Below are 72,089 nucleotides of genomic sequence, written 5' to 3'. Positions count from 1 at the left end.
AAAAGAAAATCTCTACCTTTTCTTTCAATTTTGAAGACCCATTTTCATTTCTCCTTTTCCCTACAAAATAACACAAAAAACAAAAAGACAAAAAATAAAAATGATTACTTAAACAATAAAAATACAAATAAAGAAATGAAAAAATTATTTTATTATTTTTTTTGTGAAGAATTTGGAAAATTTTGGTGTCTACGTACCCTATTTTGTCCTTTCTTATACAAAATTCTAAGAATGTTGATAAAAGGTAGAAAACAATGTCAAAAAGCCAGAAGCTGTGAGCTTGATGACACAAAATATTATAGATGCAACTATAAATAGCAAATATTTTTCATTCCAAATGACTTATCATTAAAAGCTCATTTGAATTATTCTCAAGCTACCAAAAAATATTATTTTCTTCATTAATAAAATAAAGCACCGGGATCCCTCTCTCCTATATAGGATTTGTCTTTTTTTTAGGGCACATGCTATACATGGGAGAGAGGCGCCACTCCTAAATTTTATTAATAGATTAAATAATAAATAAGGAGGGAAACATATACGTAACATCCAAAATGTGTATGAGAGAGTTAAAAAACCAAAAAACACAAAAATATAAAGACTATGTCTTTACAAATTTTCTAAATGAAGGGAGACCCAACCTATCAATCCTTAAGGCACCTTGAACACGAGTTGCAAGATCCTTTGCAAGATTATATACCATATTAGCAACTTGATTAGCTTGTCATAGACAATGAGAAATATGGACAAAATTGTGCATTAAGCCCCATAACTCCTCCAATTCAGCCAACATTACAAATAATGTTGTTTAGTATAGGGTTTGTTATTAAAAAAAATTTTCTTCATTGTAAAGTGCTCTAGGTAAGTCAAAGGAAGTTTAAAAGTTGTTCAGAATTTTTTAAAATTTCTAACATATTTTGTCTCAGTCGATGGCTTGAAAACTCAAAAAAAAGAGAGAGAAAGGGGGAGGAGCAAGCTAAAAATTACATTTAAAAACTTATGGGTAAATAACACTAAACCTCCCTCTAGTTTTTACTAAAATTAGATACCTTTCCTCTCAATTTAAGAATAACAATAACCTCCCCTCTTGTTTATTAGATAACATCAAAAGCCTCCTATACTCTTAATCAATAAATAGAAATTAACCAATTTTAACATACATTTACTTTAATGTCTCCAAAATGCCCTTATGATTATATAGTTTGATATTTCAAAGAAAAAAGAAAAAAAGGTGGAGCTAATTTTTCTTTTCTTAAAAATTTATGGTTATAAAAAATTGATGACACTTAATTGCATATATAGCCATAAAAGCTGGCTCACATCAATTCTTTTATCATTCAATCAAGAGCATATATTTTTAAAAGTAAATATGAAATAATTTTTCCTAACTCAACTTTGCAACTTATTTGATGTCTTCATTCTGTTGTTTCATATTCACACATATATATAAGTTAGGGTTTCATAGGATTAAAGGATTTGATAAATATACATTTGAGATACCCCATTTTATTTTAATATATTTATTGCAAGAACAGATATGCATACATGCCTCTTTAATTCGATGGGTGAAAATAAAACATTAAAAAGAAATTATAAAAATGTCAAGTCTTCAATTTTCATGAATAAAACTCTCCTTTTTATTTTTTACTTTTACTTCCTTTTGGGAGAGAATAAAAACTCTTTTTTTTTAACAATTTTCTTATGGTTAAAATGAAGAACATGAATAGGAAAGATAAAGGTGAAATTGTGTAAAGGGTAAAATTATATTGTCCAGTCATCATTAATGCTAGATGGAGGGAAATTAATCATAAAGGAGGTGTGAGGACTCATGTTTTTATTCTTAATTTAGTCTATTTTAAAATTATTTGCATTGGTATTATTTAATTTTATTATTTTAGCGTGAATTTTACTTAAATTATACTTTTATCGCTTACGCATCAAAATTTTTCAAAAAAGTCGCGCTGGTATGACTAATCGGAGATTTGGAGAATTAATTTTAGACTAGTAAGAATGGGTAATTGTAGTGTTAGAGGAACTACCTTGGAGGATTAGTATTTAAGTATAGTAAACCATAAGGAATTGGTAGTACATCTCAATATGACCCCACTAGTCAAAGTTGACTCTCTCATCTAACAAAAAACAGCCCTTCTTCTTATCTTTTCACCACAAATCAAAACTTCAACTCCCTCACTCTCTCTCTACTTGGCCGAAATTTGGAGCTCAAAAGGAGGAAGGAAAAGCATCAACATTTGGCCTTAATGTTGCTCAAAGATCCACACCCAACCCTCAAGACCTTTGGATATTGCTCTAACTAGAGGAAAGTTGCAATCTTGTGGTGGGTTTGGTGGATTGTTGGTGAAAAACCTTGGCTCTACTTAGGGTTCAAGAAACCTTCAAGAGGTAACAAATTTTACTCCCTTTGATCTTTAATTTTCCAAAGATTAGTAATGGGTAGTGGTTGTTGCATGGATTTGGAAACCCTACCCAAAAATCTAAACTAGAGGACTTGAGGAAAACCCTTGTTTCTTACTTTATATCCTAGGTAGTGGCCTTGAAGTGAACTTTTAGGTAAATGACTTGAGGATTCTTACTTGTTTGATTGTATTCTTGCAGATTATAGCTTGGTTGTTGACTTGAAAGTTGGAAAGAAACTTGAAGGTGAACGGGAAGGGGCAGCCAAAATTTTTCTGAGTTATTTCCTTGATTTACTTTCGAAATTTGATGCTTAAATTATGTTAAAATTGCTGGTATGAATTTCATACTTAATTGTATGGGTGGTTTGAATAAAAGTCTTGTGGTTTTAAAAGAGAAAAAGGATTTTTCCAAGTGAAAAATGAGTTTCCAAATTTTCGGATTTCACTGACCAGTCTCAGTAAGATACTTATATCTTGGTGTAAAAAAATCCAATTGAGGTGCTGTCAGTGGAATTTGAAACTAGACTCATAGACCTTTGTTCTATAAAAATTTTATATTTTTCCTCCATGTGTACCTCTGTCCGTGACTCCTCAAAGTAGGCTGTCCTGCTTGAATGTCCTGTTCTTCAGGAAAATGAATTTTTGAATTGGATCGAATATTTGGCCTACTTGTGATTTGAATCTCTGAAAAGTGTCTTCTGGAATGTTGTAGTACTAAAAATCTATTTTCCAATGATATAAAATTTCCCTGCTAATTTGTTTTGAGTGAGCCGTAGCGAATCAACAAAGTGGACTGACCTGTTTACCTAGTTGTCCGAGAGAAACTGTGTAGTTGCATCTTGTGTCTCAATTTCGTCCCTCTTGTGAAAGGAGTTTGGAAACGATATCTTCTGATGATTTGAAGCATTTTGAATCTAGTTTCTAATGCCATAAACCATTCTCAATTTGGACTTGTGTAGAGTTAGATATGGTCTGATTTCAAAACTATGTCAAAGCTGGTAACTGGAAAATTGTTGAACAGGTCGTGAAATCCAGCCATCTTCAAACTATTGTATCTTGCTGTTCAAAGATCTAAATTTAGTTCCACTGGGTGTGTTTGAAACTTTACTTGAAACTCTTGCTGTGTTATAAATTTCAGAGGTTAATTCAATACCTATGAATTTTGCCAAATTTTCAAACTTTGCTGAAAAACAAGAACTGGTTCTGCCATGTCTTCGTGAAACAGTAAATTTGAGTTGAAATTCGAATGATTTCTGGTTGGAATCTGGGAAAAGTGTCTTCGGGAAAGTTTTAGTACTTGAATCTAGTTTCCAACGGTATAAAGTTTCTCATTTTTGGACTTGCCAAACCCGAGATATGATTTTCCAAGTATTGTTGCGTAAAGCCGACAGTCCGTTTTCTCATTTGGGAAAAATTGTTGCGTAAACCCGAGATATGATTTTAAGAACGCCCAACTTCCTTTTGAAATTGATAGTCCGTTTTAAACTTGATTTCATGGATGATACAAGTTTCCCGTTTGACTTTAAATCCTCATTTTTGAATCTCGATTTTCGATGAATTAAAACTCTTTTTAAGGCGTTGTTAAGTTTTAAACCAGTGCATTTTCTTTCTTGATTGTTAAGCGGTCTAGAGTATCTGTGAGTGATAGTTGGTCGCTATTTCTTCAGGTGCTCAAGAGGGTTTCGAAAGGAATCCCGGTGCGGATAACTAAAGGGCTTTATTTACTCACTTGCTTTTGAATTGGTGAGTGTCAAGTGCATGAATTGTTGCTAAATACTTGAATTGTTTCTTGTTAATTAAGTGATTTGAAATTGTCAAGACGAGTGTGTACTTTATCGCACTCGTTCTCTTTTATATGACTAGACAATTGACTTGTGTGAACGTGACTTGACAATTGAATCATGTGAACTTGGCAAATTGTACTTGTACACCTGGGGACGCCCAAAACTCATTGGCTAATCTTGCGACTCGAGCCGGCATGGGCTTGATCGAGAAGCCAGGTGAACCATGAGAAAATTATAAGCTTGACCTTTTGAGTTCTTACTTGGCATACTCGAGTAGTATTGCCCTTCTAGTGAGTGTTTGGTTACAGATCCGAGAGGGTGAAATGATGGATGGAGGAAGTAAGTAGGGTTTCTACGGACTTGCTACCTACCCGGTTGACGGAGTGTCATCACATGGAGGTATTGGATCAAGTCTTGACAAAGCAATGGGAATTTAGCTCTTGAGAGCTCCCGTATCCTTATTGATTGTGCTTTACTGTTATTTGTGAATTTCATGGACTTTCTAACTATATTTCTTGTACAAGTGTTATTGTTAATTGAACTTATGTGTTTGCATGCTTTTCTTGGCTTCGCTGAGCGCTAACTCACCCCCGTAGTTTGTTTTCCTTAACAGGACCTCGGAATGAAAAGATTTTTGGAGAAGCTGACTTGATTACCTTTTGATTAGAATTTGGATGTAAATGGTTTAGTCAACTTTGGATGGTTGTATTTTGAAAAATTTTATGTACCTTTTGGAAACTTTGTGATGTAAGATTTAAATGATTATATAAGGATGCAACTTTTCTTTATATCGATTTTATTATTGGTTGATTATCTTTAAGTTTAGATTTGGCTAGTATTGAACCCTGGCGAGAGCTAAGCAGGCGGCCTGCCGAAACCTTAGTATTCATCCTAAGGAGAAGTGAGGTCGTCACAAGTGGTATCAGAGTTTAGGTTTCAGATCTTTGTAATGTATCCTAGACTTAAAAGTTTAGGTTGCCGGAAAGTGGGATTTGATTGTGTATTAAGTGCAATATGACCTTGGTGCTTGATGTTTTAACGAGTAATATTGAAGTATTTGTGTTTAATTAGAGTGATGTTGAATGCTAGTGTTTTTTTTTTTTGGAGTTAAATCCTTATACGTCTATGATTTAATGTCTTGTGGACTCTATTTTAAGGGTGATTCCATGTCTTTAAATTGTTCTTGAATTGAGGACTTAAAGCAGCCTTGATTTCAAAAGTTTCTTGATGTTGTAGCACTATTTTACTCACAAAACATTATAAGACTTTAATCTTCAAGTTATGTTGGAGGTGAGTCAAGATTATGAATGTTAAATGGCCATCTGATGAGTTTAAGGCTTGGAAACCTTGCTTCCTCCACTATTTTGCTTGCCAAAATTTTGGCAGAAAAGTTGAACCATTTGAACAATTTGGGACTCTACTTTAAGTTTGAAAATTAGATATCTTTTGCATTCCTTTTGATTTGACTTATTACCCTACCCTGTATAGGAACTTTCACTTTGAATGTAATGAGAAAAACTTGTATTCATTGGAAGTTTTAGACTAAGAATTTAGAAAGTAGTTTAGGCTTTTGGATAGAATTTGAAATTTATAATTATTCGAATGATATGGCTTGGTATCGTGGATTCTTCTAGTTCTGTCTCTAACTAGGTTTATGGTTCTCCTTCTTTTAATCCTGCCTAGGATAGTAGGGGTGGTGCACGCCGTGAGGCCTTCTATATTTTGCCTGCATGTACTCCTATATTTTGTGGTACTCAATTGCCTATGTCCTACATTTGACATATTTGGCTTGTTTTGTGATCTCCCGACTCGTACTATGACTTTTGGTATATGTAAAGAATCATACTTTAATTCTAAATATTTTTGCAACTTGTATACGCATTAAGTTCTTTTATGCCTAATTATTCCTTTTCTTACGCCTATAGACTTATATTAAGTATGGATCGACGAGGATGAGGAAAAGGTCATGAGTGTGGGTTTAGGCAACCCCGTACTCCTGAAAAAGATGAGGGATCACGGAAGGAAAGATTGATGGATGGTCTTATGTAATTCAATGGGATCCTAGTGCTGGATATGAGTTGGAAATGAACGAGAAGATTAGACCTACCAGTGTTATAATGGTTTGAGCTAGTTGGGTACCTAGTGAGGTTTTTCCCTGTGAAATTTTAATAATTGTTCTATACGTATCTTGTGATTGGTCATGTGGACATGTTTTAACCTTTTATGAACGTTTGAACTCCCAAAATATTGCGTTAGTTATTCGTGAGGTGACTTGAACTCATTACCTATTTATTTTAATTGAATAAAAATGCTTTCAATTTGCTTGACCATTATTATATATATCCACTTACCTGTTGTCCCTTTTTCACAAATATCTATATATATGTATATACATTTTGAACCTGCATGAGAATTGAAAATCAAGCAGACCTTAGGTTCGGATCTTTTCTTAGGACTAAGAATGAATATTTATTGTGAATTGGAGAGCGAAAATTATTGGCCGATTTGATTAGCTTAGCTATTAAGGGGTATGATGTGATCCTAGGTATGGATTGGTTAGCTCGCTACCATGCTCAGTTGAAGTGTAAGACAAAAATAGTAGAACTATGTATTTCAGGAGAGGCAACCCTAAAATTGGATGTAAGGAGTAGACTAGCCTCATTTGCCCTTATTTCAAGAATTCGAGCTAGAAAAATGTTGAGTAAGAGAACTCAAGGATATTTGGCTTTTCTTATCAATACTCCTAGTGATAAGGCGAGGTTGGAGGATGTGCTAGTGGTAAGGGATTTTTCAAATGTTTTTCCTAAGGAACTAGAGTCTTTACCACTGGAAAGAGAGATAGCATTTAAAATTGATGTGACTCCATGAGTAGCACCTATCTCTAAGACACTTTATAGAATGACTCCGGCTGAATTGAAAGAACTGAAGTTGCAATTACAAGGTTTACTAGAACGAGAATTTATAAGAGAAAGTGATTCTCCATGGGAAGCTCCAGTATTGTTTGTTAAAAAGAAGGATGAGAGGTTAAGATTGTGTATAGACTACCGAGACTTGAATGATGACACAATTAAAAACAAGTACCATTTACCCCACATTGATGAATTGTTTGACTAATTGCAAGGAGCGGTAGTATTTTCAAAGTTGGATTTCAGGCAGGGTTATTATCAATTGAGGATTTTAAAAAAAGATATACCTAAGACTGCCTTTAATTCGAGGTACGAGCACTTTGATTTGCAGTGATTCCATTTGGGTTAACTAATGTTCCTGCAGCTTTCATGGACTTAATGCATCAAATCTTTAAACCCTATTTAGATCAATTTGTGGTGGTGTTTATTGACGATATACTGGTATACTCTAAAACTTTGGAAGATCATGAGAAACATTTGAAGATTGTCTTGCAAACCTTGAGAGAACATCAACTGTATGCTAAGTTCAGTAAATGTGAATTCTGGTTGAAGGAAGTAACTTTTTTAGGTCATATAATTTTCAAAGAAGGAATTAAGATGGATCCGATCAAAGTTGAAGCAGTTTCTAAGTAGAAACAACCGGAAAATTCAACTGAAATTCCAAATTTCTTAGGGTTAGCGGGGTATTATCGGAGATTTATCAAAAATTTTTCTAAGATTGCGGGACCCTTGACTGAGTTGACTAAGAAAAGTGAAAAATTTATACGGAGCTCTAAGTGTGAAAAAAGTTTTCAGGAGTTAAAGAAACGTTGACAAAGGCACACCTGTCTTAGTTTTACCAAATGGAAAAAATAGTTTGTGGTCTACACAGATGCTTCAAAAGAAGGCTTGGGGTGTGTATTGATGCAGAATGATAAGGTGATTGCATATACCTCTAAAAAGTTAAAACCTCACGAGAGAAATTACCCAACTCATGATTTGGAGTTAGCAACATTAGTGTTTGCATTGAAGAAATGGAGGCATTATCTAAATGGGGTGACGTTGGAGGTTTTTACAGGTCACAAGAGCATTAAGTACTTGTTTTCTCAAAAAGAGTTGAACTTGAGACAGCATAGATGAGTGGAGTTTTTAGAGAATTATGATTGTACGATCAATTATCATCCTGGGAAAGCTAATGTGGTAACCGATACTTTGAGTTGTAAAGTGCAAGTTGCTGGATTGATGATTAAAGAATTGTACTTGTTAGAGGAGATTAGTATTTGGAACCCTCATCTTGAACCAGGAAAGGAAATCCTTAGAAACATTGTCGTGAAATCCGCTTTACTACATCGTATCAAGAAGGCACAAGAGAAGGACTCGGAGGTACAAAAGTGGTTGGAGAAAATTAAAAAGGGGGAAAAGTCAGATTTTAATTTAGGAGTATATGGTGTACTAAGGTTTTGAAATCGCATAGTAGTGCCAAATGATGAAGGGCTAAAAAGAAAAATTTTAGAAAAAACTCATTGTTCTAGGTATACGATACATCCTGGAGGAAATAAAATGTACCAAGACTTGAAGAGCTTGTATTGGTAGGAGAATATGAAGAAGAAAATTACTCGATTTGTCCAGACATATTTGATTTGCCAGCAGGTTAAAGTCGAGCATCAGAAACCATCTGACCTATTGCAACCTTTGGAGATACCCGAGTGAAAATGGGAGAATATCACCATAGATTTTGTATCTGGATTATCAAGGATACAAAGAGGTCACAATGCCATTTGGGTAATAGTAGATAGATTGATCAAGTCTGTTCATTTTCTGCCGATTAGTATAAAGTACTCATTGGAGAAATTAGCTAAACCATATTTGGATGAAATTATAAGGTCACATGGGATACCAGTAAGTATTGTGTCCGATCGAGACCCTCGGTTTGTTTCTCGGTTCTGGCAGAAGATATAAGAAATGTTAGGAACTAAATTGAGTTTTAGCACTACCTACCACCCCATAGACTGATGGACAGTCAGAGAGGACAATTCAGACTCGTTGAGATCATGTATTTTGGATTTCGGAGAAAGTTGGAGTAAGTACTTAATATTGGTGAAATTTGCTTATAGTAATAGTTTCCATTTATCCATTCAAATGGCTCCTTATGAGGCTCTTTATGGTCGGAAGTGTAGATCTCCGATTTGTTGAGATAAAATAGGTGAAAGAAAGATCTTAAACCCAACTGCAGTAACATGGATTGAACAGGTGTACGAAAAAGTGAAATTGATACGTCAAAGGATTCAATCAGTTCAGAGCCGCCAAAAGAGTTATGCAGATAATCGAAAGAAAGATTTGGAGTTTGCGGTTGGAAATCAAGTTTTTCTTAATATCACTCCTCTAAAAGCAAGTTTGATGTTAGGAAGAGGAAAGAAATTGCAACCAAAATTTGTAGGACCTTATAAGATTCTCCAACGTGTAGGAAACGTGACCTATAAGTTAGAACTACCACCGAATTTGTCTCGAATCCATAATATTTTTCATGTATCTATGCTCAAGAAGTATCATTCAGATCCCTCCCATGTACTGCAACCAGAAAATATTGAGATTGACGAGGCACTAACGTATGAGAAGAAACCAGTGAAGCTTCTAGATCGTAAGGTGAAGGAACTAAGGAATAAGCAAATTTTTTTGGTAAAAGTTCTATGGAGGAATCATGGAATAGAGGAAGCAACTTAGGAAGTAGAAGAATAGATTCGAAAGAAATATCCAGACCTATTTCTGAATCAAAATATGAATTTTGTGGACGAAATTTTTTTAAGGGGGAGAGGATGTGAGGACTCATGTTTTTACTCTTAATTTAGACTATTTTAAAATTATTTGCATTGGTATTATTTAATTTTATTATTTTAGCGTGAATTTTATTTAAATTATACTTTTATCGCTTATGCATCAAAATTTTTCAAAAAAGTCACACTGTTACGACTAATCGGAGATTTGGAGAATTAATTTTAGATTAGTAAGAATGGGTAATTGTAGTGCTAGATGAACTACCTTGGAGGATTAGTATTTAAATGTAGCAAACCATAAGGAATTGTTAGTACATGTCAATATAACCCTACTAGTCAAAGTTGACACTCTCACCTAACAAAAAGCTACCCTTCTTCTTACCTTTTCACCACAAATCAAAACTTCAACTCTCTCACACACTTTCTCTACTTGGCCGAAATTTGGAGCTCAAAAGGAGGAAGGAAAAACTTCAACCTTTGGCCTTAATCTTGCTCAAAGATCTACATTCAACCCTCAAGACCTTTGGATATTACTCTAACTAGAGGAAAGTTGCAATCTTATGATGGGTTTGGTGGATTATTGGTGAAAAACCTTGGCTCTACTTAGGGTTCAAGAAACCTTCAAGAGGTAACAAATTTTACTCCCTTTGATCTTTAATTTTTCAAAGATTAGTAATGGATAGTGGTTGTTGCATGGATTTGGAAACCCTACCCAAAAATCTAAACTAGAGGACTTGAGGAAAACCCTTGTTTCTTGCTTTATATCCTCAGTAATGGCCTTGAGGTGAACTTTTAGGTAGAGGACTTGAGGATTCTTGCTTGTTTGATTGTATTCTTGTGGATTATAGCTTGGTTGTTGGCTTGAAAGTTGGAAAGAAATTTGAAGATGAAGGGGAAGGGGCTGCTGAAATTTTTTTTGAGTTATTTCCTTGATTTAATGTCGAAATTTGATGCTTAAATTATGTTAAAATTGCTGGTATGAATGTCATAAGTGTATGGGTGGTTTGAATAAAAGTCTTGTGGTTTTAAAAGAGAGAAAAGAGTTTTTCCAAGTGAAAAATGAGTTTCCAGATTTTCGGATTTCACTGACCAGTCTCAGAAAAATGGTTATATCTTGATGTAGAAAAATTTAATTGAGGTGCCATTAGTGGCATTTGAAACTAGACTCATACGCTTTTGTTCTGTAAAAATTTCATATTTTTCGTCCATGTGTACTGCTGTCCATGACTCCTCAAAATAGGCTATCCTGCTTGAATGTCATGTTCTTCAGGAAAATGAATTTTTGACTTGGATCGAATATTTGGCCTACTTGTGATTTGAATTTGTGACAGCCCTACCTCTCCCTAGAACGTACCCAAGGGTTTGGTAGACTGCCTACCCAACTCTCGCCAGAATTACTAAACTAAATTACACGTAAACCCTATAGATGTGAGAAAGAACTTTGAGAACATGAATGGTTGGAAATGGAACTAGCTAACTCAAACAATACAATAGAACTTCAATTGAACGTTCCAACAAAAACAGAAAGGAATTGGTGCCACGTCAGAATTGTTTTTCTTCCTCGTTCAAATTTTGCACTCACCAGGTTTCCCAACGGATACAAGAAGAGTTTACCAAAGCCAAATAAAAGTACCATCTCAAACAAGTACACTTAATTTATATGGTTAAACACTTAGATATATATACATTGAAAGGTTCAAAGATTTACTAGCAATACAATTCAAAATATTCACAAGTGATCAAAGTACAATTAGGGTTTTGCCATTTTAGAGGAGCTTAATTAAAACTATAATTATAAGTAGCTCTACTCTTTTCCTCAAAATCATGGTTTCCAAAATATTGCTCTTGTAAGGAAAACAAAAGTAGCAGGGGTGAGCTTACACTCTGCGTGTGACAGCCCCACCTCTCCTTAGGGCGAATCCTAGGGTATCAGCGGACTGGCCCAACTCTCGCCGGGGCTCGGTCGATCAAAGAACTATCAACTCAAATGAAATTGATGAATTACAACTGTGACAGCCCCACCTCTCCTTAGGGCGAACCCTAGGGTATCAGCGGACTGCCTGCCCAACTCTCATCGGGGCTCGGTCGATCAAAGAACTATCAACTCAAATGAAATTGATGAATTACCTCCCAAGCAAGGGAGGTAACCCTAATTGAAACATAATCACTATGCGAACTATCCAAAGCTTAGTATATATAGCTAAATGTCAACTTACCACTCCACACTTAATTTACATAGCATAAGTCGAACTTATGAATTCAAACTTGCAAGTCTTCTCAAACAAAAGTTACAAATCTCCAAATACAAGTTCAAAGCAAAATAAAGCTAAGAAAGCTCTTGATCAAATCCATTCCCGATCTGTTAAGGAAAACAAAGGGAATGGAGTGAGTTAACGCCCAGTGAGATTCCAAGTAGTAAGCTAGTAATTTAATCACAGTTCAATTCAAGGATACGGGCGGCTTTCAAGAGCCAATAACCACTGAAGCTTGATCATAACTGGATCCATTGACTCTCCGTCAATGTTTGTATTCATAGAATATAAGTCCGTAGAACACCGCTTTCACCAATCTCTATCCAGCAATCAACCCCTTACCCGGCCCACACGCCACAAACAGTAGTTTGGTAATACTTGATTATACCGGTTTCCAGTGTTCAGTAAACAGTCCCTAAGGCTTATCGGCTTTCTCGACCAAGCCCATGCTGGCTCGATAGAATCGACTCACCTATGAGGTTGGGTACCCAAACAGTAGTAGTAGTTGATGGGATATCACCCAAGCAACTCAAACACAGTCATATATAGAGATATCACATCTCATAATAACAGTTTATAGAGCCTCAGTGGAAACAAGAGAGGTCGAGTGCGATAAAGTACACGCTCGCCTCCATTTTTATCAAAACAGTGTTTGGCTCAAATAGTCGCAAATAAGTATTTCAAGTATTCAGATATTTCACATAACAGGTAGTAGGTAATGGAACACTCACCTATCAAGCAATGTAATAGTCAAATGTCAAGTATCTCAGTTACGACCACCTTCGTTTCCCAATCTTAGGGTAATGAGTGAAACCGTTAACAAATTAGGTTCATTGCCCACTCAATTATAGGGTCATTAAGAGACCAAGTGAGTGGTTAAACCCATTCAATTCATCAGGCAAATGAGGTCCAAAATGCAGTAAAAGTTCATGAGAAAACAAGTTTAATAAGTGCATGAAAGTTGGGCAAAAGATAAGTCTCATTCAAACTTAGAATGTTCTTCGCGGGTAAAACAGTTGCACCCGTGCAGTCTCGGTAAAATGGATATAACTCACTGAAGGAAGGTCGGAATCAGGTGCCGTCAGTGGCGTTGGAAACTAGAATCAAAGGGCTTTCCAACGATACCAAATACACATGCTGGTTCTTCTCCTATCAGTACCAGTAGCTTGGACAAGTTGGCTGTTTTTCCAACTCTGGATCAGCCCTAACCTCAAGCAAAACGACATTAGTTCTTGGTGCTATCTTCATTTGTTTTTGTCCAAATTCACCCAAATCAGTCCTCAATTGTTAATATACAGGGGTCACATTACCTAGGACCATTGGATTTCAAAATATAATACATCAACATGAATAAGAATGACCATAGCAGCCAAGCCATCAAGAAGACCAAACCAGTCCACTATGACCCAAACCACCTATTTACTTGCTCAAATTCAATCCAACTCACACATGAGCTTAACCTATGTCTAGCCATGTTTATTAGGCTTGATTAGGGTACAATAAAATCACAAAAAATCAAGGACAAACCCTTCCTTCAAGAACCGGTCAGCCATGGCAAAGAAAATAGTCCACACTTTCTCATATTCACTCAACCTTCATCCTCTCATGGTTTCCCTTAAAACAACATATCAAGTGGTAGATTTAACTCAAAAGAGGTTTAAAACATATTAATACCTCATAAACAAACATGAACAAAGGTTAAGCATTTCATCAGACACATGGTAGGCATACTAACAAGTTTAACTCCTACTTGTTTAATTCAAGAGATTAACCCCAAATCTCAACCAAAACAACTTGTATTTTACCATAAAAACTTAAAGTAGATGATATCACATCATAACACCCAAATTTTACAAGTTGCTTAAGTCACCAAACAATCCACCAAGATGGAAGCTTCAAGCTTGGAACAACCACTAGGATTGAAGGGAAGTTTCTCAACTAACTCAAGATCTTTCTCTTTTGATTTTTGCTCTTGATTTACTAGGGTTAGAAAGCAAGGAAAATGGAGTTTCTCTCTTCCTCTCTAAGCTTCAAGAAATTCGGCCACTATAAGAAAAAAAATGGCCAAGCTTAGTTTAAATTATCTTTTAATCTTTGGTTAAACAAAATACTTGACTAGGGTTTTGCCACTTGGTCCCATTCTTATCCAATCCTCCCTTAATCTTTGACTAATGATATTTTAACCTTTCCAAATGTACCAATACTTATTTAACACCTCTAATCCTTCATGTAAAGCCCCTACCACTAATAAAAGAACACTTGGTATAATACAAGGAGTAAATTATTTAAAACCAACTCAAGAAAATGTTTTATTTCAAGTAAAAAGGAAATGAAATGGAATACATGAAAATGTTGTAACACATAGGAAATATAATGCAAGGGTATATAATAAGTGATTTAAATCCTAAGGTAAGGCAAGTAATTTTAGAAAATTGTGTTTAAAAGTGAGGGTCAATATAAGGGAATTGTTGTAACACATGTAAAATGCAATGCTAGGGCATATAATGAGTGGTTTAAATCTTAGGACAAAGCATGTAGTTTAGGAAAATTATATTTTAAAGTAAGGGTTCTCACACTGTGAGGTACCAGAAGTACAAGTAGTCAAGAATCATGGATCATCCTTTTAATCAATCATATACACACCAAATAAAGAAATGAACAAACACCTCAAATAGAAAGGATATAAATGGCTCTCAAGAGCCAAATTTCCATTGCAGTACTTGATCTAAACTCGTTGACCCTCCGTCAACATTTAATGAAACAAATATGTCCGTAGACCCCTCTTACGCCAAATTCCGTTCACCAAGCATACCCCTTGCCGAGCCCGAACGCCAAACAGGAACATGAATGATAATACTCGAGTATACCAGGAATCCAGAGTTTCTAATACCCAAAGATTCCCAAGAAATAGGCCCTCATGGCTTGTCAATTTTCTTCGACCAAGCCCTTTGCTGGCTCGATTCAATTAACTACCAATGAGGCTGAGCTCAGATTTCATAGAAAAGTCGTTAGATACAAGCCTCCAAACGACATTAGAACAGGCACAGGTAACAGGTTCAAGCTTATAACTGGCACAAGTAACAGGTTCAAGCATATACAGTGACTCGACAAATAAGCAAGAGAGATGAGTGTGATAAAGTACACGCTCGTCTTGTCCAGAATTAAGCAGGTGTTACAGTCATTCAAGTCGCATATTGCAGGTACAGGTAAAACAGTTAAGCAACAAGTCATGCGGGTGATACACTCACCAATTCAAGCAAGGATAATTTCAAAAGTTTCCTCCCAAAAGATGGCTTGGATCACCGTCGCGTCCTAATAACAACCAAGGTAAAACAATTATGGTTTTCCCATCCACAAAACCAGGAAACGGAATGCACAAATGAGGCCCGACTACAAGTCGTATGTCTAGTCAAGTTAACTACTAGTGCAAAGAGATAACAATGTGGTTTTGGAGTAAAAAGGTAGCGGTTGGTCTTAAAAACATGAACATCCCCAAAGCCCTTCATTTCCAACCAAAGTCAACCCAAACTCAAAGAAATCAAGTTGCCCTAAAATTTTGGACAGCATGCCTTTTGTATTTCGCTATTTTTCAGCCATTTATGGCTTCATTTTTTTCCTCAACTCAACCCAATTCAATACATAAGTAAACTTAACACAATAGCTCCTCAACTAGGCTCAAAGTCATCCAAATTCAAGTTAATTCTAACAATCCACCCATCAAAATCAAAGCTGAAAATTAGTTTTAAAGACGAATGGCTAAGTAGCAGGTTTGCCATCTCTTAGTCTTTTGGTCACAACTGAAGCTACGCTTATCGGATTGGGATACATTTTACGGCGTTTCGAAGCTAAGACATAGACCTACATTCCTATGAAGACATCAATACCCAATTCTTGCATTTTCAAGGTCAAAAATCAAAATCTTAGAGAAAACAGAAAACTATTCGTGAAATAGGGCATTTGGGCAGTCAAGGGTATTTTAGTCATTTCATAGGATATAGTGCTCTGATTGAGCTGAAATGTTACAAGTAGATATTTAACTGAATTTCCTACAACTTTCATGTTTTGAGTAAGAGCTAATTCGGCCTTTATCATGGACGAATATGCAGGTCAGTTTGGGTCCAAAAACAGGGCAGAATCATTCCTAAATGGAAACCCTAATCTGAAATTGATACACACCGACTGAAATTTTTCGTAGGCAAGTAAAACTAGCATATAAAAGCTCAATATTACACATAACAAAACTATTAAACCATAACCAATCATTACTCATCACATGAGGGCAGAAAAATCACCATAAAAATTGAAATGTTCCATAAACCTACCTTAAACCGTGAACTTTCTCACAAAACTACATATTTAACAACTCTACTCCACAATTTTGCAATTATTAAGAGTAAAAGGGATTTCTAGGTAAGTTACCTTGGAACCTTAGTAAAGATGGTAGTTTAGGGTTTCTTCTTCAAAAACCACTCCACCAACACCTTGAATCCTCCTTAATTAATACTCTTATGGAAGGGTTTGTGATTTAATCGGTTGGAACTCATGATTGAAGCAAGAAAATGGATGATGAAGATGAATTTTTCCCTCCCTTTTCTCCCTATATGGTTCGGCCAAGATGCAAGAAAGTGAGGATGATTTTTGGTCAAATTTGTATTTAGTAAAGGTGGAAGAAAGTTGGGTCAAAGTCTAACATCCATTGATTTCATGACACTTGGTTTTTAGGGTTTTGTTCTCATCTCTTTGTCTACCAAAGATTATTCTATCTAGCTAACCTCTAATTATCTCTTAACACCTTGTAAAATAATAACCTTAATGCAAAACTTCAACTAATCGTCAAAATTTCATCGCACTAACCGCACTAGCAGGTCTCACGTCCTTAATACACTTCCAAATTAACATGAGCTAATTTATACCAGAAAAATTATTTAAAAATTATATTCACTTATAAAAATGTCTAGAAAATTAAGGTAGTAAAATAAAATAAGAAAATGCATGAAAAGAAGTAGAATAAAATGATATAAAATAAGGAAATTTTACGGGTCCTCACAGAATCTCTGAAAAGTGTCTTCTGGGATGTTGTAGAACTAAAAATCTATTTTTAGATGGTATAAAATTCCTCTGCTAATTCGTTTTGAGTGAGCCGTAGCAAATCGACAAAGTGGACTGACCTGTTTACCTGATTATCCGAGAGAAACTGTGTAGCTGTATCTTGTGTCTCAATTTCGTCCCTCTTGTGAAAGGATTTTGGAAACGATGTCTTCTGATGATTTGAAACATTTTGAATCTAGGTTCTAAAGCCATGAACCATTCTCAATTTGGACTTGTGTAGAGTTAGATATGGTCTGATTTCAAAACTGTGTCGAAACTGGTAACTGGAAAATTGTTGAACAGGTCGTGAAATCCAGCCATCTTCAAACAGTTGTATCTTGCTGTTCAAAAATTCAAATTTAGTTCCACTTATTGTGTTTGAAACTTTACTTGAAACTCTTACTGTGTTTTAAATTTCAGAGGTTAATTCAATACCTGTGAAATTTGCTAAATTTTCAAACTTTGCTGAAAAACAAGAACTGGTTCTGCCCTGTCTTCTTGAAATAGTAAGTTTGAGTTCAAATTCGAATGATTTTTGGTTGGAATCTGGGAAAAGTGTTTTCAGAAAAGTTTTAGTACTTTGAATCTAGTTTCCAACGGTATAAATTTTCCTATTTTTGGACTTGCCAAACTCGAGATATGATTTTTCAAATATTGTCGTGTAAAGCTGAAAATTTCTGATTTCTTAAGAAATGAACTTTTAAGAACTCCCAACTTCCTTTTGAAATTGATAGTCCATTTTAAATTTGATTTCATGGATGATACAAGTTTCCCTTATGACTTTAAATCCTCATTTTTGAATCTTGATTTTCGATGAATTAAAACTCTTTGAAGGCGTTGTTAAGTTTTAAACCAGTGCATTTTCTTCCTTGAATGTTAAGCGGTCTAGAGTATCAGTGAGTGATGGTTGGTCGCTATTTTTTCAGGTGCTCAAGAGGGTTTCGAAAGGAATCCTGATAAGAGTTTATTTTACGTATTTTTAAGTGCATTTTATTAGTTAATTTTGAGTTGATTATTTAGTTTTATAAATAAAATAAAGAGGTTTTTGGTAAAATTATATATTTTTGGTAAAAGTGGATAATATTGCATTTCTATTGATTTTAATGGTAAAACTTCATTTTTATGCAGGAATGATGATTCAATCACCAAAGGATGTCAAATGAGGTAAAAAATAGAGATTTGGTGATGAATTCAAGTGGCAACAAGAAGAATGAAGTGAAAAACGTTCAAGTGAGGAAATGCAATACAAGTCAGTTTTGACACTCTTCAGTATTTTGACCATATCTGGAGCTACACTTATCGGATTGAGGTGATCTTTATACCATTTTAAAGCTAAGAAAGAGACCTACAATTCGTATGAAGACATCGAAATCCATTTCTGCCATCTTCATGGGCAAAACGTTGGAATACAGAAGCTGCATTCTGTGGTCGGAAGTTAAAACAGAGGTTTGAACAGGTGACAGTATTTCGATCATATCTCAGGCTAAAAAGCTCCGATTTGAATGATTCTTGAAGCATTGGAAAGCTAACTCAAAGGGCTACAACTTTTGTGTTTTGCACAAAAGCTAGTTTGGCCTTTAGCATGGAGAAAATCGCAGTTGAAATAAGGCCAGAGTGAAAACACGAGTAGACAAAACGCGAGTTTATGCCGCGTTTTGTGTAGGCGCGTTTTATAGCCGAAATTCTGCAATTTGACTCAGTCAATTCTCTTGTGTTCATACCACTTTCCAGCTATAAGATGCAAGGGAATTCGGTGCACATGCTTCTGCAATAAAAGAGAAGACCAAATGAGTGTGGACAAAAAGGAAACATCATATCTTTGACTTCTTTTTACAAAATCTGAGTGGAGGAAATTATGAAGTGAGAGGAATGGAATTTCTACCACCTTTTATGCAGAAACACAGGGGAGAAGCCTGGCAGAACCATACGTAGCTAGTTTTCCTTCTTGTAACATTTTTCTCTAGATAGGAGTACTTGGAGAAGCATTTTTTGGAGAGTTTCACTTGTAATCATATTGTGCAAGAACATAGCAGGAATTGAGGAGCTTCACCTTCAATTGGCTAAGCTTTCTTTTATCTTTCTTATACTTGTACTTTATGATGTTTTGCATTAAAAAACTTGTGAGTTTGATTGATAAATCATTCATGAGTAGCTAAACTCCTTCATCTAGGGAGTAGATGAAACTTATGGCTAAATAATACTAATTGAATGTGATTTACACTTGTTATATCTTGTATTAACTTGTCTACTTGTGTAGCTGTTATTACTTGTTATTGATTGATCACCAATAGCATGTTTATAGTGTTATTATTCAATGAGAATTGGTAATAACAATTGAAACACATGAGTAGAGCTTGAGTTGTATGTTCATGAAAATAGAGATACACTTAGGTGGATTATTGAGCATTTCATGAAATAAAACGGAGTAGTAGTAGTATTTCACCATGAAAATAGGGAAATCTATATTGCTTTAAGCCATTTCATCATGAAAATGAGACTTGGTAATCTTGGAAATAAATCTCTGGTTAAGCAAGAATAATAGCAAGAAGTAAATCCATTCATTTGTGTAGTTTATGCCATAAGTGGAATCTACATCCCTAGAATCTTCCTTAAGTGAAATTTCTCTATTTGCATTCAGCATTTGTTAAACTAGATTTGTATATCAGATTTGTAGATTACAGCATTAGACTTTCTCTGCTCAATTTAATTGTAAGTCTGAATAATAGAGAGAACAAGGGCTTAGTAATTGTTTAAATTGCTCCTCGTGGGATCGACCCGATACACATCTTGTACTACAATTGCGACCTGTATACTTGCAGTCCAACGGGTGTAAAATCGGAATTAAACTTGCACTTAAAGTAAAAACCCGTCAAGTTTTCGGCGCCGTTGCCGGGGAGCGGCAATATTAGAGCCTAATCATCTTTATTAATTTAGACAGCTTTATTTTTTTTAGATTATATTTAATCTTATATTGTAATCAGTTTTTTTTTACCATTGAAGTTGCATAATATCCCTTATTTCTGTTTGTAGTGTATGCACCGGGAGTCTCGAGAAGTCGCACCTTTCAATCCAGAAATTGAGAGGACACTACGTAGACAAAGGAGGCACACACAACAGCAAGAGGAACAAGAGATTTGGCAACCGATAGAGGAAATTTTGATAGAACTACCATTTGAAGAAGAAATGGCTGAAAATGAAGCAAATAGGCGAGTTCTACGAGATTTTGCTCTACCGGGAACACAAGGATCTCAAACAAGCATAGTAAGGCCTACGGCAAATGCTAACAACTTTGAGATTAAACCATCACTTATCCAAATGGTTCAACAATCTCAATTTGGAGGTAATGCAGTAGAAGATCCTAATACACACTTAGCTACATTCTTGGAAATTTGTGATACAATTAAAATGAATGGAGTTAGTGATTATGCTATAAGGCTAAGATTGTTCCCATTTTCATTGAGAGATAAGGCCAAACTTTGGCTACACTCTCATGCTCCTAATACTTTCACCGGATGGGATGATTTATCAAGAGCATTCTTAAATAAGTATTTTCTACCAGGAAAGACTGCTAAGCTTAGAATGGATATCACTAGTTTTAGTCAATTGGAGGGAGAATCATTATATGAGGCATGAGAAAGGTTTAGAGATTTGCTTCGGAAATGTCCACATCATGGACTGCCGGAATGGTTAATCATACAAACCTTTTATAATGGTTTATCTTTCTCCACTAAAACTATTATTGATGCAGCCGCAGGTGGAGCTTTAATGGGTAAATCACCCCAAGAAGCTCAGAATTTGATAGAAGAAATGGCCGCAAATAACTACCAATGGGCCAATGAAAGAGGTAATACGAGACGTCACGCAGGTATGATAGAAATGGACACTCTCAATATGCTGAGTGCTCAAATGAATAATGTGATGAAATTGCTAAGTAGACAAGGTGGAGTTGGTCCAAGTTCATCTAATGCACACGTAGCTTGTTGCTCTTTCTGTGGAGGTGAACATGATATTAATGAGTGTGTTGATTCTGAGCAGGTACAATTTGTCAATAATTACAACCGAAATGCTCCAAATAATCCCTATTCGAATACTTACAATCCGGGGTGGAGAAATCATCCAAACTTTGGATGGAAAGATCAAGGCAATCAACAAAGGCCAACCAATCCGCCGGGATTTCAACCAAGGCAACCACAGGCTGAAACTAAACCAAGTTGGGAGATCGCGGTGGAAAAACTTGCTAAGGTGACTTCGGATAGATTCGAGCGAGTTGAGGGGCGGTTGGACCAATTAGCTGGGATGTACAGAAACTTGGAGGTTCAAATTGGTCAAATTGCCAATGTGATCAACAATAGAAACCCTGGTGAATTACCAAGTAAAACCGAAGTGAATCCGAGAGAGCATGTCAATGCAATCATTCTTAGAAGCGGTAAAACGGTTGAGGGATTCGATTTTGAAAATTCAGGTGGTGAAAAAGACAAGAAGCAAGCAATTGAAGGGGAGCAAGAAAGTCAAAATGATCATGTTATCATTGATATTGATGCACTTCATCCCAAATTAAATTCTAATGTGATACCTTTTCCTCACAGGTTGAAGAAAGATGGACAGGATCGGGAGTTTGAAAAGTTCTTCAAAATGTTTAAACAATTGCACATTAACATTCCTTTCATTGATGCTATAACACAGATTCCCTCTTATGCACGTTTCTTGAAAGACATCATGTCAAAGAAGAGGAAAATTGTAGATAATGAGATGATAGCATTAACGGAAGAGTGTAGTGCATTGATTAAGAATAAACTCCCTCCTAAATTGAAAGATCCGGGAAGTTTTTCTATTCCTTGCACTATTGGTCAATTGCATTTTTCTAATGCTTTATGTGATTTAGGTGCAAGTGTGTCACTTATGCCGTTATCGGTTGCCCGGAGATTGGGACTTCAAGAGCTAAAAGCTACCAATATTACATTGCAATTGGCGGATCGGTCAATCACACATCCCATGGGTATTTTGGAAAATGTGCTCATAAAGGTAAGACAATCTATAATACCTGTGGATTTTGTTGTCTTAGATATTGAAGAAGATGTGAGAATGCCAATTATTCTAGGACGACCGTTTTTAGCCACTGCACGAACTATAATTGATGTAGAAAAAGGTAAGCTTATATTACGGGTTAATGGTGAGGAATTGGAATTCAATTTGGATAATAAAGAAGGGAATATAGAGCCTACTGCTCTTGTTTCTAATATGCCATATGATGAAAAGGTTAACCAAGAAAGGACCAAAGAAGTTAAATTTATAAATGTCCTTGGTACTAACTTTCATGGTGTAGGAACAAAGGAGGAGAAGATAAGGATGGAAGTTGGCTTAATAAATTCTCCATTCCATGAAGAAAATGGTGAAAAGTTGAGCCAATTCAGAAAAGACAAGCAAAATCCACTCCAAGGTGAAGTTGAGCCTCTCTATGACAAGTCTAATATTCCTCCTTGCCATTTGAGGAAATTGGACTATGAAGATCAATGCATGGTTCACCACATGGTGGATTGGTTCGGGAGTTTCGACCCATGGGGAGAAAATCGCTCTCTAATGCTCTAAAGTGATTCAACTTTTTCAGTCGAGCCAACGACTATAAACAAAAGCGCTAATTGGGAGGCAACCCAATATTTAGGTTATATTTGTTAACTTGGTGTGATTTTGTGGTTTGAATCAATGTTTTAGCTAAATTGTTGTTTTTGTAATGTAGGGTTGGCAATTGAAGGCAAGGATGACCATTTGAGGTGAAAAGGGCAAACTTTGATCAAGCAACTCAACCCCTCGATTTACGTTAAAAGTGTTTTTGATTCATATTAAAGGGGTAAAATGCAGGTTTATAATGTTTTACATTTGTTCCAGTCATTAAAATTGGCAAACAAATGATCTATGATGCATTTTGAGTCATTGGGGTACCTTTTGTAATTTTTCAAAAGTTGAAATTCTGCTAAAAATTGAAGCAGAAAACGCGTTTTCCATGAAAACGCGACTACAAGTCGCGTTTCTCAGAATCGCGTTTTCAATTCTGCGCCTGCAGAACAGAAAACGCCCCTTTAAAACGCGACTTGAAGTCGCGTTTTGGAGGAAGTCGCGTTTTCTCGCCTGAGCAAAACTGGAAAACGCGACACAGATAAACGCGACTTTAAGTCGCGTTTTCATACGTAACCGCGTTTTCAATGCTGCGAGATTTGTGCAGAAAACGCGGCTTTAAAAACGCGCGTTGAAGGCGCGTTTTTAGTCGCGTTTTAGGTTCACTTTTCTGCTTCAAAAACGCGATTTCCAGAACATTTCTTCACTTCTCCAATTTTTCCAGCCGCGTTTTTCTTCTTCTCTTCTACCCAACTCACAAATCTTCATTTTTACTCCATAATCTTGCTAGAAATCATCACCCCAACACCTTTTGAGCTTCATATACCCTTTTTAACCGATTAAAATCCAAGAAAAACACCTAAAATCAGGTTTTTGAGGGATTGAAGGTTAGGGTTCAAAAAACTCTAATTTCTTCAATTGGAGGTCAATTGGAGGTTGTTTCATAGGGTTTTTTGCATTTTTAGCATCACCAAACATCCTTCTACGTGATTGAGGTAAGTTTCTTCATCAAATCTTTTGATTTTAGAAGTTCATATTTTTTATCCTGAGCTATCTGACATCTTTTAATTTCGAAAATTTGATGAGGTTCATGGCTATTTTTGATTTTATTCATGATTATTATGATTGTTTAAGCATGTTTAAATGTTTAAATGTAGCAATTTATTGGTTTTCAAGTACTTTAAAATTCACAATTGCTATATTTGGATGAAATTGGAAAAAGGAACTAGGATGTTTTTGAGCCATTGGTGATGTTAAATTATGGTTAAAAATGGTTAGTTGATGATGTTTAAGCATGTGCATTGTGTATAGTGAGTAATTTGGTTGATTTGGTGAGTTAATTAGTTTAATTTTGGCCTAAATATGATTATAGCTAAAAGTATATTATTATTGTTAATTCTAAATAGTTATAATCATAATTGTTCCTATTTTCACTAATTAAATTATAATTGATACATATCTTGTGTAATTTGGTGATTTTGGGCAACTTTAGGCAGAAAATATGTCTTGTACGATCATTGAATGATTAGAACTTGAGCAATTGTATTTGAGGTTATTTGGATTAATGCTGAACTTTTGTTGCCAAATAATGAGTTGTAGTACATGTGGATAATTGAAATATTTTTTAGGTACTATGCCAAGGGGAAGAAGAGCGGTACTTTCATCCTCTAGTAGTGAGGAGAGGGAGGTTAATGAAGAGATGGAGGTGACTGAAGAGGAGAATTCACCTTCTCCTCCACCAATTAACCGTCGACCTGGTGAGGGCACCTCCCGTGGAGCGGGAAAATCGGTATTTGACAGTGCTAGGTTCAACACTCGCAGGAATCAGGAGTGGCATGAGGCGCGTGCTAATTTGGAGTTTTTGTTTGAGATGCACGTCAGTCCACCAGTTGAGATGATGTACAACATCTCAGAAGCTTTTGCTCAGCTAGGATGGGCTCCGATTCTCACCCTTCCAAACCATTACTACCCAGAGTTGGTGCGCGAGTTTTACGCCAACATTGAAAGTAAGGCGCGCCATAGTGGAGAAATAGTTGAGTCCTGGGTGCGTGGAAGACGAATCACCTTGTCACGGCAAGATTTGGCTGCTATTTTGGGGTGTATGGATGATGGACGTCCAGTAGACTTGAAGAAGGAGTTTGTTCCCCCGAATAGGAGGTGGGATCCCTCATTGGCCATGGCTAGGTTTGGTCTCGAGTACCAACCTTTTCGCTCTACCAGAAAGGAGACTATATTGGCGAATGTATTCGAACCTCGTCATCGTCTTATCATTTACATGATGGCTCACAATGTCATCCCAAAGAAGACGGGGCACACGGAGGTCCGCAAGAGCGATATCTACTTCTTGGATTACATGTTCCATAACCGGACATCTCCATATGCTCGGATTTCATTGCCTAACATCATCATCAGCCACATTAGGTCTACGGCGAGGCGTAAGACAACTTCCTTCAAACTTTCATTTCCTCGTCTACTGACTTTCATCTTCTCCCGTTTTGAGGTTCCCTTGGAAGGCATGCGGCGGGAGTATGTTCCACCACGTGCTGAGATGACTATCACTACTCTTCGCCGCCTTGGTATTGGCACGGGAGACATTCCACGCCCTGTTCAGGAGCAGAGACAAAAGGCTAGACATGGTCGGGATGAAGCTGGACCTTCTACTGCAGCACCACCTCCTCCTCCACCACAAACTAATTGGCAGCGACTTTTTGACCATATGGAGGACTTTGCATTCCAGTTCGCTGACGTTAGGAATCGTCTAAGCCGAATTGAAGATCATTTGGGCATTCATCCACCGCCCAATCGTGATGCAGAGGATGACGATGATGCTGAGGGGGATGACTGACTTGGCACACTGCAGAAGCTATCTTTAGTTGATGAACTTGCTTGCCTAATTATCTTAACTTGTGGAACTTAAGATGTTTAACTTCATTTTATTTTTCTATTTTCTGTGTGGTAGGTACTTGTATTTTGACAGTGGTTCGTGATTAGTGGCTGATAAGGATCTCAGCCATTGACTTGGGGAGTACTTCTTTCTTTTCTTTTCTACTTTTGTTTATTTCCTTCCCTACACATTGAGGACAATGTGTAATTTAAGTGTGGGGGGGAGAAATATGTGTGGTACTTGTGATTTTAGTTGTTTTTGATATAATTCTTGTGCTTAAATTATGTTTCTTGTGGTTGCTGGCAGGGAGTTTTAGTCCACTTTTAAGGGGAGACTCTGTCAAAATTTTTCCAAAACCTTATACATATATATGTTATTAACTATAACAAATAAATAAAATTTTGTCACTTATCCTTTTGAAATAAATATATGCGGTTTTGATACTTCTTTTCTCATGAAATTTGGAAATGATTTTTATGTGATTATAATTTTTTACATCTATAGGAAAGTATATCTAGTAAAGTGGAGAAAATTATGCCTACATTTTGTATATTTGATGAAAATTCTTCTTTTTATCTAATTTTATAAGATAAGAAATTAATATGGTTAATAAGTGTCATACTCTTCTCATGATTACTCTTAGAGGGAATTTTATTATATATATATATATATTGAAAAAAAAAATGGGTTATTCTACTCCAATGATTCTCATACCGAGTAACCGGGGGTTGGCATCTACAAATGTCGACATTCGCGTAAAAAGGTACTTGAATTAAGAGTATGCAAAGCAACTTGAGTATGTGAAATGTTGAGTAACCGGGGATCTGCATCTAAAAATGTTGATCTTCGCGTCAAAAGGCATTTTTCACAACTTAAGTAATATTTATCCCTTAAAATATATTAAAAAATAATAATAAAATAAATAAATAAAAAGTAAATTAAATCCCTCTTTAAGAAAAATAAGAAGTTGATCATGAGATTAGTTAGCATCTTTATTGACTATAGGAGTTGCTTGCTTGCGAAATTTGATAAAAATAAGAAGTTGAGTTGAATTGGTAAAATTATGGTATACTTGGCTCTTCTTTGCTTGATATTATGAGTACTTGAACTTAATGGAAAGATCACATAAGGGTTATTTACCTTGATTCAAGGAAATGGAGTTGAAATACTACATATGTTTATTTTCAATTTTTTTGGATCATTGATGGTTAGAATTTTATATTGCTTGAGGACAAGCAATGATTCAAGTGTGGGGGTATTTGATAAGAGTTTATTTTACGTATTTTTAAGTGCATTTTATTAGTTAATTTTGAGTTGATTATTTAGTTTTATAAATAAAATAAAGAGGTTTTTGGTAAAATTATATATTTTTTGTAAAAGTGGATAATATTGCATTTCTATTGATTTTAATGGTAAAACTTCATTTTTATGCAGGAATGATGATTCAATCACCAAAGGATGTCAAATGAGGTAAAAAATAGAGATTTGGTGATGAATTCAAGTGGCAACAAGAAGAATGAAGTGAAAAACGTTCAAGTGAGGAAATGCAATACAAGTCAGTTTTGACACTCTTCAGTATTTTGACCATATCTGGAGCTACACTTATCGGATTGAGGTGATCTTTATACCATTTTAAAGATAATAAAGAGACCTACAATTCGTATGAAGACATCGAAATCCATTTCTGCCATCTTCATGGGCAAAACGTTGGAATACAGAAGCTGCATTCTGTGGTCGGAAGTTAAAACAGAGGTTTGAACAGGTGACAGTATTTCGATCATATCTCAGGCTAAAAAGCTCCGATTTGAATGATTCTTGAAGCATTGGAAAGCTAACTCAAAGGGCTACAACTTTTGTGTTTTGCACAAAAGCTAGTTTGGCCTTTATCATGGAGAAAATCGCAGTTGAAATAAGGCCAGAGTGAAAACGCGAGTAGACAAAACGCGAGTTTATGCCGCGTTTTGTGTAGGCGCGTTTTATAGCCGAAATTCTGCAATTTGACTCAGTCAATTCTCTTGTGTTCATACCACTTTCCAGCTATAAGATGCAAGGGAATTCGATGCACATGCTTCTGCAATAAAAGAGAAGACCAAATGAGTGTGGACAAAAAGGAAACATCATATCTTTGACTTCTTTTTACAAAATCTGAGTGGAGGAAATTATGAAGTGAGAGGAATGGAATTTCTACCACCTTTTATGCAGAAACACAGGGGAGAAGCCTGGCAGAACCATACGTAGCTAGTTTTCCTTCTTGTAACATTTTTCTCTAGATAGGAGTACTTGGAGAAGCATTTTTTGGAGAGTTTCACTTGTAATCATATTGTGCAAGAACATAGCAGGAATTGAGGAGCTTCACCTTCAATTGGCTAAGCTTTCTTTTATCTTTCTTATACTTGTACTTTATGATGTTTTGCATTAAAAAACTTGTGAGTTTGATTGATAAATCATTCATGAGTAGCTAAACTCCTTCATCTAGGGAGTAGATGAAACTTATGGCTAAATAATACTAATTGAATGTGATTTACACTTGTTATATCTTGTATTAACTTGTCTACTTGTGTAGCTGTTATTACTTGTTATTGATTGATCACCAATAGCATGTTTATAGTGTTATTATTCAATGAGAATTGGTAATAACAATTGAAACACATGAGTAGAGCTTGAGTTGTATGTTCATGAAAATAGAGATACACTTAGGTGGATTATTGAGCATTTCATGAAATAAAACGGAGTAGTAGTAGTATTTCACCATGAAAATAGGGAAATCTATATTGCTCTAAGCCATTTCATCATGAAAATGAGACTTGGTAATCTTGGAAATAAATCTCTGGTTAAGCAAGAATAATAGCAAGAAGTAAATCCATTCATTTGTGTAGTTTATGCCATAAGTGGAATCTACATCCCTAGAATCTTCCTTAAGTGAAATTTCTCTATTTGCATTCAGCAATTGTTAAACTAGATTTGTATATCAGATTTGTAGATTACAGCATTAGACTTTCTCTGCTCAATTTAATTGTAAGTCTAAATAATAGAGAGAACAAGGGCTTAGTAATTGTTTAAATTGCTCCTCGTGGGATCGACCCGATACACATCTTGTACTACAATTGCGACCTGTATACTTGCAGTCCAACGGGTGTAAAATCAGAATTAAACTTACACTTAAAGTAAAACCCGTCAAATCCCGGTGTGGACAACTAAAGGGTTTTATTTACTCACTTGCTTTTGAATTGGTGAGTGTCAAGTGCATGAATTGTTGCTAAATACTTGAATTGTTTCTTGTTAATGAAGTGATTTAAACTTGTCGAGATGAGTGTGTACTTTATCGTACTCGTTCACTTTTACATGACTAGACAATTGACTTGCGTGAACGTGACTTGACAATTGAATCGCGTGAACTTGGCAAATTGTACTTGTACACCTGTGGATGCCCAAAATTCATTGGCTAACCTCGCGAATCGAGCTGGCATGGGCTTGGTCGAGAAGTTTGGTGAGCCATGAAAAAATTATAAGCTTGACTTTTTGAGCTCTTGCTTGGCATACTCGAGTAGTATTGCCCTTTCAGTGAGTGTTTAGTTACGGATCCGAGAGAATGAAATGATGGATGGAGGAAGTAAGCGGGGTTTCTATGAACTTGCTACCTACCCGGTTGACGGAGTGTCATCACGTGAAGGTATTGGATCAAGCCTTGGCAAAGCAATGGAAATTTGTGACGGCCCCACCTCCTCCTAGGGCGTACCCCAGGGTTTAGCAGATCGCCTGTCCAACTCTTGCCAGGACTCACTCACTCACTACAGTGCTCAAATGAATTACAAGGTAAATCTCAAATACTACATCCAATTCTCCAAGAATTACATATCACGAGTATTAGAAAGTAAACTCTAAAAAAACTGATATCTACAACCACCACGACAGCTATGTACATCTTACTAGTCAACTTATAACAAGTGTAATTCAACTATTCTATAGCCCAAAAGTCTCAACACCTTCCCAAGCGATCCCCTCGTCGGCCCCCTGCTAAGAAAAACAAATGGAACGGGGTAAGCTATACGCTTAGTAAATAATTAGGGGTTAAGTGTAAAAGCATATTCAAATAAAAATATAAACCCAAATATTTCACATCAATACAGAAATGTAACATCACAATGGTAGGATACGGGTGGCTCCAAAACCAGTTCAATTTCCCGAGCTTGAACGCCTGTAGACACTCCGTCAACCAAAGTACTCATGGTCCGTAGACTCCACTTAACTTTCCCCGTTCACCTTATCAACCCCAACTGGCCAGTCAACAGCACACAGCAGCTCGAGCAAAACGAAATCACTTAGCTTTCAACAAAGCTTTAACAAAGAACTAAATCCCAAGATTAGCATGGAACTAACTTCGACCGAGCCTCGGCTGGCTCAAATAGTTCGTTTATCATTGGAACCGGGTTGGAACCAACCCCTGAGATATCCGATCTTTTAATAGATGGTGCTCTCAACAAAGTCCACAACAAAATACTTACCCCAAACAGTACATAGCAAATGGTGTTCAATTCAAGTCATGTAATCACCTCCATCAGCACTCAGCAAAAGGGTGATACACAACATAAGACATGTAATCTCACATATGAAATCAAAACAAAGGATGAGCTTAGATCGAGTGAGATAAATTACACCCTCGCCTAAGTACCCATTTAACATATAGAAAGCACTTTAACAATTTCACATCAATAAACAACCCAATTACTCACTTGATAAAGCTTGACACGAAAAACGATACAATTTACTGAATTTGACTGTCACCGTCAAAAACATCACAGTCTGTATTGACCAATTATATACACACATAAGTGAAAAGGCCATACAATAGCAGTTTATAACGTAAACGATCAAAAACGGTCGAAAATGGTCAAAATAATAAAAAACGGTAAAAAACGACGTTGAGGCCAAAAGAATGTCGAAATTAGCCGAAACAGCCGGAGTGGTAACAAAATAACAAAAGTAGACCTAAACGGTCCAAAATGGCAAAAACAGTTGAGAAATGCACGTATGCGTGCGCGAAAATGAAAACGGTCGCGCGTCCGCACCCAAGGGCGCAAACGGACATTTCACTGTTTTGACACCTTTTACGGTTTTAGTTATAACTGACGTTGTGGTCATTGGTTTAAGGTGTACAAGATACCGTTTCGAAGATAAGATAAAGATCTACAATTTTGATGAAGACCATTTAGTCCAGTTCATAGTGTATTCAGGTCAAAATTTCAAATTATAGAACCAAAATCTCACATTCAGGCTAGTTAACCGCACTATGCGTAACCGACAATAACTCAGGCTACCGAAGTCCGATTAAGGGATTTTTAGCGCCGTTGGTAAGCTAAGACATAGCACTAAAACTTCTATGTTTTGTCCAAATGCTAACTCAATATGGATCAGGGTGAACAGATGCGATCAGATTGGTGAAATGTTAAAACTGTCCCTCACGTTTTACCTATGGCAGTTAGGGGTATTTTTATCTTTTTACATGCTACAGTGCTCAGATTGAGCTAAAATTTTACAGGAAGCTATAAAACATCATTCTATACAATTTTAATGTTTTAGATTAAGCCTAATTCGGTCTCTAGCATGGTAAACTAGAACCGGGCAGAATAGGGCATACCTTAACTTCAATTTTGAAAATTTGCAACAATCAAGGTATAAATCTCATTTTTAGCTTGAAACCATCACTACCATCTCTTATACCAACTTATATACATCATATACCACCCATACAACAAGTATGATAAGTGAATCATTCAAGCCTTAACTCAAATTCATCACCCCAACCATCCAAAATCACTTGATATAAGCATTACAACCACAAATACAAGCTACTAAGCAACTCCAACATGATTAAGGAAAAAGAAAACAGTGGTCAGCCATATTACCTCAAAAATAAAGCTTGCTAGAGTTATCCTCCACTTGTCCTTGAAATTTTTGGTTCTTTAAGCTTTCGAAACTCTCAACCTACAAGTTAATCGGTTTAGTTTTTCTTGTTTTCACTTACAAGGCTTGATTCAAGATTGAAATGGAAAGCTCTCTTCACTCTTTCTCCCTCTCCTGCTCTTGGCTGGTAATATGTAGAAATGAAGAAGAAACAATGCTCTAGAAAAGATAAGAAGGTTGGAGTTAATTTGGTCAAAGGTTTGACAAGTGTCACAATTTAATTAGAAGTCAAAATTTTCTTTTCTCTCTTGTTTTTTTTGGTCCACATTTTCGGCTGAAAGGAGAAGATATTTAGGGCTAATTTTGTTCAATTAATAACAAGGGGATTAAAGTAATAAAATGGTGTTCAATTGGTGCACTCATTCGGTAACAAACGGTACCTGTCGGTTCAACCCGTTTTTCCTTATTTCACGCGTACTAGGATTTTAACTTATAATTCACTCACTTATTATTATCACCTCTAACCACACACTTAATATCATCTAAAACTCACTCTTAATCACCAGAGTTGATCCACTATCCGTACCGGATAGTCACACTACGGATAGGCGTAAAACCCTAATTCTTACTAACTTGAAAATGAAAAGGAAAAATCCTTACTTCTATATTCATTTGCACTTATTGTGGGGTGATTGGGTAGTGAGGCTATTATAAAGTAATAATTTTCAAGTAAAATGAATTTTAAGAAAATGTGCGGGATTTTACAATTCCATTAAAAGTAGGGTTTCAATTAAAACATGAGAGATTTAATAAAATCGATTAGTCCCAAGTAACTAGGGTTTTTTTTTTAGACTTTAGAGTTTCTAGAATTTAGGGTTTCTCATTATTAAAACAAAACAATGTTTTAAATAAAGAAATCGTAATATTCTCTTGGAGACTAAACAACAATAGTATCCTAAAAGTTAGGGTATGACAATCTCCCCTTCTTCAAAGAATTTCGTCCTCGAAATTCCAACTTGCACTAATCAGATCGAAACAATCCTCGAAAGCAGTCAAGTACTAAGAATCTTCGATCCTGTTTATCACTTAGCAACGAGCCAACAGGTAGCTAAACAAGTAACCAAATAGAACATGCAAAAGGGTTCGGTTCAACCAACTAGCTCTGAGTTGGAAATAAAGTCCCAGATATTCAAAAAATTCAGAACATGGCTTAGGTTCAAGTTGGAAGTTTTACCCCCTGGCGATGCTGGACAACGCAACAAGCTAGCACAGCAGCTATACTTCGCCAAAGAGTTTTAGTTCAAAATATCATCCTTGGTGGTGCTGGACAACACAACAAGCTAGCACACGGCTATACTTCACTGAGGAGTCTCAATTCGAAATTTCATTCCTGGTGGTGCTTGAAAACACAACAGGCAATACCTCACCAGTAGAATGGCGGTGCTTGAAAATACAACAGGCAATGCCTCACCAGAGATGTTCAGTTCAACCGCTACAGAAGAATAGTAGCCGGTCTAAAATCACAGGAATACGAATAAGTTCAAAAGCAGGGTCGAAGCAGGATTCAAACAAAAAAGTTCAAAAGCAGAGCCAATTACTTCAAGTTCAAGGAGCACAGGCACGAATAAGAACTCACAAAATCCAAGTCCACTTACAGGTCGTATACGAACCAAACGATTTGCTCATGCGTAAATGAAATACCATACATTCAGTCAAATCAAGTCCACTAAGTGTACGACATAAGAGCGCACTCGCCTAAACAAGTTCAAGTTTCAAGTGAACTCAGCCTAGTCAGTCTCAAGCAATTCAAGGTCAGTCTCAGGCAGTTCAAGTAGTTCAAATCCCAACACTTACAAATCAGGTGGTGCCAACCTTAATCAAACAAGAAAACTAGAAGAAGAATGCAAAATCAAAAGTTTTCTCAACAATTCCGGCCACCATCGTAATCTATCAAAACCCAAGCCAAACACTTATTGGACAAGTCCAAGTCATTATTTCAATCTCCTTATTCAGTTAAGTCTTGAGTACAAGACAAAATCTTCTGCGCTCTAACCTGTGCCATTACAACTATCTCAAACTCACTTATAATTTCTATTCATATCATCATACGTTAAACCATGTTCCGTTTAAAATTCACGAGCATTTCCTCAGGAAAAGTATCGAGTACTTAAGTACAAGAAGTCAAACTAAGAAACTTCACGACTCATACCATACGCTCTCAAACGAAAATCAACAAAGTCATATCTTACGCGTACCACTTTCAAGATTCACATCTTACGTTCCAAAAGAGCACTTAACTTACAAACCAATCCTACAGTCCGGCATCCTAAACTTTAAGTCTAGAATACACTACAGAGATCTGAAACCTAAACTCTGATACCACCTGTGACAGCCTCACCTCCCCCTAGGGCGTAACCCAGGGTTTAGCGGATCGCCTGCCCAACTCTTGCCAGGACTCACTCACTCACTACAGTCCTCAAATAAATTATAAGGTAAATCTCAAATACTACATCCAATTCTCCAAGAATTACATATCACGAGTACCAGAAAGTAAACTCTCAAAAAACTGATATCTACAACCACCACGACAACTATATACATCTTACTAGTCAACTTATAACAAGTGTAATTCAACTATTCTATACCCCAAAAGTCTCAACACCTTCCCAACCGATCCCCGCGTTGGCCCCCTGTTAAGGAAAACAAATGGAACGGGGTAAACTATATGCTTAGTGAATAATCAGGGGTTAAGTGTAAAAGCACATTCAAATAAACATATAAACCCAAATATTTCACATCAATACAGAAATGTAACATTACAATGGTAGGATACGGGTGACTCCAAAGCCAGTTCAATTCCCCGAGCTTGAACGCCTGTTGACACTTCGTCAACCAAAGTACTTATGGTCCGTAGACTCCACTTAACTTTCCCCATTCACCTTATCAACCCCCGCTGGCCAGTCAACAACACACAGCAATTCGAGCAAAACAAAATCACTTAACTTTCAACAAAACTTTAACAAATAACTAAATCCCAAGGTTAGCATGGAACTAATTTCGACCAAGCCCCGACTGGCTCAAATAGTTCGTCTATCATTGGAACCGGGTTGGAACCAAGCCCTGAGATATCCGATCTCTCAAGATGGTATCTCTCAACAAAGTCCACAACAAAATACCTACCCCAAACAGCACACAACAAATGGGGTTCAATTCAAGTCATGTAATCACCCCCATCAGCACTCAGCAAAAGGGTGATACACAACATAAGACATGTAATCTCACATATGAAATCAAAACAAAGGATGGGCTTAGGTCGAGTGAGATAAATTACACCCTCGCCTAAGTATCCATTTAACATATACAAAACACTTTAACAATTTCACATCAATAAACAACCCAATTACTCACTTGATAAAGTTTGGCACGAAAAACGATACAATTCACTGAGTTTGACCATCACCGTCAAAAACCTCACAGTCTGTATTGACAGATTATATACACACATAAGTGAAACGGCCATACAATAGCAGTTTATAATGTAAACGGTCGAAAACGGTCAAAATAATAAAAAACGGTAAAAAACGACGTTGAGACCAAAAGAATATCGAAATTGGCCGAACGGCCGGAATGATAACAAAATAACAAAATAAACCTAAATGGTCCAAAACGGCAAAAACGGTTGAGAAATACACGTATGCGTATGTGAAAATGAAAACGGTCGCGCGTCCGCACCCAAAGGCGCAAACGGACATTTCACAGTTTTGACACCTTTTACGGTTTTAATTATAGCTGACGCTGTGGCCATAGGTTTAAGGTGTACAAGATACCGTTTCGAAGCTAAGACAAAGACCTACAACTTTGATGAAGACCACTCAGTCCAGTTCGTAGTGTATTCAGGTCAAAATTTCAAATTACAGAATCAAAATCTCACATTCGGGCTAGTTAATCGCACTATGCGTAACCGACAATAACTCAGGCTACCGAAGTTCGATTAAGGTATTTTTAGCGCCGTTGGTAAGCTAAGACATAGCACTAAAACTTCTATGTTTTGTCCAAATGCTAACTCAATATGGATCAGGGTGAACAGATGCGACCAGATTGGTGAAATGTCAAAACTGTCCCTCACGTTTTACCTATGGCAGTCAAGGGTATTTTTATCTTTTCACTTGCTACAGTGCTCGGATTGAGCTGAAATTTTATAGAAAGTTATACAACATCATTCTCTACAACTTTAATATTTTAGAATAAGCCTAATTCGACCTCTAACATGGTGAACTAGAATCGGACAGAACAGGGTACACCTTAACTTCAATTCTGAAAATTTGCTTCAATCAAGGTATAAATCTCATTTTTAGCTTGAAACCATCACTACCACCTCTTATACCAACTTATATACATCATATATCACCCATACAACAAGTATGATAAGTGAACCATTCAAACTCTAACTCAAATTTATCACCCCAACCATCCAAAATCACTTGATATAAGCATTACAACCACAAATACAAGCTATCAAGCAACTCCAACATGATTAAGGAAAAAGAAAAGAGTGGTTAGCCGTATTACCTCAAAAACAAAGCTTGCTAGAGTTATCCTCCACTTCTCCTTGAAATTTTTGGTTCCTTAAGCTTCCCAAACTCTCAACCTACAAGTTAATCGGTTTAGTTTTTCTTGTCTTTACTCACAAGGCTTGATTCAAGGTTGAAATGGAAAGCTCTCTTCACTCTTTCTCCCTCTTCTGCTCTTGGCTGGTAATATGCAGAAATGAAGAAGAAACAAAGCTCTAGAAAAGATAAGAAGGTTGGAGTTAATTTGGTCAAAGGTTTGACAAGTGTCACAATTTAATTGGAAGTCAACATTTTCTTTTCTCTCTTGTTTTTTTTGGTCCACATTTTCGGCTGAAAGGAGAAGATATTTAGGGCTAATTTTGTTCAATTAATAACAAGGGGATAAAAGTAATAAAGTGGTGTTCAATTGGTGCACTTATTCGATAACAAACGGTACCCATCGGTTCAACCTGTTTTTCCTTATTTCATGCGTACTAGGGTTTTAACTTATAATTCACTCACTTATTATTATCACCTATAACCACACAATTAATATAATCTAAATCTCACTCTTAATCACCAAATTTGATCCACTCCCCGTACCGGATAGTCACACTACGGATAGGCGTAAAATTCTAATTCGCGCTAACTTGAAAACGAAAAGGAAAAACCCTTACTTCTATATTCATTTGCACTTATTGTGGGGTGATTGGATAGTGAGGCTATTATAAAGTAATAATTTCCAAGTAAAAGGAATTTTAAGAAAATGTGCGGGATTTTACAATTCCATTAAAATTAGGGTTTCGATTAAAACATGAGAGATTTAAGAAAATCGATTAGTCACAAGTAACTAGAGTTTTTTTTTAGACTTTAGGGTTTCTAGAATTTAGGGTTTCTCATTTTTAAAACAAAACAATGTATTAAATAAAGAAATCGTAATATCCTCTTGGAGACTAAACAACAATAGTATCTTAAAAGTTAGGGTATCACAGAATTTAGCTTATGAGAGCTCCCATATCCTCATTGATTGTGCTTTACTATTATTTGTGAATTACATGAACTTTCTAGCTATATTTCTTGTGCAAGTGTTATTGTTGCTTGAACTTATGTGTTTGTATGCTTTTCTTGGCCTCACTGAGCGCTAGCTCACGTCCAATTTGTTTTCCTTAATAGGGACTCGGAATGGAAAGATTTTTGGAGAAGCTGACTTGATTACCTTTTGATTAGAATTTGGATGTAAATGGTTTAGTTAACTTTGGATGGTTGTATTTTGAAAATTTTGATGTACCTTTAAATTTTGTGATGTAAGACTTGAATGATTATATAAGGGTGCAACTTTTCTTTATATCGATTTTATTATTGGTTGATTACCTTTAAATTTAGATTTGACTAGTATTGAGCCCTGGTGAAAGTTAGGCAGGCTGTTCGCCGAAACCCAAAGATTCGCCCTAAAGAGAAATGGGATCGTCACAGGAGGTCTATTTTATTGTGAAATTAAGAGGGAGGTCCCTATCTTTTACAAAACTGGAGGAAAGTTAGTGTAATTTATCCAAAACTTATTTGAGGTGTTCCCAAGGTGCAAAAAAGTTATTATCTTAGCTGTAAAATATTTGAGGGTGCTATTCATGAGTTTCATAAATTATTTAAAGTTTATTGTAATTTTGAATATTCATTGTCGAGTCCAATGACACAAAAATTGTTGAATGGTCTTTTAGCGCCATCACGAACATGTAATTTTTGGTTAATAACCACATTGTCAAGTTATCGCTGGGGCAAAGATTGTTGTGATATTGGCACTAGTCCAGAAGCAGTTGCTACTCCAGGGACATGGGGCGGCAACTCCCTGCGCTGCGACTTCCAGGGGGTGGCGGCAATGAAGGTGCTGGAGATGGCAATTGTAGAAAAGCAGGAGCCAGTGGCAGCAGCGCCTGGGCAGAAGGTTGGGGAGGCCGAAGTAGAGGCTGGTATTGCCTCTGACCCCTTGGAGGCTGTGGAGGATAAGGGGATGGAGCAGGAGATAGGGTATACGGCCGCCGTTGTGGATGGTTCGCATCAAGATGTTAGTTGCGGAGGAGTGAAGGACGTGGGATTGCAGCAGGAGCAGCAGGGTGACGTAGAATTGGGTGGCAGGTTGGAGATTATCTTCCCGCGTGCTATTGTCGCTGATGTGCGAGGGGATGGTGTGGAGGGGAGCAAACCTGATGGTGTTGAGGCGCGGTCTGTTGTGCTTGAGGGAGCTCAGAGGGTGGATTCGAGCAGTGACGAGAAGGCCCATTCAGTGGGTTCCCTATCCCCACGATTTGCTACGGAGCTGGTGCGAGTCCAGGATGAAACTATAGTGCCAACAGCTGGAGTTCTTGACAGTTCGGTGGTGGCTCTGAGGAACAAACAAAAAGGTATTCGTGCACATTTTCCTTTTGACAGGCAATTGCGTTCTAAATTGATAAATTCGCAGAATTCTCTTCCTGCTTTGTCCCATGATTAAGGGTTTATTTTGGAATGTTTGGGGCATTTCTAAAGCCCCGAAATTGAGAAAGATTAAAAAATTGATTCAAATGCACAATCTCCAATTCTTGGCTTTTTGTGAGCCTTGGTTGGAGGTTGATAAAGTCGAACGGTATAGGCACAAATTAGGTTTTCATGGAGTGATGCATAACTTGGTGGGCTCGATCTGGGTGTTCTTCCAAGAGCCTTTTTCAGGCTTGGTGGTTGGAGAGAGCCCCCAGCATGTGTCAGTGCGGCTTTCTCACGATCACGTGCCGGGCTCCCACCTTGTTGTTTCCTTTGTGCATGCGCGGTGTACTCCGGCGGAGAGGTGTGAGTTCTGGGAGGGTTTACTGCAGGATAACCCAGGCTCCATTGCATGGCTTGTGGGTAGGGATTTCAATGTAATTTTAGATGCTGAGGAGAAGAAAGGGGGTAGGGCTTTTAATCCTGGTGAAGCTATGGAGTTCAGACAGTTTATCAATGAGGCAAATCTCACGGATGTCGATTTTTCTGGGGCTCGGTTTACCTGGTGTAACAATAGACATGGCAGGGTAAGAATTTGGAAAAGATTGGATCGGGTTTTGGTGAATGAGGGTTATATTGACACGGGGATGTCATTGGCGGTGTCGCACCTGGCTGGGAGTCATCAGATCATGCTCCGCTCCTTCTTTCAGTATCAATCAGACTGGACAATAAACCGCCGCCGTTCAGTTCCTTAATGTCTGGACGAGGCACGAGGGGCTTCTTGCCAATGGTCCAGGTTTATTGGGAGCAGCCGTACGCTGGCTTCCCTTTGCAAGTTCTGTGTTGCAAATTAAAATGGCTGAGGGGTACTATACGGGATTGGAATAGGAGGGTTTTTGGGGATATCTTTCAGACAGTTAGGCAAAAGGAAGAGGATGTGCGGCTGGCGGAGGTTCGCGTAGAAAACGATGATTCAGATGCTGCTAGGATGCATTTACATCTTGCCAAAGGTCAGTTGCGGGCGGCCTTGAGAGTGGAGGAGTTGTTTTGGAAGCAGAAGGCTCGGGTTAGGTGGCTTCAGGAGGGAGACCGAAATACAAGGTTCTTTCACTCTGTCGTAAAAAATAGAAGGGTCCGTTAGATCATTCACAAGATTAGAAATGGTCAAGGGGAGTGGGTGGAGTCGGAGGAGGAGATTGGAGCAGAGGCGGTATGGTACTTCGAGGGGTTGTTTATGGATCAGCATCCAGCATCTTCCTCTGATTTGCTTCAGCATATTCCAACAATTTTGACTGATGAGGAGAATGATTTGCTGGAGCAGTTTCCCTCTAAGGCAGAGATTCGAAGTGCAGTGTTCGCGATGGATGGGGAGAGTGCATCGGGACCCGATGGATATACGGGCAAATTCTTTACGGTAGCATGGTCAGTTATCGGTGCGGATGTGGTTAGCGCAGTGTGTAGTTTTTTTTGCGGGGCTGAGTTGCCTTGTGCTGTTACAACGACCTCCATTGCACTTATTTCTAAGGTTGGGCACCTACAGGATTTTTCACAATTTCAGCTGATTAGCTTGTGTAACTTTGTTAACAAGTTAATTTCGCGAGTTTTGGCAGATCGCTTAGCCCAAGTCCTTCCAAAGATCATATCCCCACAGCAGAGTGGATTTGTTCGGGGGCGGCTTATATCAGATAATTTCTTGCTTGCACAAGAATTGCTCTCTAATATGGGGAGAACCTCCAGAAATGCCGATGTTGCTCTGAAATTAGATATGTTGAAGGTTTACGACCGTGTTTTCTGGATTTTTTTTACTATGGTTTTGAGAAAATTTGGATTTAGGGAGCAATGGATTGATAGGATTTGGAGATTAACGTCGAATGTATAGTTTTCGGTACTAATCAACGGGGCCAGTGCGGGTTTCTTTAAGTCTACGCGAGGGCTTCATCAAGGGGACCCATTATTCCCAGGATTGTTTATTATTGCGCGGAGGTGCCGTCCCGTTCTTTAAACAAGTTAGTGGAGCATTGGGAGTTCAAGTGCTTTTCAGTTCCGCGAGGATGTCCTAAGATCACTTATCTCAGTTACGTAGATGACGTCCTGGTTTTTCTAGTGCCTCATCCTCTTCGCTGAGATGTGTTATGCAGACAATCGAGGACTATGAAGCAATTTCGGGACAGGAGATTAATGTTCAAAAGTACGGGTTCATGGTGCATGCTAAACTGCCTAGTCAATGTGTGGCAAGGGTTCGACGGGTAACTGGGTTTGGTCTTAAGTCGTTTCCTGTGCGTTACTGGGATCTGCTTTTTGTGGGGCGCCGGAAGTGCCTATATTTCATGGAGCTGGTACAGTCAGTCACTTCTAAAATTTCATCATGGAGTTCCAGATTTCTATCCAATGGGGGTCGGATCGTACTCATCAAACACGTACTGTCAGCAGTCTCGACTCACTTATTGGCAGCTTCATATCCTCTGAAAGGAGTCCTAGCCTTGGTTGAACGGGCTATGGTAAATTTTCTCTGGGGGGAGCGAGAAGGTGGCCTCCAACATCATTGGATCAAGTGGGCAGACCTGTGTGCCGACTCGTCACAGAGGGGGTTGGTGTTTGGTCGTTACTGGATGTTCATACAGCATTCTCGCTCAAATTGTGGTGGCGTTTCTGTACAGGTGATGTTTATGGGCGACATTTATGAGAACCAAATATTGTCGGCAGAGTCATCCATGCATGGTAGGGGTAGTGCAAGGCAGTTCATATATGTGGAGGCGCTTGCTACAAATTCGTGAGGTGGCGGAGCAAAACCTTTGGTGGGAGATGCGGTCGGGGCAGTGTAATTTCTGGTTTGACAATTGGTTGGGGTTTGGTCCTCTGTGTCAATGGTTACAAAGTGTTTCCGATCACTTAGTTAGGGATTTCGTATTGAATGGAAGGTGGAATCAATACTTGCTGCGGCTTTGGGTTCCCGATGACATAGTCTCAGAGATAGTTACCAAAGCTGCCCCAGTGGGGTCCGCGAACGATCGTGCGATGTGGACCTTGACGGAGTCAGGGGATTTTTCCATTGCTTCCACATACGTGCTGCTTGGTAGCCAGACCCCTTCTTCTTTCATGTTTGATAGGGTTTGGCACCCTGTAATCCCAATCAAGATATCATTCTTCATGGTAAGACTGCTGCGGGATCGGTTGCCGATGGCGTCGTCGCTAGGAAGATTGTAAATGTATGGCCCATCCAAGTGTTTTTACTGCTTGGCCCCGCAATCTGAATCATTGGAGCATGTCTTTGCGGAAGGTGAGTTAGCTCAATTTCTGTGGACCATTTTTGGGAATGGCGCTGGAGTGAGTTACAGAGGAATAGGGGTGCGGTCGCGTTTGGCGGCTTGGTGGTGCCAACCAGTTCGGCACTCTCGTATGGAGTCATCACACACGGTTTTGCCTTGCATTATTTGCTGGCATATTTGGTTGGCACGGAATGTTGCAATTTTTGAAGGGCAGCTCCTACATCGACAGACCATTTGTGATCGTATCCTGGCAGATGTCGTGGGGCTATTTTCCAGGAAGTTTGCAGTTGAGTTTACTGGGATTGGCTCCTGGCTGGCGGTCTACTCCAACATCTCTGGGTGGAGGCCTCGGTATTCCCATAGAGTGGTTTGTTGGGAATTTCCAGCCCAGGGGGTCTTCAAGTTAAATACGGATGGGTGCTCGTTTGGCAACCCGGGCGTTAGTGGCGGGGGTGGTGTGCTTAGGGACTCGTCTGGTGCTTTGTTGTTTGGCTTTTCTGTTCCGTTTGGGGAACTGACATGTCTTCAAGCGGAGATCAAGGCTTTGGTGTTTGGGGTGCAACAATGCTGTCTTCGGGGATTCTCGCGTATTCGGGTGGAGGTGGACTCTCTTGTGTTAGTCAACCTACTGGTAAGAAAATTAAGGTGTGCGTGGTTAGTTCGTTCGGATCTAGATGCGTTAGAGGCAATCCAGGGATTGGAGTGGACGGTGGGGCATTGTTATCGGGAGACGAATCAGGTGGCGGATGCCTTAGCTAAGGTTGGGGCACAGTCTAAGGGTATTATCTTGTATACGTCACAGTCTGAGTTGCCAAGATTGGCAAGGGGGGCCTTAGGTTTAGATAGGTCGCAGACTCCTGCTATTTGTACTCGAGCTGTTTGTCACTAAAGCCTGTGTACTTTTGTTTTCTTGCCTTTAATAAAACCTTGATTTTTGTTTTTTTTAAAAAAACCACATTGTCAAGTTTTCAAAAATCAACGGATTCGTTGGTTTTTACTGACAAATCTATGAACCTCTTGTTGAGTACTTAATCCAACATTGGACTTATATGTGAATAATTATGTGTTGCAAACTATCAAATACGGTTAAATTCAATTAAAATGATCAATTATAGTTTGGATTTTAATATATTTAATAAGATGTGAACCTTTAATGTGTAGAAACTTAAGGACAATTTCTATTTCTATGGTGGGCTGACATAGAAAACCAAAAGATTATAGGTAAGTTATTTATAAATAGGGTTATGGTCCCTGGGTCACATGTATTCTTCTTATTGTCATATTTTTTAGTACCACAAAATAACTCTTTTCTAATATCATATCGTCAGGAAAGATACTAGAGAGAAACTAAAAGGCTCTCTCAAGGGATTAGCAAATACATATTGATCTGAAACACCATCTCAAAATCTCTAAGGATTCAAATACCAGTTAATCAACATGAATCCAGGTACGTTTCCACAATTTTGCTGTTAATTTATTTCTCAATAATCACCATGAAAATTTTGAATTTAATAGGTGATGATTTTCACTAAAAGTCAATATAAACAACCACTAACAAGTGCTATCGGAGCAAGTTATGGTTGATTATTGGGAAATAATTTGGATTTAATAATTCATAGTTTTTGAGTTTTTTTTTAATAAAGAACTACAAGTACTTTTGGTTTTGTTTGCATGGCCGCTGGTAGCGGGCTCATTGTTTTCTTAAATATATGATTATTATGTGAACCTGTGAAATTCATGAATTGTGGTTCTAATGTTATGTGTTTATGTCTTCGGTCAAGTCACGCCTACGATTCATTGTTTTGGTTACACATGAATCTAGTGGGTTCCACCGTAACCAAACTTTAGTTGTTATACAAATTTATTGTTTACTATGATGTTTTAGTTGGCTAATTCATTATTTATTATGATACATTGGTTGGCCAACCTCCTATATGTAATTAAACTTAAATAAAAAAATTCATACAATTAGTCTTCAATATGAACCTTTATAGCTTAATTTGGTTAACACTTGGATTTTCTTGACTTGTTTCATTGTGTAAGAGAATATGTCTATATTTATGTTAAGCAAATTAGGGTTCTTTAATTTGAATAAACCCAATAAAGTTAAACAACACATTTAAACCTTACAAAATTCATAAGGTTGGCCTATTAAATATATAGTTTTATAAGGCATTTATGGATCTAAAAAAAAATTTGGACTTAAATGATAAATTTGAATCAAGTTATGAATATAGACTTTTAGTCCAATAAGTTTTGATCCATTTGACTGGTTTGACCAAATTTGACTAGTTTAATTAGTTTGACCATGTTTGATCAGAATTGATTGGTTTGACCAAATTTGACTAGTTTTGTTCACGTTTTGACCAAAGTTGATCAAAGTTGACTTTGATCAAAATTTTTGTGTAATTTTCAATTTGAATATTAGTAAATTATATATTTTTTAGAATAAATTAATTGAAACAATATGCCATCAAAATGACCTCTTTTGTGCAAATTAATTTGTTCTAGAATATAACTAGTTGGGTATTTGTAATTTTGTGAATATTGATTGATCCAAATGAAAGTTAATTTTTAAAAAAATTGTATGTGCACTTGTCGTAATAAACACGTGATGGTTATTTAGAATTTTACCTGTGAATTATAAATTGGTTTTTGACATGTTATTGCCAATGTTTATTACTACGCCAAGATATCATTTAGATGTTAATATTTCTGTCCAAAGATAAAATATTAATGAAACATCGATATCTTGAGATGTGGTTACTTTTATTTGAATTTATTATTATTTTGGTCTATGTGAACTTGTTTTAATTATTTCATATTTTCTGTTCAGTTGTGCATGATCTTACAAATATAGTACCAATATCAATAATATTCCTAAGTTGAATAGCACAAACTTCAAATTCTGAAAAGAAAATCTCTTGATAGTTCTTAAAATAATGGATCTCGACCTTGCGTTAAGTGCTGATTCTTCTCCACCTCTTACAGATCAAAGTACCTCTGATAAAAAGAAGGATGAGAAAAGGTGGGAGAAATCAAATAGCTTGTGTTTGATGATCATTAAAAGGTCGTTTCAGAAGCATTCAGAGGAACAATACCAAAAACGACAACTACCGCTAAGGCTTTCCTTCAAGACATTAAAAAAAGGTTTGTCAACAATGAAAAGACTGAAATAAGTACGCTTTTGATACACCTAATTTCAATAAAATATAGTAGTAGAGGTAATATTGAAGAGTACATCATACAGATGTCTCATCCTGCTTCCAAGTTAAATGTACTTGAGTTAGTACTTTCTGAAAAGTTACTAGTGCATTTGGTTTTGGTATCTTTTCCTATACAGTTTACCCAATTTAAAGTAAGTTACAACAGTCAAAAAGAGACTTGATCTCTAAATGAACTCATCTCACAATGTGTAAAGAAAGAAAAAAGGTTGAAACAAGATCAGACAGAGAGTGCTCATATGATTTCAATCACTAATAATAAAAGTAAGGGACATAAAAGAAAGAATGATAAAAATGCTGCAGGAATGACACCTCAAAAGAAACAATAAAAGAAATCGGTTAATCCGAAAAAGAACGGTTGTTTCTTTTGTGGAATTGAAGGGCATAAAAAGAAGCATTGCACCAACTATCATACTTAGCATGTCAAGAAAAATATGTTTTTTAATTTGATTTGTTCTAAGATTAATTTAACTTTGGCACCTAGAAACACATAGTGGTTAGATTTTGATGTAACAAGTCACATCAGTGTGTCTATGCAGGATTACCTGAATTGTCGATAGTCTAATGATAATAAAAGATATATCTATGTAGGCAATAGCAAAACAGTTTAGTTGAGACAATAGGAGTTTTTAAATTATTGTTAGATATCGGATTTTATTTGGATCTTAATGAAACATTTATTATAACGTCATTTCGATGAAATTTAATTTCTATTTCTATTTTGGACAAATTTATTTATTTTTGTTCATTTGAAAATGAAAAATTTAAATTGTTTCATGATTCAAAATTGGTTAGTTCTGGTTCTTTAATGCACTACGATAATCTATATTTAGTTGATACAATTGGTTTATTTAATCAATCTTTGCGTTTGAATACTAGAGGAGTAAAGGAAAAATTAACCAATGAGAATTCGACTGTATTATATCACAAGAGATTGGGCCATCTCTCCAAAAGGAGAATGGAAGACCTGCATCAAATGAAATTCTCGACCGCTTGAACTTTATAAATTTTAATGATTGTGTTAACTGTATAAAAGAGAAACAAACCAATCAAAGAAGATTTGAAACCAATAGGTCATTGGACGTCTTCGACCTTATACATACAAATATTTGTGAGCTATTTCCTATATCTGCTTGGAATGATCAGCAATATTTTATAACATTTATAGAGAATTTTTCAAGATCTAGCTACGTACATCTCATTTCAGAAAAATCATAGTCATTGGACATGTTCAAGATTTTCAAGACTGAAATTGAGAACCAACTCAACAAAAAAAAAAATCAAAAGTGTCAAATCTAACTGTGGTGGTGACTACTATGGTAGATATGACGATTCAAGTGATCAACGCTCATGACCATTTGCTAAATATTTAGAGGAATGCGGTATTATCCCACAGTATACGATGGATTGCCGTTTCATGTTTATTAATGCCTTTGTGTAGGATGGATAAACTTGTGCTATATATGGTTGAAAATGCATGGATTGCTTGGATTGGATGTTTGAATATTACTTCTGTTTGAATTTGTTGAAATTTGGATTTGTTGGCAGAGAGTTTCGTCCATTTACAAGGGGAAACTCTATCAAAATTTTTCCAAAATCTTGTCCAAAATTTTACATTTGCCTAAAATTTTTCATGCTTTTTCAATTTCATCCCATTGGCAACAAGTTCCACGTCATTAGTAACTCAAATTCCTTTTGCTTTTGAAGTAAATATAGGTGATTTGAGAAATTTATTTCTCAATTAACTTGGAAATGGCTATTATGTGATTAAAATTTTTGCATTTTAAGAAAATATATCCTGTAAAGTGGAGAAAATTATGCCTAAATTTTGCATGATTAATAAGATCTTTTTCTTTTTACTTGATTTTAGGGAAAATCGTTCAAAAAGTCCCTCACATTTTACAAAATGACTTTTGTCGTCCCTTACAAATTCATATTGATTAAATTTGGTCCCTATCTAGGTTTCCGACTAATTTTTTTATCGGAATCCACCACGTGCCTTGCACGTGATCATTTTTTAAGAACAAAATTGTCAAATCAAAATTTACATAATTCAATCCATAGTCTCTCACATTTCATAAAATGAATTGTTTTGTCCCTCACATTTCACAAAATGAATTGTTTCGTCCCTCACATTTCACAAAAATGAATTTTTTCATCCCTCATATTTTACAAAATAAATTTTTTCATTTCTCATTGTTCGTGTGTATGAATAACTTTTTTTTTAAACTAATTTATATATCTATTTGATCTCACATGGACAATACAAATAGCATGTAATATATCTCTATTTAATTTTCGCTTAAACATACTGTTTATGTGAAATTAAAATAGATATATATATATATAGAGGTTTAAAAAAATTGTTAGTTTTTCACTCATGTTCATTCCTTTTACTCAAAAATTGAAAACAAAGAAGACATTTAATTCTAAACATTATCAAGTGTTTATATCGAATTAAATTTAGACAGAAAAAATAAAAAAAGGAAAAGTATCACAAAAAAAAGTAAGTAATTGACACTTTCAAATTTTAAAATAATCATAAGGTAAGAAATTCAATTGTTGGACTTAAAGGTAGCGAGTAAAAATTTCAGATTTAAATTATAGTTTGTTAGCATGACTGTAGAATTTGAATTAACACCGATTAATTAGATACTCTTATTAAACAACTCAATAAATGAATTATTACTAAAATAGAAAAGATTACAAATATTGAATAGATTCACATGGTGAAATCACACACACACACACACATATATATATATATAGGTTTAAAACAAAATTATTAGTTTTAAACCCATGTACATATTGATCTGTTTAGGTGAAATCAAATAGAGATATATTATATATTATTTGTACTATTTAGATAAAATCAAATAGATATATTCATGAATTTAAAAAAATAAAAACTATTCGTACACATGGTCAATGAGAGATAAAAAATTTCATTTTGAGAAATCTGAGGGATGAAAAAATTTATTTTGTGAAATGTAAGGGACGAAACAATTCATTTTGTGAAATGTAAGGAACTATAGATGGATTATGTAAATTTTGATTTGACAATTTTGCTCCTAAAAAATGATCACATGCAAGTCATGTGATGAATTCCGGCCAAAAACTAGTTAGAAACCTAGATAGGGACCAAATTTGACCAAAATGAATTTGTAAGGGACGAAAAAAGTCATTTTACAAAATGTGAGGGATGTTTTGAATGATTTTCCCTTGATTTTATATAGTTGATTGATAAATATGGTCAATAAATGCATTACTCTTCCTATGATTAATTTTTTGAGCGAATTTTTATCTATTATCTTTCCTTTAAAAGAAAAAAGGGGAAAAAGAGAAGAAATGAATACAAGTTATTCTATTCCAATGGTTCTTGTACTTAGTAACCAGGAGTTTTCATTTACAAATACCTACTTTCGTGCAAAATGGTACATGAATTAAGTGTATGTAAAGTAATGAGAATTTAAAGTGTTGAGTAACCGGAGATTTTTATTTAAAAATGTCAATATTCACATCAAACGACATTTTCACAATTTGAGTGAGTGTTTGATATAATATATGAATAATCCCTCTTTAAAAAGAAAGGAAGATGATCATGCGATTAGGAAGATATTTATTGACTATATGATTCATTTGCTTGTGAAATTGGGTTAGGATGAGAAATTAAATTGAATTAGCTATATTATGACATAATTATCTCTCCTTTACTTGATATTATGAGTAGTTGAGGTTACATGAATGATTGCATAACAATTATTTACTTTGTTTTGAGAAATAGAATTCAAATGTGCACATATGTTATTTCAAATTTTTGAATCATTGAGAGATTCTAATTCTTATTGCTTGAGGACCAGCAATAATTTAAGTGTGGAGGAATTTAATAAGTGTATATTTTGTGTTTAAAGTGTGTTTTATAGTTTAGTTTTCGGTGTGTCTTTATCTTTTTATGGTTAATTAAGTAGGTTTTTAGTGAAAACTTGCATTTGAGAAGATTAACGTGCAAAGCTTGTTGCATTTGTAGGATTTGAAAATTAATGACGACTTCAGATCAAGGAGGATTCATGCAATTATGTTGGACGTGATTCAAGGATGATTTGGATTATATTTGACCAACAAATGCAGCTCTTTGGGCTTAAAATGTGATCTCAACATGCAAGCACCTTTGTTTTATCTCCTTGATGAAGTTTGAGCAGAAAAGGACAAAAAAAATATAGGGGAGGCAATACGCATCCTCAATACACGATCTTGAGCATGCTTATTCTGAAGACAGCTGTGTAATTTGCCTAGCACTTGCTCAGCTGTCACACAGTTTTTCTGACTCATTTACAGATCAATTTGGATTGGTTTTTATAGAAGCAATATTGGAAACTTGAAGAAGTAACTTTTGATGATTCCAAGAGCTAACTAGCACCAACTTTAACATAATTAATTGGAGTTTGATTCATCTATAAGTAGAGGCCTTGGAGAACATTTTTATAACTTTGGAAGGATAGACACACTATTAAAATGTAGTCTTCACTAATTTTCTTAGTTCATTAGTGTGAGAACCCGAAAAATTAGGTTGTATTTATTTTATTTCTTTGAATGCATTTTCTTTACTTTAAAGTATTGGCTTAATTTCCTTAATATTTTTATAAGTAAGTCAAGCTTTTAAATCATTTTCTTGGTACAAGTTAGTACACGTTAAGTTTGAAGTGCATTCTGGACGTGGGACCCGCTAGTGCGGTAAGTGCAATAAATTTTGACGACTAGGTGAAGTTTTGCATAAAGGGACATTAGTTTATAAGGTGCTAAGAGATAATTAGAAATTAGCTAGATAAATTAACCATTGGTAGACAAAGAGATGAGATTAAACACTAGGAGATCCAAGTGTCATGAAACTATTGGGAGTTGGATTTTGACTTGGACTTTTCTTAACCTTTGATAAAACCAAATTTGACCAAAAAATGCTTCATTTTTTCTCTTGCTTGGCCGGCCATATGGAGAGGAGAAACAAGAAAGCAAAGTTCATTTTCAACCTCCATTCCTTGCTTGAATCTTGAGTTCCAACCATAGATTTTTGCTAAATACTCCATAAAAGTGGTTCATTAGGGAAGATAAAGGGCTTGAGTGGAGAGATTTTTGGACGAAATGCTCTAAGTTTCCATCTTTCTTGAAGGTACAAGGTAACTTTGCCAAGAACTCCCTCTTTGCTTCTAATACTACCATAATAGTGGATTAGGGTTTCAATTTCGGTAGTTTCATGAGAAAATTTCATGGTTTGAAGTTATGATGTGAAATTTTCAGTTTTTATGGTAATTTTCTGCCCACATATGATGTTTAAGTATTGGCCATGGTTTGGTAGCTTTGCTATGTGTAATAGCTAGCTTTTATGTGTTAGTTTAACTTGTCTAAAGAAAATTGCAGCTTGTATGCATAAATTTCAGTTTAGGGTTTCATTTTCTAGTTTGAGTAGGTGATGGTTATATGCTTGATTTAATGAGTTATTGGCTTGGTATGTATATGCTTGAGTTGAGACTGTTTTGTGGTAAGAATGAAGCCTTGAATTGGCTGGAAAAAGTAGTAAACACAAAGGAGGTGCTGCTGAAATTTTGTCCGCAGGAACCCTTGGGCAGCCTTAGAAAATCTGCTATATCTTGATGTAGAAAAGTTAGAATTGAGTTCCGTTTGTTGCGTTTGAAACTAGAGTCAGAGTAGTATCAACCTTGAAAATTTCACCCTTTTCTCAATTCCCATGAATATCTATGATTTTTCAAAGTTGACTGAAATTGCACACCTATTCTGTCTTGTACTGGATGAAGCAGTGACTTGAGGCTTGAATTTGACTAACTTAGGGACAGAATCTTACAAATGTGTCTTCTGAGAAATTGTAACCCTTTGAGTCTATTTCTGATGGTGTAAAGTTTATCAATTTTGGACTTAAGAAGCTTGAGATATGATTTTTCAAATACTGTTGCGCAAAACTGGAAATTTATGTTCTCTTAGAACTGTTCTTATTTTCATTTCTCACTTTAAGTTTGGAGTTGGTAAATCATTTTGGGTATGGTTTATGAGTGGAATTGAGATTTAAGTGAAAGGAAATGAAGTCTTAGAAATATTAATTTCTTCATGTATTTTGGTTTCGTGTTGCTAGCCTTGTAATATAATATATGACCACAGGGCTCGAGTGAGTTCGAGAGGACGAACCAGGGATAAAGTGAAGTGTTGCTATTGATTGGTGAGTGTTCCAAGTACATGAAAATATTTATGTGGAATGTCTCCTTACTTGAATAACATGTTTACTTGGTTAAAGTAATTGTTCGTGAATTGATAACCTTTGGAACGAGAATGTACTTTATCATACTCGATCCTTTGTAGTTTACTTCATGATGGTGATATGAAATGAAGTGCTTTGCTTATACTTGACTTATTGGTCTTGCACTTGACTTGTTGGTCACTCGGATGGTTATTTCACCGATTTACGTGTTACATGCTCATTGGTGTTAGAAAATGTTAGGTACTGGATTTATTGTCTCATAGGTAAGTATGTATTTTATCGCACTTGACCTAGCTCAACTGAACTTGTGAGATTTTGTGACAACATGTGTTAGTCGTTTTGTTACAACTGAAAAGTGGTCAGAATCCGACCACTTTCTGGTCGGATTTGAGGCAGTGAGTTTTCAAAATTTTTAAGTTTTCCCCTATCAATCCGGCCCTGAATCCGGCCAATATCTGGCCGGATATGTGGCCGGATTTGCTGATAAAGTTTCTGATTTCGGTGGCTTTCTTTCAATTTTCTTGTTTGATCAGGGTTCTTCACCACCCGATTTTCAATTGTTTGGATTTGAAATGCTTGAAATGCTTGAAACATGCTATGTTGGCTTATTGTGACTTGAACCTGTTTAGGCGAGTGTGGTCTTATGTGCACTCAATTGACCTGACTTGACTAAACATTTGATATCTCATATACGCATGAGCAAGTAATTTGATTTGTATATAATCCGTATATGAACTTGAAATACTTGGAATACTTGAGAATGTGAATTGCTGGACATTACTTGTGACTTGATTGTGGCTAAGCGAGTGTGTCATTATCGCACTCGGCCTCCCTTTCTTGAATAATCTTATACTCGCTTGAACTTGATTGACCTATACTTGTGTTTGTGCTTGTGCTTGACTTGTAAGCACTGAACGGCCGTACGTACCACACTCCATCCGAGTGGGAGGTATCTCTCATCCCGTCTCAGTACTTTTATCCTGATTAAATCGATGGGAGAGTTATCTCGTCAACACTAGTCTGAGCGGCGTACGTACCACACTCCATCCGAGTGGGAGGTACCTCCAATCCCGTCTCAGTACCTTTATTTTGTTTTGTCGAGTAGAGTGTTATCTTCTCGATAAGTGCTGAGCAGCCGTACGTACCACACTCCATCCGAGTGGGAGGTACCTTTCATCCCGTCTCAGTACCTCTATTCTATTTTGTTGAGTGGAGTGTTATCTCCTCGATAAGTGCTGAGTGGCCGTACGTACCACACTCCATCCGATTGGGAGGTACCTCTCATCCCGTCTCAGTACCTCTATTCTATTTTGTCAAGTAGAGTGTTATCTTCTCGACTAATTGGCATACTCGAGTATTACCACCTCTGTTTTTGTGTGGTGTTCGGGCCCGATAAGGGGTCTATTTGGTGGACGGAAATTGGTATAAAGTGGAGATCTGCGGACGTTATACTTTTGTGGTTGACGGAGAGTCAACGGGTCTTGATCAAGATACTGTGGAACTTGCTCTTGAGAGCAACTTGTATCCTTTGGCATGAATGTGTTCCTTACTGTACCATTTTGCATATTTTATCTGGCCACTTACTTAATTATATACTGGATTATGATCTCATTGAAGTTGACTTGTTTCTCGATGTCTGGATATGCTATCCTGTCTCGTATTTTACCTGCTTAATTACTTGAAAACCTTACTGGGCTTTTAGCTCATTCCACACCATTTGTTTTCCTTATAGGGGTGAGAACTTGAAAGATTGATTTGAGGAAGGCCTCGTTTTCTTCTAAGATTGTTAGTTGCTCATGTGAGCACTGTACAGGTGTCTCATCGACTTGTTTGGTTTTGCTTTTTTTAAGTCCGACTCTTTGCCTGTATTATAGACTTGGTAGACATTGGAGGTCCATGAATGTATCTAAAGTGATGGTTATAATTAATATCGTTTTATTTTGAGGTTCCATTTGTAAATTTCATGAATTGTGACTGAGTTCTGGCGAGAGTTGGGTAGGCGGTCCATCAAACCCTTGGGTATGCCCTAGGGAGAGGTGGGGTTGTCACAATTACTGTACTATAGTTAGTGTAGCTTATCCATCTTATACTTGTAGTTGGATTTGGATGAAGAATTAATGAGCAAAATGGAGAGTGGAAACTCATGTGACAAAGGTGACCTCTCTCCTATCACTTTCTCTTTTGCATTTGATTTCATGCTTAGTTATAATATAAATTTGGATTTTATCATGTGTTACTAAAGTTTACACCTGAAGTTATGGATGAACTTTCCATATCTTGTCAGTGATGTTTACTTGGTTACTTAATGCAATTATTTTGACCAAGTTATTTAACACTTTTGTTTATCCAATCATAATTAACTAACTATTAATTGTGATAATCTTAAGATGTTAAGTTTACAATTAGAATTGGGATTTGACACTAGTTCAAGAAAGTACTAAATTTAGAGAGTGTACTTATGAGAGTAGAGATGCATCTTTGTGACTTTAGTGACTTGTTCCATGTAATTTCATAGAAGAAATGAGTTTGTAGTTAGTTTCATAACCACAAGAGTAGATATGGCTTAACTACAAGTATAGTTGATTCACTACGAGAGTAGACTTCACATACATTAGGAAATTACGCCATAACTAGTCAAATAATAACATTCAATTAACTAATAATTTCACTTGCAAGAGTAGTGAAGAATTTTATAACCCTAGGAGATCTCTATTATTATATTTATTACTTTTATTTTATGTTTATAGTGTAGATTGAATATCTTGCATTGTGGTAGTTTAAATAATAAAAGAGTTAAAAAATCATCAGTAATTGACAATTTTTCCTGTAAAATCGACATCTAATATCCCTATACTCAATAAATGATCTGTATATTTGTAAAAAAGAGGTAATTAGGTTTTATTAAAATTTGATGCATGATAGAAGCTCGTCAAATATTCTTGTCTCTTTCTTTGAAATAGAAATAAATGTGACACTTGTCAAACATCGAAAACCGTATTGAAAGAAATTGAAGAAATGCTGTGAAAGAGAGTAAGCAAGATCCAACGAGTAATAATTCAATTCAATAGCCAAAGTGGCACGTATTGCGACCCTATAGGATTGAAAAGAGTGAAATCTGTTGAGATTGACAATTGACAATAGTCTTGTTGATCTGGCCTGTGACAAAGAAAAAAGAAAAAAAAAAAAAGTCGAAGCAGATCATAAGAATCTTACATAAACTTATGGCCATCGACATTCTCCTTCACCAGTGTTATTTCTACCTAACTTTTGATCGATTAGCCCTTACCAGAGAAGCCGCTGGAATTGTGGGAATGAATTCACATGTACCATTCAAAATGTACACGTGAAATATAAATACTGTACTTGATAACTTTTCACTTTAAATTTGACAAGTTTACCATGAAATGAATAATCAGCACTAACCCGATTCATATGCGAACGAAACCTAAAGCAGTCGACAACTGAAAAAAATGAAGTAGTTGAGATGAAAATTGGCAATAGCGTCACGGATCTCACCGTTGACAACAGTGCCACATATACGTCATGTGAGACGACACACACAGGAAAAAAAAATGAAGTTGAGTATAAAAATTTTTGGACTTGTACGAGTGCGATTAAAGTTTTCATGCAACTATAAAGGTATCATTTATCTTACAGAATATGGTATACATTAGGATAATTTTATCATATATATAAAATTTGTATTTGTATATTCGCACTAATCAAATAATAAAATAAAAGTGCAAGAATCACACTAGTTGTACCAAAAATTATCCCCAATAAAAGTCCTCAACAACAAAGTAAGAGACATGCGCATTGACTTTCTCTTTCACCAATATTTTTCCACTTATTATTAATGCTTAGCTGTTATTGGTTAAGGACTGAGTTCATGCGCACAGGTCTAACTTGTGTGCAACTCTATGCAGATGGGATTTGGCGAGGTCGCAACTACAATCGCATCGTGTTCACCAGGCAGTCCTAAATTGGGTTTAATTTAAAAATTTTGAAATTTTAAGATCAAGGCTTTAAATTGAGTTTGACTCTTCCAACTCAATCTGGGATCATTCACTATATGGTGTGATGGTAACCCAATCTCACACTATATGTCTCTCTACTCGTAACTTTGACACGATTAATTTTACTATTACACAGTCCTTGGTAAGTTTATATATTTGTTTAGCTTTGATAAGTGTATCATGAAGTTAATCATCACTATGTACATGGTCCTGGGCATGCCAAATTGTAAGATATGATTCAATAATTTTGGGTTATACGTATATTTTTAATTAAGATACTTCACCTTGAGCTAAAAAGAGTTTTAGCAAAGTTGTTAGCAAAGCATACTTCTTCATTATCTTAAGTAGTTAGTTCAGTTTTTGAGTTTGACAATATCTCTTACAATGATTATATGATCTAAATAACCAATTGAATAATTATAATGAAATTAATTACGTTAAGCAAGCTGCAACCTCTAACAGAAGTCAGCTATCAACAGTGCCCATCAATGGTTGTCTATATAAGGCCTGTTCCAAATGCAACCAACACTCTCGAGGGCAAATGCTGTCCAGAGATACCACTATGTTGAACAAAATCTTAAAGACTTTATTATTGATTTACATTCCTTTTCATCTAATTCTAACATCAAGTTCAAGTTTGGTTCCTCAAAGCTTCATCCATTGCCTTGCACAAAAGGTTTCTTCTTCAAATGTTTCCGCTCTCAGTGTCATGTATGTTCCGAAGAATTCGTCCTATATGTCTATATTGGATTATACCATTCACAATCTTAGATTCTTGACACCTAACACCGCAAAACCACTAGCCATTATCACCCCTCTAGATTATTCTCATGTTCAAGCCACGGTAAAGTGTTGCAAAAAGAGTGGATTGCAAATCAGAATCCGAAGTGGTGGGCATGATTATGAAGGCATGTCGTACAGATCTGAAGTTCCTTTCGTCATTCTCGACCTCAATAACCTGAGGTCCATTAGCATTGACATTGAGGACAACAGTGCATGGGTTGAGTCTGGTGCAACAATAGGCGAATTATACTATTGGACTGCTCAGAAAAGTCCTATTCATGGCTTTCCAGCAGGCCTTTGTCCAACTGTTGGTATAGGTGGACATGTTAGTGGTGGCGGAGTAGGTAATTTGATTAGAAAGTATGGACTAGCTGCAGATAATGTCATCGATGCACACATAGTTGATGTTCAGGGTCAAATTCTAGACAGGAAATCTATGGGAACTGATCTATTTTGGGCTATAAGAGGAGGTGGAGGAGCAAGTTTTGGAATCATAGTTGCCTGGAAAATCAAGCTTGTCCATGTTCCACCTATAGTCACTGTTTTCAAATTAACCAAGACTATGGAGGAAGGAGCTGTAGATCTGATTTACAAATGGCAATATGTAGCACACAAGCTAAGTGAAGATTTGCTCTTTAGAATCACGATATCATCGCGAATCGGGATGCCGGGAATTGAAGCAACTTTCAGTTCACTGTTCCTTGGTAGACCTAATCAGCTCCAGAAAATCATGCAGGAGAGCTTCCCTGAGATTGGTTTGAGAAAAGAAGACTGTATTGAAATGAGTTGGATTGAGTCCGTCCTCCTGTTTGCAGGGTATCAAAGAGGAGAATCCATAGACTCCCTTAAAAATAGAATAAACCCGCTACCTGATGGTTACTTCAAAGGCAAGTCAGACTTGGTTCACAAGGCTATACCTTTTGAGGCATTGAAAGAGTTCTCGAAGCAGTGTTCAGATGCAAATGCTCATATCATCCACATAGAACTGCATCCATATGGTGGAAGAATGAACGAGATATCAGAATCAGAAACTCCATATCCGCACAGGAAAGATGTGCTATATGAAATCCTCTACCTAGTGTTATGGATGAAGGATAAAAATGGTGAATCTACACAAAAGAACATCAACTGGATAAAAGAGTTGTATGAGTTCATGACTCCTTATGTGTCAAAAGGGCCAAGAGGTGCTATTTGGAATATTAGAGATCTTGATTTAGGAGCAAATGGTGCTTCTGACACTAGTTATTCTAAGGCTAAGGCATGGGGATCAAGGTATTTCAAGAATAATTTTAAGAGGTTGGCTGTGATCAAAGGTGAAGTTGATCCAAAGAATTTTTTCTACTACGAGCAAAGCATTCCACCTCTGGTTTTGCATTCAAAAAGAAAGTGTCCAAGAGCAAATTTCAATTTTCTTGATAAATGTCCTTAAGGAATGGTGAACTACTAATGTATCTTAATTTTTTTTGATATTGTAAAAATGCATCTTTGTGCAATATTCTGTGCCTCAATAAATTCAATTAATGTTCAAACATCTGTTTAAATTATTCTAGCTTTTATGCAACGATTTATTAGTCTCCTAAATAAATGGCCCTTCAATGTAACACAAGCAAAAGATTCTGCTTCGTCCTGGATGTGGTTTTTTTCCTTTTTCATGGTTATGAACACTGTTCCTTTTCTTTTTTATTGTTAATTTTTCATTTTGTGCTTAATTCCCAAAAATAATAAATAATAACAGGTATGCCAAATATATGTGTTCACAAGCAGGTAAGCAACATAAATAAGCACTTCTTCGAAGAAATTGCCTGATTTTCAATTCTTGCGTGGTTTCTCCAGAAATATCTTCCTTCACAAATGTACAAATCATTTCCTTGATTTACACGGCAAATGAAAAAGAACTTTGCCGTGTAAATGAAGGAAATGATTTCTGGAGTTCTTTTTCATTTGCCGTGTAAATCAAGGAAATTATCATTTCATTTCCTTGATTTACACGGTAAATGAAAAAGAACTTACAAACATTTGTGAAGGAAGATATTTCTGGAGAAACCTCGCAAGAATTGAAAGCAGGCAAGTCCGAGTTGCACTTGATGATGTTTTGGCACCTAGCTACTAAGGGAAGTTATTTCCTGTAGTCAAGGTAATTGAAAGCATAGTAGACGCTGAAAAGTCATAGTGGCATTTTTCAGAGACCCAAAGGTCCCCAGATGACTAGCAGAGGTTCGTTTAAAGTGAATGACATGGGCATAGCGTGTATTTGTTAAAATGGGTATGAGAGAGGTAAAATTAGATATCAAAATGAACGATACCTATATTTGTTATTTGGAAGACTTTCATGGGAATTATTGAATAGAATGATAGCGTTAGATATTACCCACTTTCATTTCTGACTTATAACTTAAATTTCAATTAATGTTAGCTTTTTAAGAGAATAAAACCCCTCTCAGTCCAGAACCAAACAAATAACTGAGTTTGACCAAAACCCTTGCTCATGTTAGGTCTATAATTTTGATTCTGATTCTGACTTTGGAACTTGAACCAAACGCCTCCATAGTCCATAGCGTTACAGCCTGACAACAATGTGATAAAAAATATTAATTGATAAATCAATTTTTGAAGAAAGCGAAGCATATAATGAATAAATTCCACCAATTCTCCAAATGTCAACGAGCTAAATATAATTTAAAATGCAATTTTAATACCTATACTTTGACACATCAGTAGTTTTAATCCCTAAATTTTGAACGAAAACAAATCTAGTATCTAATCTTATAAATTTTGAGCACATTTAGCACTCTTGATGGACTTTTCCCAAATTACTATCAGAAAAGAATCACACAATAATCACATGTCTATCAACTATTTTGGTCCAAAATTTTGGTACTAAAACTACATTTTTCTCTAAATATCATATCTAAGAAAGAATTGGTATAGGCATTGATAAGAGTATATTTTACGTATTTTTAGTGTGCTTTATTAATTAGTTTTGGTGTGTTTTATTTAGTTTTATAAATAATTAACTAAGATTCTAGTAAAAATATGCATTTTGTGGTTAAAGTGTGAAAATTGCATTTCTATTGATTTTTATGGTAAAAACTTCATATTTTGTAGGTTTAATGATTCAATCATCAAATGAAGTGCATTGAGAAGATATTTGGATGATTGAAGATGGATTAAAGTGGTGAAAATAAAATATGAAGTGTAAAAGGAAAAATGCAATTTGAATCAAGAAAAGTCAGCTTTGGCATCTGTTGGTATTTTGGCTATATCTTGGGCTACATACATTGGATTGAGATGCTTCTTGAACCATTTTCGAAGCTAAGAGACAGATCTACATTTGGTATGAAGACATCAAAGTCCAATTCGGCTGTTTTCCTGGTCAAAATGTCAAAATACAGAAGTAAAAGTCTGCTGCTGAGAGTTGAAAACGCGGAATTGACTAGTCAGTGGTATTTTTATCATATCTCGGTCTAAACAGCTCCAAATTGGATGATTCTTGAGGCATTGGACAGCTATTTCAATGGACTACAACTTCTATGTTTTGTACAAGAGCTAATTCAGCCGTCATCATAGAGAAAATAGCAGTTGAAGTAGCCAGATTCTGGTCAAAAATAGCTGCTGGTACAACCTGTTTTCTCCTTCAACAATTTACAGCTATGGATGAACGTATGACAACCAATTAGCAGCTGTAAAAGGGATGTTTCAAGCCTCATTTCCTGATGGCATTCATCTATATATAGCCATGGACTTACAGGATTCAAAATAACTTGGGAGAAGGCTAGAGAAACTCACCAGAAATGTAGTTTTCACTAGAGTTTCCTTGGTTCATTAGTATAGTATAGGTAGAGTAGTTTATCCATCTTGTATTTGTAGTTAGATTTGGATGAAGATTGGAGGGGCAAAGATGAAGAGGTTGATCTCATGTGACAAGGGTGATATCTCTTCTACTACTTTCTCTCTTGTATTGGATTTCATGTTTAATTATAATACAAGTTGGCTTTGTGTTTTTATTATGTTTAGTTAAAATTTATGCCTAGAGTTATGGTTGAACTTGCTATATTTTGTTTGTGAGGTTTACTTGGCTATTTGATGATATTATTTTGAGTACATTATTTATCACTTTTGGTTATCTAATCATGATTAACTGGCCATTAATTATGATAATCATAAGGTGTTAAGTTTGCAATGAAGATTGGAATTTAACACTAGTTCAAAGAAGTGATAAGCCTAGGGAGTACACTCACGAAAGTAGAGGTGCACCTATGTGGCTTAAGTGACTTGTTTCATGTAATTTCATAGAAGAAATGAACTTATAGTTAATTTCATAACCACGAGAGTAGGTATGGCTTAATTACAAGTATAGTTGATTCACTACGAAAGTTGGTTTCACATACATTAGGAAATTACGCCATATCTAGTCAAGATAATAGCATTCACTTAACCGGTAATCTCATTTGCAAGAGTAGTAAGGAATTCCATATCTCTAGGAGTTTTCTAGTGTTAATTTTCGTTATTTTTATATTTGTGGTAGTCTAAATAATAAAGGAGTTCGAAAATCACCGGTAATTGCAATCTTCCCTGTGGGATCGACCCTTAATACCCTATACTCGCTCACGATTCGTATACTTGCGATAAATCGCGTGTGGGGTATTTAGGAATTTATAAATGTAAAACTTGATTGGGATGAGCTTAATATTATATGTATACCCCACGCACGTCAGGCATACTTTGTCGTGGTATATCAATTCAAGCATTTCGAATTGTGCACGTGGTTCTTAAAAGCATTTATACCTTCTTTTATTGTGTATAATATAAAAATTGAATATTTCCCCAAAACAACGTTTACTCCAACAACTATAACAGGTTGAAGTGGATCTAATAAAACAAGGAAATGTCGTACCCTTATATTTTGTAAAATGACTTTTTTGGTCTCTTATTTTTAAAAGTGTAATTTTATATCCCTTACAAATTCACATTGATCAAATTTGATTCTTACCTAAATTTTCAACTAGTTTTTTGCCGAATCCATCATGTATCTAGCATGTGATCATTTTTTAGAGGTAAAATTGTCAAATCAAAATTTACATAATTTGATTCATAGTCCTTCACATTTCACAAAATGAATTGTTTCGTTCTTCATATTTGACAAAATAAATTTTTTCATCCCTCACATTTCATAGAATGAATTTTTTCATCCTTCATTGACCGTGTGTACAAATAGTTTTTTTAAAACTCATGTATATATCTGTTTGATTTTACCCGAACAGTATGAATAATATGTAATATATCTTTATTTGATTCTATTTAAATATGCTAATTGTAGTTGTACACATATTATTCAATAGATATATAATGGGTTTAAAACTAACAATTTTGTTTTAAACCCATGTATATATCTATTTGATTTCACTATGTGAATCTATTCAATATTTGTTGCCTTTTCTCTTTTGGTAATAATTCATTTATGGAGTTGTATAATAAGGCCATCTAATTAATGGGTTCTAATTCGAATTCTATAGTCATGTTAACAAATGGTAGTTTAAATCTAAAACTTCTACTTGCCACCTTTAAGACCAGTAGTTGAATTACTTGCTTTATGGTTGTTTTAAAATTTGAAAGTGCTAAGCACTTAGTTCTTTTTGTCATACTTTTCTTTTGTTATTTTTTTGTCCAAATTTAATTCGATATAAACACTCGATAATGTTTAGGATTAAATGTTTTCTTTGTTTTCAATTTTTGAGTAAAAGGAAATGAACATGAGTGAAAAACTAAAAAATTTTTTTAAACTCATATATATATCAGGCGAAATCAAATAGAGATATATTACATATTATTCATACTGTTCAGGTGAAATCAAATAGATATATAAATAATTTTTTTTAAAAAAAACTATTCATACACATGATCAATTAGGGATGAAAAAATTTATTTTGTAAAATGTAAGAGGTGAAAAAATTCAATTTGTGAATTGTGAAGGATGAAAAAATTTATATTGTAAAATGTGAGTGACTATGGATCGGATTATATAAATTTTGATTTGATAATTTTGCCCTTAAAAAATAATCACGTGCAAGGCACATGGTGGATTTCGGCTAAAAACTAGTCGGAAACCTAGGCAGGGATCAAATTTGACTAATGTTAATTTGTAAGGAAAAATATGAAGGATGTTTTGAACGATTTTCCCATAAAACAATATTATATCACATAAATATGAAATGTTTCTTTCCTTTTATCACAAATGAGGGGTTTGAGGGTTTTGGTATGGGGAATGATGATGATTCCAATACTTAGTGCTTGGTATACTCTAATGGTAATTGAAATATTGGAATCATGTCCAAAAGTTTGGGGATTCATGATTCCTGACTAAATTCAGAGGAATCAGTCAAAACCCTCAACTCATTTCCAACTATGAATAAATAAAATATAAAAATATTTTGTTAATATACTTCCATTTCTCCCTTTCCCCCACTCCCACCATCGAGCCTCCCCCTTCCTCCCTTGCCTTCAACACTCCTGTCTCCCTTTTCCCTTGTCTCTGCCCACCTTTCCCCTTCTTCTTGGCATCGGACAACACCTCTTCCTCCTTTGTTTTCGATCTTTTTCCTTTATACTTTATCCTTTATACTTATAATTCATGTGTCAAATATTATTAATATATATGTAAGAAATATTAAATTACAAAACTATGTCAAAAGATTTAGAAGGATAAATTTTAATATGAGCAAATTGAGGACCTTTGAAGATATATTGATTGTTGATCATGTTTTATTACTATTTTTCATTTATTTTGAACTAATTGGATATATTATTGTTGGAAAATCCTTAGTTTATATACTTTTTAATGAATTGTTATTCGTTCATGTATAGTTTTAATTTTGTGATCCTATAGATGTTAATAGCTTTAGACTTAATAGTTATAGTAATTATATTAGAGTAAATCTTATATAAACTATCAACGTATATACTATCACTATTAGATTCATGATATATGTGCAAAAGTTGAATTTCAAATTCAAAATTTGCATAGTTGTCATTCATCAAAAAATAACAGTGTATACACTATCAGTATATAGAAAATTAATTCATTATATTAAGGAAATTATGGAGCAATAAGTGAGTTTGGGCTAAACCTGAATTAGACTCATAGTCCAAATATTTTGTGAGTCAAATACAAGTTTCACATTTATCAACCCGAAATTCATAACCCAAAGTTCAAAAGTGATACTAACTATATGAGCTGAGTTTGGCCTTGCTAAAATCCCACACAAATGGCCCGATTGATAGGTATGTTATCAATCCAGGAAAGAGAAGTGTAAATTACCTTTTACTCTTCTGTAATTTGGTACTTTACCACATGACTTCCCTATGGTTTAAAAGTCTATATATAACCCTCATATAGTTTAAATTACATTGTATCATTAGTTTTTGTTAAAACTAATGGTCAATAGTAAAAAGTAAAAGTCAAAATAATAAATTCATAAATTCACTCTTTCATTACTTTTTTTTCTTTTTCTTTTTTCCTTTCTTTCTTTCTCTTTTTTTTTTTGGAAGAGAAAAGAAGATTTTGAAAGTCTATACTTTAGCCTACAATTTCTTCAAATACAATAGAGATGGAAGTGAAATAAAAAATAAATAAACAACAAACAAAAAAGATGGAAGGGAAATATAAAACAAATAAATAAGATACAAAAAATACCAAAACTTTGTTGGCTACAAATATCATTATAGGTTTTTAAACCAAATCTTTAATGGTATTTTCTATTTCTTATTTGTCATTTTCTATTTCTTATTTGTCTATTTTTAATTTCAATTTCTTCTTTTTATGTTTGGAGGAGAAAAAGAAGTAATGAAAGGGTAAATTTATTAAGTTATTAGTTTGATTTTGACTTTTACAGTTGAGCGTTAGTTTCACGGAAAAATCTAAAAGTGATACTTTAATCCAAACTATGAGAATCCTTTTCTTTGTTAACCATTTTTGCAGGTCACATAATCATGCCTAGGGGAGTTGCCTCTTACTCATACAACCAAGAATTCTTGGAGAATGAGCCTCTCAAGAGGAGGGGTTCCAAGCAGACTACTCTCAAGTACTCTAGTTCCATGCTATCCAGTTCACAACGTGGGTATCATTCACTCCGGGAGGAGATGCAACGCCACCGTGCTTTGTGTGTATATGAAAGGTATAAACAAGATTGTGATGAGTATGAGAAGGAGCACCGCAGTTTGTGTAGAGCATCTAAATCAAGGTCACCTTCAAGCAAACGAGGTTCATCTAAGAAGTGTCGTGACAATCAAGACGAGGAGTTTGAGAATTCACGAATTGAGTCAAAGCTTCGTGAATCAAAGGATAAATTCCGAAGTCGGACTAAAGCATTGATTGATGACATGATGGAAAGACTTAGCCAAGTGCTGGATTCACACTTGGAGCAACTTAACCATGTGCCAATCGGTGGTAACAAAGGAAAAATTCAGTCTAGTCCCTCGTTGATTGAAGAGCCACGTACGAATGAGTTGCTGTCGAGCCGTGAACAAGAGCTCCCCAATGAAAAACAAAACTCAAGTGCAATGAAGGATCAATGGTCCGAGAAGAAGGGAGTGGGGATAAGCAAGAACAATTTGGCCTTAGTGAAGCGTCAAGAAAAAGAGTTGACCATGTCTGCAAACATTGAACGTGTGAACACTTTGTTTGCTAACCGGATAACATGTGTTTTGTTTAGTATATCCTCGTTTGTGCAGGTTAAACAAAGTCAAGTAGAGTTGGTCATGACATGTTCCATCCCGAAGTCACTTGGACACTTTGTGAGTTTCCATGGAGTTTGTCTTTTAGGAACTAAATCTCTTTGGTATCAATTCATGGAACAATGTCCAATCAAATCTGTCCGCGCCATTGGAGGATTCATTCAAGCTCATCTTAAAAGGGAAATTCCAGATTCTACTTCTTGTCCTTTACCTATGGTTCATTCATCACCTTTGCCTTATTTTGAGCATGTTACTAGCACTAACTCTTGTTGCTCTTACGTAGATCTTGATGAGGAAGGACTAGCACTGGACTCTCAAGTTGAATCAATTGGTGGAAGAAATATTGAAGTGTCAAAGGGAGTTCTCACATTTAAATCTTGCTCTAAACCTTCTTACTATTTAGTTAATAATATTCCATTATTTCTTCATCCAATTTCTGAATTGTTTCAAGTTGAAGGTTATTTTGTGTTTGTAGGTTGTAAAGTTGGCCAAAATTCCCCAACTATGACTAAGGAGTTGCAACCTAATTTCGTACTTGTTCCAGATGCATGTGGCGCGAACGCATGTGATTCGTATGGAGTGCGTGTCACTTCATTACTACCGCTTATGTTGGGTGATGCACACAAGTGCGTCAATCACAATCCGAATGCTACCCCTACCTCCCTGGGTCATGTTTATATGGGTGTACAACACGGGTGGTTCAGTGTCCTACCTCCAGCTTGGAAAGTTGAGTCGATTCAGCAATGCCTAGGGTCGAACTGTACCATCTTGCACAACCAGATTCGGGGCTTTTTTAGTCCCAACGAACATCGTTATCAAGTGCACATGAATGCCCATACTCGAAGACAAATTGGAGAGCTTTGTGTTGCAACCTAGAACGTTCACAAGCCTTACACACGTTCCTTCTTACCTTGGCGAATGTCCTTGTTCGAGAGGCCCTTGAAGCTGACTAAGAGACATGTGCACCGAATTATATTAATCATAACATGTACAAGTGTTATTCAATCCAAGAGGGCCAATATGTGGAGATTTGAGGCGTCATACTGGCAACTCTTGTTAGTATCATTCATCTCCATCCAGATTTGAGGACAAATCCTTCTTAAGAGGAGGGGACTGATGTGTGCACGGATGGCGAGATGGATAGCGGCTTTAACTCAAGACTCTCATAGAGACCTCGAAGGCTTGAAGGATTTTAATCGGGTTATCTACACCATGACCCAAGCCCATGAAGAGTCAAGTGGGCCTCCAAATGAGTTGGCCGAATAGGGCCTTAGGCCTTAGCAGTTATTTAGCAATTGATTAGTGTTTAAGTAAGAGCATGGGCCGGCCCATCTTGTCCCAAGACCATGGGCCGACTTTTCCCTTTCCTAGTCCCTTTAGGATTTCAGTCACTTTAGCCTATAAATCCAAGAGGGCCAATATGTGGAGATTTGAGGCGTCATACTGGCAACTCTTGTTAGTATCATTCATCTCCATCCAGATTTGAGGACAAATCCTTCTTAAGAGGAGGGGACTGATGTGTGCACGGATGGCGAGATGGATAGCGGCTTTAACTCAAGACTCTCATAGAGACCTCGAAGGCTTGAAGGATTTTAATCGGGTTATCTACACCATGACCCAAGCCCATGAAGAGTCAAGTGGGCCTCCAAATGAGTTGGCCGAATAGGGCCTTAGGCCTTAGCAGTTATTTAGCAATTGATTAGTGTTTAAGTAAGAGCATGGGCCGGCCCATCTTGTCCCAAGACCATGGGCCGACTTTTCCCTTTCCTAGTCCCTTTAGGGTTTCAGTCACTTTAGCCTATAAATAGGCTTGCTTTGTAAGGTTTTAGGTAGACGTTTTATCAATAAAGTTTTGCATATTTTCGATTCTTCTTGAGAGAGAGATTCGACCCCTTTACTTGCTTTGGCAAGGGTTTTGAGCAGTCTTGCGTCCTGTCCTAGATTGTTCTACCGACCTATTCCCCTGGAGTATTCACCTTCATCGGAGTGTCGTCTACCGTCTTGGATCAAATCGTGTCGTCCGTTTGGTTCTAGATCCCGCAACTCCAAGCGTTGGACGTCCTCGCTAGATCCTTGGGCAAACGTGCTACGTGTCTCGAAACGTGTTGATCGAGGAACGTATCACTCTTTCAATAGGGTTAGGATATTTGACCTTTATGTGAAGTGAAACTAGTGGTGATAATATCCATATCTATTGGGCATTAATTGGCTTTAGAGCATTGAGATAGTTATAAGTCGCATGCACGTATCTTCGAGGTATTCAAAATGGTTAAGAATTGATGTTACTCCAAAACTCCAAATTGCAATACTTCCTATTCGTGATGATAATGATGTCACCAAATTAAAGTGTTACTTTACTACAATGTCATTTGAGTATTGCCATTTTTATGCTTTTGCGTCATGTTTTGACAAGAAATAGACCTTGTAAAAGAAAAAGTTCTTTTCAAAACAACAATATATATATACACACACACATATGGATATTGCATTCACATGCACGGGATCTCATTAAACTTTAACTCACAAGATTTTATGATAATGTCTTTTCCGATGAAGAAGAGTATAGTTTTGGCAAGAGTTAGAAGTTAAACCTCAATTGATGTTACTATTGGATATCATTTCATTATGCTTAATTTTTGGAATGTATTAATTTGAGATGCAAACTTTTTATGGACTAATTTATATTTGACAACTTATAGATAAAAGTTTGTAATATTTAAACATGTGGATCTTTTCTAATTAACATAATTTTCTATATTATGTGGCTTGTAAACTAAGAAAAAGGTAGCCCTAATGAGAGTTAGGTTGACGCTAAATTACTTGTGTAGGCCAGGAGTACGGTGTTGAGTAATCACTTTTGTCAATGAATTTGCTTCAAATGGTTCAATTTGTTGGAACAATCTTCACGAAAATCTTGGTTGCTAATTTTAGATTGATAAAATGCAATCTTGACTTCGTCTTTGATGGGATGAGTACGAAAAACTACACGCCACTTGAATTTTAGAGAAGTCGGAAAACTACGGGCCACTTGAATTTTAGAGAAGTTTATTTTTCATTCACAGCTTTGAGTGGGCTTGCCTCTATGTTTTGACAACCACTTCTCCTCAAACTCATCACTTTCGGACGATCAACTTCAAACTTATAATACCTTTTGCCATATGCCTTTGAAAATTGGGAATGCTAGTATGATTTTCCAAACTTGGAGACATGCAATTTGGAGTCTCGCATGCAGTTGGAAGCACAATTTGTCCTTTGAGACAATGAAGGATTGTTAATTTCTTTTCATGGCAACATGATAATTGTGAGTTTTAAGCTGACTACATCATCTATGTTGACGACAAATTTTCCCTCTTTTGCCGACTTCAAGATTAAGGACATGGCTAACAATGCGGTGTTATTTACAGTACCTCCGATTATCAACTCTTGTGGCTCGTGAAACAAAGCAAATTCAACTTTCCTTTCTTTGAATTGCAACTTCTCCTCTCTCTCTCTCTCTTGCTCTCTAGGGTTTCTGGCTCTAGGGTTGTCTTTCTGTCATGGCGGCTTTCAGCTACCGGGGCTACCTACGGATGGTGATCTGTCGCCACCAACAAGGAGCTTTACTGCAGTTTTGTTTTCGAATAGCAACTCTGTGGATTCGTTCGACCCTGGTATAATATCTACGCATAGAGGAGAACTTGCTCTTCGAACGTCTAAGCTAGAGATGATGCAATTAGTACAACCTTTTCACAATGCATTGGTTGGTAGATTTGCATTTAGTAGGGCTCTTATGGATATTATTAGGAAGTTTTTTCTATCACTGGGACTTAAGGGTAAGTGCTCTGTTGGATTATTAGATGCTAACCATGACTTGATTCGTCATACTCTAGAAGAGGATTATACAAGATTATTTGTGAGAAGAATGTGGTTTGTCCAAAACTGGCCTATGACGGTTTCATAGTGGTCCCTGGATTTTAAGGCCAACAAGGAAATATGAATTGCGCCTATTTAGGTGGTTTTCTAGGAACTGCATATACCCTTTTTTTTCTTTTTTTCTTTTTGTAAAAATCAGTTGAATAAGCTTTGTTCTACACTGGTGAGGTTACTTAAAATTGATGCGGCTATAGAAGACCTTAGATGTCCTTTAGTTGCAAGATTGTTAATTGAGGTTGATGTAAGACAGCCTCCGGTGAAAAGGATTTGGATTGGAGACTATAGGTATGGCTTTTGGCAGAAAATAGAATTCAAGAATTGGCCAACTTTTTGTTCTATTTGCAAAAGGTTTGGACATGAGGAAAACGATTGCTTTAAGAAGAACCCATCTTTAAAACCTCAAAAGCAGATGCAGCCACTTGAACAAGCTTGTATGGGGGGAAAACAAGCTAGGGTATATGTTCCAAAAACCCAAGTTGACAAAGGAAAGGCTAAGGTGGCAGAGGAGGGTAACAATGCTAGGGTTACGTCATGAGCAAGAAATCCTAGCATTGTAATTTGGGATTCTAAAGTTAGTGTTGATCAATCTCATCACAATGATTCTAGGCATATCATTATGTTGAACAAAAATTCTCAAAATGGTGAATTTTGAAGAGCTAATGTACCTTTGTTAACATCTTTTGATATGAGTTGTAAGTGCTTCAGCAGAGGTTCAAGGTGTAAAAGCAGTTTCGAAGGGTGTTGTTTCTGCTAAGTTGGTTTCAGAGGTGAATTTAGTGGAGGGGATATTCACGAATAGAGATTCGGAGGCTGATGTTAGTGGAGTGGGGTTGAAGCCGAGTTCAAATGGTGGGATGGTCGAACATGGTTGCACGGATTTGATTGTGGTGTCAGAATAGGAAGGGGAGAAATGGCAGATACAGTTCTTTAATTCTTTTGGTATTCTTGCAGGGATTGGAGAGAATGATGTTTTGCGAAAGTCTAGGATTCGATGAAGGGCTGTTTCGCTTAGTCCGTCGCGAGGTGATGGAGATCAACGTTTGTTGTATCAGGATTTACATAAGGTGAAAGATCAATTGTCAAGAAGAATAGAGCAATCTGGTCGAATTGATAAGGAGTTTGTTTTTCTCCTGTGATTGATGAAGTAGATATGCAGCTTATCAATCAATTGGATACAAAAGAAAGTGAAGAAGAAACCGGGTAGGCCTCCAAAGTCAAGTAAGAAACACATGCAAGATGTTGAATCTCAAGCTCGTTATGATCTTCATTCTTATATTAAGTCCAATTAATTTTTTTGTTTGGAATATACGGGGTGCATCTAGAATCGATTCACTCAGATATTTAAAAAAGATGGTCCATGACTATGACGTGAAAATTCTTGTGTTATTGGAACCTATGTTAGATGATGTAATTTTAGGCTTTGTTCAACATTTTTTAAAGTTTCAGTCAGCTTCTTCATTTGTTGAAGGGAAAATTTGGATTCTTTGGGATCTTGCTCTAAATATTTCATAAAATGCACTAGCGGACCAATTGGTAGATATGGAAGTTAGAGTTTTTCTAGGTTGCAATTGGCTTTCTCGATTGTCTATGTTAGGTGTACTAGAGTTGCTAGGAGACCACTTTGGAGTGTTTCAGAGAGCTTGGCGGGGTCAAGGCAAGGACCCTGAATGATTGCTGGAGACTTTAAGGTCATTTCTGAAACCTCGAAAAGATTAGGAGGGTCACCATCGTATGTTAGGAACATGGAGAAATTTAATTTGGCAATGTTTAATTGTGGTTTAGTCTCAATGGATTTTGAGGAGCTTACATATACCTGGACAAATGGGATGGTTTGGCAGCGATTGAATAGGGTGTTGAGTAATCAAGATTGAAGCAATGCGTATGTTGTGTCAAAAGTGATTCATTTTCCAAGGCGGAGATTAGACCATGTGCCACTTTTACTTAAGTGTGGGTCAGGGAGATAGAGACTCTATTTGGGTGCATAATATGCAAGATTTTTTCAAAAAATTAATCTGTGTCTGGAAGGAGCTGTAGATGTGGAAAAAAGAGGTTTTTGGACATATTGATCTCAAGGTGAACGAGTTGGAAGAGGTTATGCGTGACAAGGAGAAGGAGTATGATACAAATAAGGATATGACATCTAAAATAGTGTATCATGAAGCCGGGGCTACGTATATGAACCAATTAGCTATTGAATGTAATTATTGGAAACAAAAATCAAGAATCAAGTGGGAACAAGTGGGAGATGCGAATACAGGTTTTTTAGATATGGAGAAAGCGCATGACAGGATGGAGTGATCCTTTTTAACCTTCATGTTGAGAGCATTTGGCTTCCAAGAAAATGCAGTAGACTTAATTTTTTGTCTAGTCTTCAATAATTGGTTTTCAGTTCTAGTTAATGGGGAGCCGGTAGGTTTTTTCCAATCTACTCGTGGTGTTCGTCAAGGGGATCCTAGTTCACCTACATTGTTTGTGTTGATTTTAGAATTTTTTTATAGGGGATTGCACTTTTTGTTTCAACAAGAGAAACATAAATTTTTTCAGGATAGAGGAGAGAAGATTCCATAACTGGCTTTTGCAGACGATGTCATCATTTTACTCGTTTGTCGAAAGGAAACTTAGAGGCCATTAAAAAGTTTTTTGATCAATATCGACAGTATTCCAGGCAAAGAATTATTACGATGAAGAGTGGATTTGTGTATTCTTCATTGGCATCCGAGGAACAAGTTGGATTGGTGTCGACTATGCTTGGTTTTCAATGTCAATTTTTTCCTTTTGTTTATCTTGGTGTGTCGATTACTAGAGGATGGCCTTCCTCAATCCTGTTTGATGGAATTCTTGCAAAGATTCATGTGAGAGTCTTTCATTGGAGTACAAAGTTATTGTCAATGGGGGGTAAACTAATTCTTCTAAGGCATATTTTGAATTCAATGCTGGTGTGTCTTGTATAAGTTCTTAACCCTCCTAAGACTGTTCTTATTGTTTTGGGGAGGAATTTTAATTCTTTCCTTTGGGATAAAACATAAGAGGCTAAAAGGATATATTGAACAGCTTAGGAGAGTGTTTGTTTTCCTACTGATAAGGCTGGTTTGGGGGTTAAGTTATTGGGAGTTATGATTAAAGTCTTTACTTGCAAGCTATGGTGGCGTTTGTGTCAATGGTGTTCTATATGGTCAGATTTTATGTTTTCAAAGTATATTGGAGATCAACAACGGTTATTGGTTGAAATATAAAGACTAATAGGGGTGCATGGAAAAGGTTGTTGGATATTCGGGGGATGGCAAAAGCTCAGATTCGATGGAGTTT

General features: G+C 36.1%; 3 protein-coding genes and 1 non-coding gene across 4 annotated transcripts; 3 read left to right on the top strand and 1 right to left on the bottom strand.

The window, feature by feature from the left end:
* Positions 1-20,764: 20,764 nt before the first annotated feature.
* LOC113702561 (small nucleolar RNA R71) lies at positions 20,765-20,871 on the bottom strand. Its single transcript, XR_003451199.2, has one exon. It is a non-coding gene; the product is annotated as a small nucleolar RNA R71 (small nucleolar RNA).
* Positions 20,872-21,029: 158 nt separating this feature from the next.
* On the top strand, positions 21,030-22,966 carry LOC113700837 (uncharacterized). The gene is made up of 3 exons (XM_027221271.2): positions 21,030-21,059; positions 21,230-22,496; positions 22,929-22,966. The coding sequence occupies exons 1-3, from the start codon at positions 21,030-21,032 to the stop codon at positions 22,964-22,966; spliced, it is 1,335 nt and encodes a 444-aa protein (XP_027077072.2).
* A 16,411-nt stretch (positions 22,967-39,377) lies between these two features.
* Positions 39,378-41,364, top strand: LOC140011357 (uncharacterized). Its single transcript, XM_072060150.1, has 3 exons — positions 39,378-39,656; positions 39,732-40,364; positions 40,729-41,364. Exons 1-3 carry the CDS (start codon positions 39,378-39,380, stop codon positions 41,362-41,364), a joined length of 1,548 nt encoding a protein of 515 aa, XP_071916251.1.
* Positions 41,365-41,392: 28 nt separating this feature from the next.
* Positions 41,393-41,794, top strand: LOC140011356 (uncharacterized). Its single transcript, XM_072060149.1, has one exon. It carries the CDS (start codon positions 41,393-41,395, stop codon positions 41,792-41,794), a length of 402 nt encoding a protein of 133 aa, XP_071916250.1.
* Positions 41,795-72,089: the final 30,295 nt, after the last annotated feature.

This window comes from Coffea arabica, chromosome 7e (genome assembly GCF_036785885.1).
Source record: "Coffea arabica cultivar ET-39 chromosome 7e, Coffea Arabica ET-39 HiFi, whole genome shotgun sequence".
NCBI classification, from domain to species: domain Eukaryota; kingdom Viridiplantae; phylum Streptophyta; class Magnoliopsida; order Gentianales; family Rubiaceae; genus Coffea; species Coffea arabica.
The sequence above is the reverse complement of the archived record's forward strand: the minus strand, read 5'-3'. Positions and strand labels throughout refer to the sequence as shown.

What these genes read in the sequence shown, in the direction of transcription:
- LOC140011356 (XM_072060149.1), top strand. Translation starts at nt 41,393, where the DNA reads ATGCGGTCGGGGCAGTGTAATTTCTGGTTTGACAATTGGTTGGGGTTT.
- LOC140011357 (XM_072060150.1), top strand. Translation starts at nt 39,378, where the DNA reads ATGGTCCAGGTTTATTGGGAGCAGCCGTACGCTGGCTTCCCTTTGCAA. An exon ending in TTTGGAAGCAGAAGGCTCGG is followed by an intron (nt 39,657 to 39,731) that starts GTTAGGTGGCTT and finishes AGGGTCCGTTAG; the next exon opens with ATCATTCACAAGATTAGAAA. An exon ending in TGAAATTAGATATGTTGAAG is followed by an intron (nt 40,365 to 40,728) that starts GTTTACGACCGT and finishes TGTGTTATGCAG; the next exon opens with ACAATCGAGGACTATGAAGC.
- LOC113700837 (XM_027221271.2), top strand. Translation starts at nt 21,030, where the DNA reads ATGAAAGAGGTAATACGAGACGTCACGCAG. An exon ending in TAATACGAGACGTCACGCAG is followed by an intron (nt 21,060 to 21,229) that starts GTATGATAGAAA and finishes GATTCTGAGCAG; the next exon opens with GTACAATTTGTCAATAATTA. An exon ending in TAAATTTATAAATGTCCTTG is followed by an intron (nt 22,497 to 22,928) that starts GTACTAACTTTC and finishes TTTGTAATGTAG; the next exon opens with GGTTGGCAATTGAAGGCAAG.